Here is a 72,089-nt window from a genome sequence, read left to right as displayed (position 1 = left end):
GTCTGAAAACTCGGAGGAGTGGTGCCGCTGCAATCAGTAGCGATGCAAGTTTTTAAAACCCTAACAATAAACTCGTGCTTTATGCAGAGCACTTAAATCTGTCTTCGAATCATCAAAAAGGTCTGCCCTACCGACTCACTACTTTCATACATTTATCATCGAAATTGTTTCAAGGATCCTTTAGGGATAGCAGCAACGCCAGAATTTGCGGGCTTCAAAATTTTTAAATCAGTTGCTGCGCCAGATTTGGGTAAGGGAAGTGTTGTTACTGGTAACAGCTGTGAAGGGCAATGTCAGTCTAATGCTGAGGCATGCTCAGGTGCTGTTGCTTAGGTGCTGGTCCTAGAGAAGCACGGCCCTTTACACCTGTTCTCCATGCAGGAGTGCCCGACGTGCCGCAAGAAGCTGGTGTCCAAGCGCTCGCTGCGAGCGGACCCCAACTTCGACATGCTCATTGCCAAGATCTACCCGAGCCGGGATGAGTACGAGGCCCACCAGGAGCGCGTCCTTGCCAAGCTGAACCGGCAGCACTCGCAGGCCCTGGCACACAGCATCGAGGAGGGCATGCGCATGCAGGTTAGGCTTGACCACAGGCTGTGGACTTGGGCAAGCTGGTAACTTGTACCAGGGTCTTTCAAAATTTTATTTTATTTTACTGGTCGTCAAGCTGTGGGAGAGCTTCATACGCTGCTGAATGTGACTGCACGGTAGCGCCACCAGTTACTCGGCAAGTGGCGCAGGAGCTGGGTGGTGCTCTGGCGTGGTCTTTTCGTTGCAGTTTACGCACTCTTTCCGCCTTTTACCTTGTGCGAAGAAGCTTGAATAGTCCTCGGGACTTTCACTAACGATGCCAAAGACTGTGTCGTATCATTGCTCATCTACAACTTTTCAAAATTTCTCATTATTAGTGATGGATACAATATCATCGGAAAGTTCATTCTATTCTTTCAATGTTCGTGGCAGAAATTATTGTAAAAAAAAAAAAAAAAAACATGTTAACATGGATAAATCCTACTTTTATGCTGATGATCAATGCGCTGTGCTTAATAATGTGGTTGTGACATGGATTTCGGATCTAGAGTAGGTTGGTGATATAGGTTATCACAAAATGATAGGCGAGAAATACTCGACGTGTTGCCAGTGATTGAAGGCCCAGACTTATTGCATACACGCTTGCAGCACGGTTGCAATTGCGAAAAATAAAAGGACTTGTAATTTTGGATTAGTTCAAAGAAATGTACATTAGGCTTTTGTGAAAGGGGTCATAGCTAGCATATTCTAATTTTGGCCTTAAAAGGGTTTTATGACGTAGCAATAATAAAGGAAATGGAGTGCGAGAAAAGTTATGGTGCAAATATCCCAGGAAGCAATTGGCTCTGTTAATTATATATTCAACTTGATTCCATGTTATATGCACGCCTCAGTGTTTATATTAACTTATTGTTTCTAAGCCTAAGTTCCAGCCTTTATTATGTTCAAGATTTTCTCGTAAGAGTTATTCTGAGCTAAATTTCAGAGCTGCATTAATAATGTAAACTATGCCAGATAGTAAGACTAGTGAAGTGCGCTTGGTTGTTTTTGTAAAACCATGATAGAGTTGCCTTTGCCACACACCCTTTGCTGACAGCAGCAAAAGTGCCACCCTCTGTTAGGGACCATCAGGTGTAAATCTATAATGACTCTTCGACATGTAACTAAATTGCAATGGCATTGAAGCACTGCACAGCTGCTTTCAGGGGCATTTTCTGGCAAGGTGGTTGCTACCATGCGGGATTAGGTACCCTGTAGTAAACTTGTAAAGTTAAATCTGTCAGAAAAATCAGCTGTTGCATGGCAGACCATTTTAGGACAATGATCCCTTTGCACCACCAACAGTCACTAGAGTGCTCTGCAAGCTATAATTTCACCGCGAAGTTGTCTGCCAAATCGACCCGACAACACTGGTGGCCATCGCAGCGCAGCCTCCTTTTCTGCAGTGGCGCCCCTAGCGGTAGCTTCTGTCCCTAAGCAAACTTGGCCTGATATTAAAGGACTCAGCTTGTACCTAAACTTGCAACACTGCACTCGGGAAAGTACGGAAGGGGAAAAGGACGGGCACAGTGTGGTCCACTGTGAAAGGAAAGCTGACATATTTTTGAAGTTGTAAAGATTTTACCACAAGCTTCTCATGCACAAAACGCCTGCTGTGGTGGCTTAATGGCTATGGTTGCACCGCTAAGCACTAGGTCGTGAGTTCAATACCCGGCCGATGCAGCTGCATTCCAATGGAGGCGGAATGCAAAAATGCCCGTGTACCGTGCGTTTGGTGCATGTTATAAAACCCCAGGCAGTGAAAATTCATCCGAAGCCCCCCATTACGGCGTGCCTTATGCATTATGACGACATTATGCATCAGCCTCATGGTTACCGAAACAAACTGGCTTGCAGAAACAAGCATTAGTAAATTAATTGGAGCAATCTAGTGCTTGCCAGCGCAATGAAATCCCGATAATTCGAAATCTGTTACATTGAATTCAAGGATAATTTTAAGTGCTCTGTTGGACCCGGCAGTGTTCTATGTATTTGAATAGAAAAGAACTGCCGAAAATTAGGACTCCAAGAACCATGCAATTTTTTTTTTTTTTTCTTTAAACAGTACCTCTTAACTTCTGTGGATCGCTTTTTAGAAAAACCTGAGCCAAAGGCATAGGTTCGATGCGTGGTTGCATGTCGTAAAAATGACGAGGAAATGCACGCGCGTGAGAAGCCAAGATTGAAACAGAGCAAGCAGAGTGGCGTACACCATCCTTGGCCTAAATGGAGCAGGAGCCTCCAGTGCGTGCTTCATCACGTTACCACGCGCCCACCTGCCCCCTCCCTCCCTCCTTCACATTACCGTGCACTCACCTACACCCCCCTTCTAAGACGTGCTGGATCTCATCATCTCCATCATTATGCACACTGGAGTACGGCACGTGTTGAGCTGCCATCCTTCTTATCTCACTCTCACCCATTTCCCCCCGCACCCACAGCAAACGACGCCTGAGGTGCGATGTTATTGCACTTCGACTTTATGCGGAACCTTGGCTTCTTCCGGCACATTTTGCAAGCTGATAGAGGAATTATAAACTTTTCAATGTGAGCCCAGTGATGGTTTTGGTTTTGCATGCTGTACCGCACAATTGATTGTATGCTATATTAAAGGGGCTCCCCTTAGCTCGAACTCCGTTTTATTCCACTAAATTTCTGGCCCCCTTTGGAGTTGGAACTAATGCGTTTTTTTTTTTTTTTTCTAACCTTAAGAGGGGCTTGAACCTTCACTTAACGCAAAGAAAGTGACGAGTCCTAAATGCTTACCTGCCAGTTCTCCTAAATTGTTTCTTAGTTTACCAGTTTGGTCTCGTTCTACGATTTTACGAGTACTGTGTCATGTTTTGGGAAAAATTAAGCTCTCTTTTCGGAAAATTTATAGGTGTTGAAAGAAAGTGGCACAAGATTGCAAAAAAATGCATGCAAAAGAAAAGGTGTTGTAATGCTTCCACCATCTTCTTGTGGCAGTGCAAGACACCGTATACCAGCAGGATACTTGCTTTGTTCCCGAAGCTGGCGAAATCAGCAACAGCAAAGTCACTCAAAGAGAGAGAGAGGAGGAAAGGCAGGGAGGTTAACCAGACGCACGTCCGGTTTGCTACCCTGCACTGAATGTCAATTTCACCTTATAGTGTGGCTTTACAGTAGCAGGTGTTGTGATGCCGTCAAGCCACACTGTAAGGCGAAATGTCCAATGCCGTGAAGTCACGCCTAAAGGTAATATTCACCTATAACCCGCATTTCGCGTGTTGAAACTCCTTTCCCCCCTATTTCATGGTCACCATTTTGTGTTTTGGCTGTGTCGGGAATTCGGTATTTCCGGCAATTCCCGCTGAGCTTGTACAATCCATTGGCTACCTTATATTGCCGTACATTAATGTGCACACTTAAATTTGTTTTTGTAGGTCCCCCAACTGCACTCTCGCCTTATAATCATGACCGCCTTATATTCGAATGTTCGAATGGCAAACCATTGTTAAGAGTGCACACGTCTGCCAGTAAAGGTATGTTCAAGTGTGTTTTGGGCAAAGTCCTTAAGAATGCTTGCCATCCTTTCACCCTCCCCTGATTGGCAGGACCTTAACTAATTTTAAAGCTGACAGGTTGACAGGTACGCAAATGTCACGTCACTTCTCTTTTAAAGGGAACACGTGTGTAAAGCATGTGGTGAGTTTTTCCCTCTGGCAAGTGTGGAAGCCCCCAGCTTTGCGGCCGACTTGGGTGAGCTGGCACCGTTCTGCACCATAGTGGACCGTACTGTACAACAAACAGGGCACTGACTTCTGGCTGTTGGTGGTTAAAAGCTTAACAGAATGTATGCAAATATTGCAGAACATGGCAAGAGATCGCTTGAAGCGGAACTAGACAATCTTGTCATGAGGTGGTGAAGGCCTGTGTCTGAAGGTACGAGATTGCTTGGCGAGATAAAGACAAGGACCGAGCGCTGATGCAGTCGTCATGTCCCTGATGAGACGGAGACGATACAGCATTTGCATCTGAATCTTCCATGTCAGCACGCTAGATGGGCTGTATAAAGGGGGGAATAAGGCAAAAAGGGGAATAGCACTATAGTTATTTTAGTGACTGATTTAAAGGGACTCTTATCGTTTTTCAAGGACCTCCTGTTTTGTAGCGCAATAGAAAGCCTAACCTTTGAAGTGTCTAAACTTGACACTGAAATTATGACCCTAATACCCATCAGCACTTAATCAGTTGCAAAGCCATTGTATTTCTTCTTTTTTGGTCGCCTACAATCTCTCGTTTCCTACAGGCTCAGTCATGTGTAGGCTGTGTCTTTCAGTTGGCGCTGCTGCCGAAATCCAAGCTTTTTGTTCAATGCTGTAGCAGGCACATTGCAGTGAGGAATGCCTACATGGTGCTGTGATGATGGTGGCCCACCTGAAAAGCGCAATGCTCTTTTGGCATCCTGACCCTTGCGCCACTCCCACAACGCTACTTGCACTGTTGCGTAGCACCATGTCAAGAGGGCACACTTGAGGGCCGTTGATGCACCACTCCGTTCGTCTACACGAAAGCAGCACCACTTTTCAAACGCACTAACTGAAAATAAGAAAGAAATCCACTCTTTGGTGTAAGAAGAGTTGGCAAAAGCAGATAGAATGCAGTTTTGAGTATCCAAGATAACTCTTTCCTGATTGGATTTTAGGTCACGTGACGGTACACTGTTCCACCTTCAAGTAACCCCGTGTGTCACTTTTGCACCACTTTCATAGCCAAATTAAAAATATGATTCCGTGTTGATTCATGAAAAGCATGCTATTTTCTATCAGTGTGACACATTCCTGCCACATCCAAAGACATTTTCTGAGTGCTAGACAATCTCTTTAAAATGGCGAATTGAGTCACCATCTAGTCTGGATTGTACACTGTGTACACCACAGGAGGTTGTACTAAAAGGAGCCCAGGCAGAGTTTCGCTTGAAAGCGCTAAACAGCTTGCTGCTGGAGAAGGCTGGTGCAGCAGCTTCTTTGCTGTTACTTTCCTTTTTAAAGGGGCCCTCGAACACTTTTCAAGCCACCGTTTTTCATTAGCAAGTTCCATAGGTTGACAGTTGTGAGAGGTAAATGCATCAAGAATGGCAGCAGTAGGGGTCCAGGGAAAACAGGGGAATGCGGGAGATGGAAATTCAAGACAATGAGCAACCTTCTCTCCCCTTTCTCTCGGTCGTTCTCTCCACCACCTTCTCTCCCTTTAGAAGAACCCTACCTACATATACTGTGTCGAGGAGAGCATATGTCGCCTTGAAGAAGACAAGTCCACTTGTTGAAACGTTGGCTCTTGCTCTCACCTTGTTCTCGTGTTGCTCAGCAATAGGGGTAGAAAGTCCAAAGTTATTCAGCTGAGAACTTTCAAATACAAGAAAAAAAAATGCATGCCCTCAACTGAAATTTTACATGGGCTTCTTACCACCCATTTCTCTCATCCGCTGATGTACCCCCTTTCCATCACCCCCCTCTCTGCGAATTGTAAGAGGTGAAGGGCTATGTAGCGGAAGTTCGCACACACGGTTGCCTACATGTTATATGTTCACGGATTACGGTTACTCCGGTGTGCTGATGGAGTCGTTGCAATGGTAAAAAACTACCTTTGCACATTCTAGCACATTTCAGGTTTGCCACTACTGGTCGAGCAACTGAGACTGGGCAACATGTCTTTTCTTTAGTTGAACTAGTACAGCATAGTTCACACAGCACCGCGAACAACAAAAAGTGTGCTGCAATAACAATGTACTGAGGGTAGAAACCTGCCATGGAAAAAGGCAACAGTGCGACAAGGCTGCTCACGAGCATACACAAGCGAGAAGAGAAGCTTTAGTGCTCAGAGGCGAAGTGATTTGTAGTCGTAGTGATTTTGCTTTTCTTTACGACTGTGTTTGCGTTAATGTAAAATAAAATGTACAGCAAACAAAAATAAGATAAAACCTGAATTTATCACGTTTTCCTGTAGTGCAGTGGTTATCTGCAACTTCGTTTTTAACCAATCACGAAGGAGCAAGTGGTGACGTCAGTGATGCTTATGGTGAGCGCCACTAGGAGATGATGCGGTTGGCAGCAATGCAGTAGTAATTAAAATATTAATTTCGATATTGATGCTTTGACCTACGCTAAAGGCATCTCTAACCGTTGGTCTAAGCAGCTTGCAACAGAAAGACGAGGGCTCCTTTAAGACCTCTCAGATAAAGATGCGTAGGTGCGCTTCAAATGAAATGGAGGAAACACACTTGTCATGGTATTTTGGTGCGCTCAACAAAATATGAAAGGATCAACGAACTGGGTGTGTATTGTTGACCGATTAGGACGCAGTCATTTCATCACACTGTGTGTTGCTTCTACGCAGGCTCTCAACCGCAACCAACGCGTGCGCAAGCACGGTGGCGACGAGAACAACGGCAGCAGTGGACCGGCAACCCCAGCGCCACCGCGTGCGTGTCAATGCCGGCTTCTGGCGCAACATCAAACAGTGGCGGCCACCAGGTCGCGAGCACTGCCACCCCAACCATGCCCACCTCTTTCTCGGGGGCGGCTGCTCCTACGGCCAGCAGTACAGTGCAACAGCAGCAACAGCAGCTGCAGCAACAACAGCAGACAGCAGCAACAACACCAGCAGCAGGAGCAGCAGCAGCAACAACAACCACAACAACAGCAGCAGCAGCCACAGCAGTTGCAGCAGCAGCAGCCGCCACCACGTCAGACACCGACCCCCGGCAGCTGCAGCGATGCTACCAACCAGAGCAGCACCAGCAGTGGGCTCCTCGCAGCCACGCAAGAGGCCTAAGACGCAGCAGGTAGGGGGGTTGGCTCTTGCCGCTACCACGCTGCATGCAAAAGAGAATTTTATTGCACTTAGCATTCTTAGCCTACTACTTCACCAACTTTGGCGTGCCGGCAGGTCTGCTACCTAGCCCCATAAACGTCACTCTCGCTCGTGAAACGAAGAAAGGTAAATTACATGTCTGACTGGTAAAAGTGAGAAGGAGCACTCTTCTCCCCTGACATATAAGGTTTTGTGCCTGAAAAAGACACCTATGCAATCGCTGCGTAGTTTATTCCAAGTCCGATATGCTGAATCCCAATTCTACAGTGCCAGTCGGAAAAAACTGGCTGCATTTAGTGAAGCTTTCTTTGTGGTGGGTGCTGTCATGCGTGAGTGTGTAATAGTAATGCAATTAACCATTTTTAGCCTAGTTCCCCACTGCAGACTCTAAAAAGTGTATTCAGCCAGGCAATGCGGTGTGTCCCTGCGTTGCTCCAATCCTAACCACATTAACGTTGACAGTCATCTTGAGATGGGTACTTATGTCTAGACATTGGACACCGTAGACTTTTGTCATTTTGAAGTATGCGAAGTAATGTGAATGGTACTAGCATCACTGACATATTTCTGACCTTTGATAAAAGAACGATTAATTTTCTCGTGCGAGGGTGCCAATACATTGTCAAGTGCAGTTAAATGGTGAGGGTTTAATGAAGCCGCAGAAACTTGAGTGATCTTTACAGTGGCATTGCACATTCCCTGCTGAACCCATTTTGCTCACTGCAAGCCCTAACAATGGGAATTAGTAGTGCATGTGGCACAGAATGAAACAAATCTTTAACGTCAACTAAGAAGGCCGGGCCACTGGGGGCTGGCTTGGCAAAAACTTGGCTGCATCTTTCGTTAACATCAAACGGGTCATCCACCCCAATACACTGAGATGCCTTACTAAATGCTGGCTAACGTTTGCTGCCAGGGGCTGAGCTCACTACCGTTTAGGTGCATTGTAAGTTTTTTAGAAAGGATTTATGAGGTGTAGGGTTACAAGTTATTCTGGGTGTAGTTGATTAAATTGCAAGCTAGTAGTTGTGCTAGAACCTTCCACCACACTAATGGCACCTTCAGTTGATCTTTTCAGAGTGCCATTGAAAGGCGACAAAAGTTCTGTTGAAGACGGTAGCCAGTCTTTATTACGAAAATAAGCATGTTCCGACCGCAATATTTCAATGTTATCGTTATTAGATTGCTTGAGCACTTTATTACACAACCTTTGTATCACTACTGGAGCACTCTGAAAGGATTACTGAAAGTTGCAGTAGGTGTCAGTATTGATTCTTAGATTATACTCTGCAAGGTAATTATTTTTTTTTTTTTTTGTAGCCTGTATAGCAAATTCATAACTACTCTGTACTCTGTCTTGCTAACTCCATGCGGAGTAGCGAAGGCTGGGGCGTGTGTTAGCCAATCGGTAATGAGAGCCAACTGTGTGTTCTGAGAAGCTGGGACGGAGACGCTCGCCCGCGACGCACCACTGATTTTTAAGTGAAGCTTCTGCAGGTCATCTTAAGCCCTTCAAGGCCACGCTACTATGCTGATATTTGACCAAAAATGGCCATGTTCCTTACTGCTGAATTGCGGAATTCATTTCGAATGTCAATGCAGACAATGCTTTAACTGCGTATTAACGAAATTTCAAAACATTAATTGCATAAGTCAACAACATTGACATCGCAATACAATAAAATGAAATGCATCAGGAACAAGAAATTGAAAAGTGTATTCAGTGGAGCTGATCTTCTCATTAGCTGTTTGTACCTGGAACTCGCAGACGAACCCAGCTTGTCCATGGCACAGAAAGGGTTAGTCACCAAGCATCATCGTCATGTGCCATCATCAACGCAGCTGCACATTTTGTGGCGCTCGAGTCTCAAGCAACGAAGAGAATGCACTCTTGTCGCTGGCCGGTCTGGACTCCGTAGCTGCCACTCTGCTCACGGCTTCGTTGTTCACATTGACTACACTTCCATTCAGTCAGCGTCACGTGGAGGGAAATCATCATCAGTCTATATTTATGTCCTCTGCAGGACGAAGGCCTCTCCCTGTGATCTCCAAGTACCCCTGTCTTGCGCTAGCTGATTCCAATTTGTGCCTGCAAATTTTCTAACTTCACCACCCCACCTAGTTTTCTGCCGTCCTCGACTGCGCTTCTCTTCTTTTGGTATCCATTCTGTAACTCTAATGATCCACCAGTTATCCATCCTACGCATTACATGGCCTGCCAGCTCCATTTTTTCCTCTTAATGTCTCCTCGGCTATCCCCGTTTGCTCTCTGATCCACACCGCTCTCTTCTCGTCTCTTAACGTTAGGCCTAACATTTTTGTTCCATCGCTCTTTGTGCGGTCCTTAACTTGTTCTCAGGATTCTTTGTTAACCTCCAAGTTTCCCCCATATGTTAGCACCGGTAAATGCAATGATTGTACACGCTTCTTTTCCACGACAGTGGCAAGCTCCCAGTCAGGATTTGGTAATTCCTACTGTATGCACCAATCGGTGGGCACTGAAAGTGATGTCTCCGAAAGTGATCGTCCGAGAATAGGTCCCCTGATTGGCTGAGGCGACCCTCAGCTTTTGCTGCACCACGTGGAGTTGATGAGACAGATTATAGGTACTCTCCATCTATCGGCAGCCGATTGGTTATTAACCGAGCACTGTCACATGCGCTAGCGAGCGCTTCCGAAAGTGCTCGCCAGTACGAGCCATGTGAGTTTGCCCCTCAGGCCGCGACCTGCTCCAACGACACGGAGTCCGCCGGAGGGGAGACCGAGGAGACAGACGCGGAGGACGGTGACGCCGCCCTCAACAGCGAGATCGAGCTCGTGTTCAAACCGCAGCCGCAGATGATGCTGGAGGACTCCAGTGCGCAGGTCCGCTACATCAAGACCACGGCAAATGCAACTGGTGAGTCTGCACACTAGTGCGACCAGACTGCTGGGCACCTTCCGCATAAATGTGCAAGTCATTTAACTTGACTTTGCAAAGTTTCGTGCCTAAATTTCTCCACTGTGTTGCAGTTGTTGACTGTGTGATTAGGCAACTGCTCCTTACTTGCTTTTTCGCCCACATTCCCACTTACATATTTACTTAATTACTCACTCACCTACTTGTTTACTCAAGTAATGTAAAGTACTTACTCATATTGCTTTGCTTTGGTAAATGCTGTTTAGGGATACATTCAATGCAGGTGCAGGCAGTAAACACGGCAAGAAATGTAGCAAGGTGATGCAACTAATAACGCAAAACAGTAAGCACTTCACACTTGCGCTCATTGCTCACTACTGTACACCGTGGTTCAGTTATAATGGTGTTTATCAAACACGGTATCAGTAAAAATTCCTACAATGCCAATTAAGCCTCTCTTGCCAGGAGAAGGTAAGCCAGAAGAGACTAAAAAAAGTGCTGCTGACAACGTTGCTTTGAGGTTTGTGCACCAGCTTTTTATGACATCGTGGATTTTGACTGCATGTACTGTGGCCTAGTTAATTCTTCGTCTGTAAAAAAGACTATATTGCATACTAGAGCAAGAAGATACTGAACTTGTGGGTTCAGTAAATGTTCCTGAAACCTGCCAACAGCCCAAATACAAAAAAAAATACTTTGAAATCCATGATGTCAGACTGTCGTATCAGCACTGGGGTTATGGCACAAATTTTCACAAATTTAACTTTGAACCTGACATTTACCGTTCATTTCCTGTTGCTGCAAAATGAGCAAAAATAGTCTTGAAAGAATCCTTTATTACTCTAAACTGATGTAGTATAATAAGAAACGAATTGGATAGAAAAGAATTCTTGGGTAATATGGCCTCTGATGCATAGGTAATTTTCTAAACTGGTGCACCCTTCCAGGGTCTTGTGTAGGATGCGATTCCATGCAAATGGTATGAATTTTGAGTAACCTTTTTTTAGGCACTGGCGCATGCGTGGTGTTTCATCATTGAATTGAATTGAGTTTATTAATCACATGAAGATTTGTACATTCGGTATGTATAAAGGTGGGGCCCTATAACTCTCGCAGGAGTTGTGTCGCACTTGTCTCAAGTCCCACATCAATGTTTGCTGTTGACTGTATCTGTCATGCTATTGGTCCATATCTTAAACTCCTGTAACAGAGGAAGATTTAATGTCACTAGAAAAATTGATTTGCATGAAATGACATTTGCCTTCAAGATGACTTGGCAGCTGGATGAGTTCGGGTTACTAATCCTAAAGTGCTTCATAGCCTTTTCATTCTCCAACAAAGATTGCCACAAAACAATATCAGGAAGAACAAAAGCAACACAGTACGTGATGCAACGAAGTTGGATTTTAAGTCGCGGTTTATTTTCTACACACAAAGCTGCCACATGTTTTACCTGATCAGCAGCAGACAGCGTCACTGCACGTTCATCATGTCCATCACATATATTTGAGAACTTCTTGTATGGATGGACTCACATGGATGAGTGCCGATTGATTACTTATGTAATGTGATCTGAAAAGGTTTGGATATATCACATGATTAAGCTGAATTAAAATACAGCTATATTCGAACGTGTTTGACAGACGCGTTGCAAAACGTTTTTTGCTTATTTTTGGTGCACTGTCATTTTATGCCTTTTTTGCACTGTCATTTGCAGTGCATCTTATGCACTGTCACGTTACACCTTTTTGCCGTGCAACAGTGCATGGAACACTGCTTCGAAGGCATAGAATGTCATTACCTCAAATGACACTAAATTTACCCTTGTTACAAGAGTACTGTCACGCATACTTGTTCTGCTTTTTGCCGGTGACCGTTTCTGACCGGATCATTGCTGTATCTGAGACTTTCTGAACGTTGTTGGTCTTGTTGCCAATTCTAGAGCAAGAGAGCGTTGTCTAATCGGATTGCAGGTGCGACGCGAATATTGTTGTACGTTCTGGAATGTACTGAGATACACGTATAAATGGCAGACGGACTTGATTCGCGAATTTAGATTCGACGACCATGCTCGCCGCAATTGTTGCGATTTGGGTGTTGCATGTCTTCCTGGGCACAAGTTTTCCCAATCATGAGTTAGATTCCGAACTCCCTCCAGTGACATTTCATATTCTTGCACCCCTGCTTGTGCTTTAGACTGCAGTTTGTTGTAAATAAATAAATAGAAATAAGTTATCATGATAGTGGTGATCTTTTTTCCGCCACACACGCAGTGGACCACCTCTCCAAGTACCTGGCGATGCGTTTGGCCCTGGACAAGTTTGAGCAGGACGCGTCAGCTCCCCGCAGTGTGGCGCCGTTCGTCATCTACATTGCTGTTACACCTGGCCAGTTCACCCCCCTTCAGGTAGCATGACGCTTGATCAGGTCAACGAGAAGTACTGGAAGGTCAACAAGCCCCTGGAGATGTACTACGCACACCGGAAGGCTTGAAGCGGCATCAGTAGCTCTCTCTGTTGCCTTGCAAAACTACCAATGTGCTGTGAACTTGCGTGATGTGCGTGCATGTGTAAGTGTGCATCTCTGGCAAGACACGTCGGCATCGTTGCGGCGAATGGTGAAAACCGTTACGTGGAGAAGCCGCTCTGGTGTGGAAGCCGTGCAGCGTTAAGTTTACCTTTGACCCCCTGCCGCATGAGAGTTTCTCAATATTACCTGGAGGGAAATTTGGTTACGCGGTGCTGTTGCGCGCATGGGAATGCCAGGAAGTCCAGGTTTCGGGTTGGCATCTTTTCATCAGAGAGCCAGGATACCTTGAAGACGCGTCTGGAGAACGGCATTACGTTTGTCACAGTGGTTAGGTGCCTACTAATGCAGTGTGTACAATGGTGTCATTTTTTTTGTTTTTGTTTTCTTTCTCTGTTATGTAAGAGCACTTTTGCTCAAGCATAAGCACTTGTGTCACGTTTATTTATTACATAGCGCACGTATTGTACAGTTAAATCAAAGATGAAAAAAAAAGTTGTGGCAGGCTATGGTACTGGGGGCCGCTGTAGTTGAGAAAAGATGGAATCTGCACTCGCTTGCACGTCAATTTCATTTGTATACTTATGTTATCTTTGTTTACAGAGAAAAATGGAATCTACACTCGCTTGCACGTCACTTTCATTGTACTTATGTTATCTTTGTTTACAGAGAAAGGTGGAATCTGCACTCGCTTGCAAGTCAATTTCATTTGTATACTTATGTTATTGTTGTTTACAAAGAAAAGATGGAATCTGCATTCGCTTGCACATCAATTTCATTTGTATACTTATGTTATCTTTGTTTACTTGTACTATATGTGATTAAACTTAGATGAATTAAATTTCAATCAAGGATGCACGCCATGTTAATCAAGCCTTTCTATTAAGATTTCATTCGAAGAAAACTTTTTTCTTTCTTCAGACGTAGCCATGTTTTAGGCCAGCCTGCATTCATGACAAGCCGAACCGCTGTCGAACCACTTGTATTCCGGCATTCCATTGTAGTGCCCGTTGAGAAACTTGCATAGAAAGTAGCATCAGATTTCCCACTGGGCAATATTGTAAAAAACTCTTATACCCTTCCTCACCCCATCTCCCTTTCTCTCATTTTTCACCCTCCCCTTTTCCTTGTGTCTGTGAAAAGTGTTCAGCATCAACTCCTGGAGCCTACATGTGTGCAAGTTGTCGGTGCTGGGTTATGCAAGAGTGGACTGAGTGACGTGTAAGAGGTACGGGGTGTCGTTTGACGATTGGCAGTGGCAGTTGAACTGACTGCAATCCTTCGAGGCAACAGCCTTCGAAGACAGCCAAGATCTTGAGCACAATGGATTACTGGCTTATTGTTCTGCCACTGATTGTGAGTCTATGATTTTATTATTTTTGTTTTCCCAAGGAACAATGAATTCTATAAAATGATCAGTTTCTTGTGTGGTAGCATTGCAACATTGTAAATATTTTCTGATGGCCAAAATACAGTGCTCAAAGCATTTCATTTTTTATTGTTTTACTTCTCTGCGCGGCATTTGCAGTGCAGCAGTTTCCGCACCCAACAAGATCGATTGTAGGAGGAGGTTAGGCTCCCTTAACAAGAATGGTTTGCATTCTGATCGGCTTAACTGCCGATTCATGTTGATTTCAGCAAGCCTACTACATCAACACAGCCCTGCTGAAACCCGTTTTCACTATTTTTATTCCACTCGTATAAATGGATTATGGGTGCCAGAAATATGCAATAGATTTTTGCAAAGAATGATGTAACTCTCAGGTGGGAACCATGTGTAACCGATATCAATAGCTAAATGACAGAATACTGATTTGTGTAGTTAAAAGCGTTTTTAATAAGTTAATGTTTTTAACTTATTTTTATTGCAATAGCAATTATACTGACACTCGAAGTGTGTTTGCCTGCAAAAGCAACAAAGTCAAATGGATGCGTCGTCGCACACCGCTCAATCAGCCCTGTCGAAGCCAGGGCAGTGCTCTTGCTTCCGGTGCTGGCATGAATGTTGCGCGCACACGCATTGGCATTCGTGCTTTGCAGCTACGTGAATAACACCGTGGTTCATACCGCAGTCTGAGCGAACAGTAAATTTGAAGCTGTGAGCACCAACGGGTTTTCGTCGTGCATGCACCTCGTCCACCATCAATGCGCATTGCCTCCAACGCTGCTGAGGCACTGCTGGGCAGCAGCAAATTCGCCGGCTGCTGCGTTGCACGAACATGTCACCCCGCACATTGCTAGAACATCGGCCAACAAGTTTGAACGTACGGCTAAACATTGCTATTGCTGTCAGTGCTTCAGGTTTCCGGCCAAACTGCCAATTTTCTTCTCCCTTGACAAAGATGGCAACCCCGAGGCACGATATTCAAAGAAAGGAACTTTGGTCTTCATTTCTGCAAGTTATAAAATAATTTTTCTGCCAAATCACAAATGTAATCAATCATCAACCATTATGCTTTTTTTTAGATAAATTTTATATTTGTAGGTCCCCTGAACCCTTACAAGGGTTGTACCAGGGGTCCATTTGTTGACAGTAGGGGTCAAGGAACTGCAAGACGAATAAACAAATACATGTATTTGGTAATTTTTGTTCATCATGACATACAATGTTCCATATAGATTTTGGAACCACTTTTTATCAGTATTAACTAGTTTGGGCTCTTTTGTGTCCATTTAGCATTGCATCCAATGTTTGAGCATCTCTAAGCCTACTAGAGAGTTGTCATTGTGGGGATAATGTAGCTCAACAAGCAGGACATCGAATTGTTTCATTTAGTTTGTTTAAACTAACCAAAGGCAAAACACTGCTGCATTAGGAAGTGATTTTTGCTCTCATGCATTGCTTTGTTCAGCTTTTCATGAACATGTAAAAATGCCACAGGACTTCTTGCTGAGAGGTTTGCTTCTCAATAGGGAGGGTGTCTGAATCATCTCCAGTATTTCTGGACATGCACACGTCCACCATCTCTCGATGGCAGCCATGCTCCCTGTCGTAACTGAATGGGAAACAGATGAAAACAGTCTCTCGTGAACAAAATGAGTTGCCAAAAATGACTTGCGGTTTGTGGGGATGCGCGTCTCCTGTAATCCGGCTTCACCGCGTAGCTAAGTGCCGACGGCGGTCGTGGTGGTTGCGGCGCATTGCGAGAGGTGGCGCGAGTGTCGCGATGCTGGCACCGGCGGGGTGACTTGGGAGAAAAAAGGTCGGAGGCGCTCTCTCTTTGGCTGGGGATCGGCGACCAACACGCACGGACGCTTCGCGCGAGGCTAAGAGCAGGACACCGGTATGGACGAACACGGATCGTTCGAGCGCGCCACCGTTCGCGTGACTGTACACGTGAACGACTAGCGATGGTGTCATAGCATGGGGCGAACGTGTTCGCTCGCTATCGGGTCGCGGTGAGTCGGACTTACTTGATTTGTCGCGCGCCCGTGTTTCTTTTCGAATATAAGGGGTAACAGCACTTGATGAAGTATGCAGCGAGGCAGACAGATGCAAGTGGTGAATGTTTGGAATGGTTCAGCTGCATTGGAGTTGCAATTGCTGCTCAGAGGCACCAGTTGCTCAGGAAATGTATGGAGTAGCTAACTCTAAATTTTTCCGGTCTTTCAATAATATTACCTTGTTTCAGGCAGTCTGTGCATTTGCTTTCTCGATTTAGGCAGCATTTCATTGTTTGTAGAGTCAATATGTGAGACCCCTTTAAAGTAATACATGATGGAGTATACGAGGTCTGTTAGAAAAGTATCCGACCTTATTTTTTTTATTTTTTGGTACATCTGATGGATATGAAACAAGCGCGCTTGCATCAGCCGACCTTGAACATTCGTGCGCATGTGCAAATTTTTTCCCGCCTGCCGATTTCGTTAGTCGCTGGGACACAGCATTTGAGTGAGGTAGTGCGCAGTGCTCTCGTCATCTTTTTTTTTTTATTGCAAGGAAAATGTCGGAGCGAGTGGAGCAGCGCTACTGCATCAAATTTTGCCAGAAACTGGGCGACAGCCAAGTGGAAATCATGAGGAAGATTCAGACAGCATTCGGTGACGATGCTATGACCAGCACACAGATTAAGGAGTGGTACAGCCGGTTTAAAGACGGCCGCACATCGGTGGAGAGAAAGCCACGCTCCGGTCGGCCAACAACATGCCAAAATGACCAGGTCATTGCCGAAGTGAACGCTGTGGTGATGCGGGACTGTCGTGTGACTATCCGAGAAATTGCAGGAGAGGTGGGCATGAGCACTTTTTCTGCACATTCCATTATGATCGAAGATATGGCCATGAAGAGAGTTGCGGCGAAATTCGTGCCGAAGCTACTCACGGTGGAGCAAAAGCAACTTCGTGTTGAAGTCTCACAGGACATGCTGAATTCCACAAACAGTGACCCCGACTTCATGAACACCATAATCACTGGTGACGAGTCTTGGGTGTATGGGTACGACCCGGAAACCAAATCCCAGTCGTCACAGTGGAAGCATTCCACGTCACCAAGACCAAAGAAGGCCCGTCAAGTGCGCAGCAATGTTAGAGTGATGCTGACTGCTTTCTTTGACTCACGCGGTGTGGTACACCACGAGTATGCACCACAGGGTCAAACAATCACCAAAGAGTACTACAGGGATGTCCTCCGTCGCCTACGTGATGCTGCGCGGCGCAAGAGACCGAGTTGTGGTCCACAAGAAATTGGCGCATCCATCACGACAATGCTCCTGCACATTTCTCGCACTTGATTCAGACTTTTTTGACGAAAAACCAGACTCCTGTAGTTCAACATGCTACTCTCCTTACTCTCCTGATATGGCCCCCTGCGACTTCTGGCTGTTTCCCAAAATCAAGAGGCCATTGAAAGGAGTGCAATTTCAGACAAGAGAGGACATTATGGCTGCAACGACAGCTGAGCTAAACTCCATTCTGAAGAGGGCCTTTTCGGAATGCTTCCAACAATGGCAGCGCCCTTGGGAAAAGTGTGTGGAGTCCCAAGGAGACTACTTTGAAGGTAATTAGGTTTCCAGTGCTCCAGTTATGCCAGTTTTTTTTCTTTGGCCAACGGTTGGACACTTTTCTAACAGACCTCGTATATCCCTAGTTGTAAACATCTTGTGTAGTAAAAGTGTGAATATATTATTTTCCAATACGAGTGACACACATGCAGGTAGAGAAAGAAAAAAACAAAGGCGTTATCAACAATTAACTTGTCTGGCTAGCATTAAGGCACAATACTGCATGCACAGCTTTTGATAAACGTAAAACAAAGTGGCAAAGAACAGAAGAAGGCACATACACAGGCACCTATATGGCTTTCTTTTGTCTGCTCAGGCCCCTGCTGAGCTAGCATTACTGCATTAACATACCGAATGTGCAGTTTCCTTTCTAGTCTTCCTTCAGTGGTTATTGCACGTCTTTTTCACACCAGTTATGTAGCAACTAGACCAGTAGCAAGTTTTACTATGCACTTCTAAGCTTGTTCTGTCTTCACATAAGAAATACCACATGAACATGGTCTCATAAATAGACATAATCTCATGATGATACATGATGAAACACCTTATCATATACTGCTGGAATATCCTTTGAAAATATTTTACAGTGTAATTTACGACAGCATATAGTCGCACTTGTCCACCATGATGCACAAGAATGTCTACGTACTCGTGCAGCTTATGTACGTAGTCGAATCACCCTACAACGAACGCCGCTACAATGAAATTTCTGCCACAGCGAAGATTTTGCACTTCCACATCAGCTGCCCATATGAAGTACACTTAAATCTCGTTATAGCGAAATGGTTTATAACGAAATAATCTTAATTCCCCTTGAAAGTCCCTATAGAAGCCCATGTGTTTAAAATTAACGAAAACGTTTTATACTGATCAAGGGATATAACGAAAAAATTTCGTTCCAAAATGACAATTAACCGGCCACTTTGCACACAAAATACTGATTTGTTAAAATGCGCGGCGCTTTGAGGGCCTCTTAATGTACCAGTTTAAATCTCCTGCGGCTACGCTGCACCGGCAACGCCCCCAAGCCAAGCTAACCAAGCCAAGCTGGCCAAGCCTAACTTCTGTTAGCGTGCTGTGCGCACTCGTTTCCTTTGTTTCGGAAGTGGGCGTAAGTCTGTCAGCCCCTTTGCTTTTTACGTTGTGTTGCCGGTTACACGACAGGAAAATGACTGACGGTAGCAGCTGCTCAAAACGAAAACAAAGTTATCGCTCTGGATCAAAAGGCAGCCATAATTGGAGCTGTTGCATCAGGGACGAAGAAACGCAAGTGGCCAAGGACTTCGGCATCGTGCCGAGCCCACTTTCTACAATTCTCAGCAGCAAGGAAAATTCTCAGCATCACTGGCGCTGTTGCACACGGCGTAAAAGGTATGCGGAAGAAGCTTCGGTCTTCCTGCCTTTGAAGCAGTGGAAGAGGCACTGTTCAAGTGGTTTTCGGAAGCACGGGCTGCTAATTTGCCCCTGAGTGGGGCACTACTCCAGAGAAAAGCCAGAGACTTTGGCGGGTACGAAGACGGCGAAGATGGCTTCGAGATAGCAGCGAAGCATCAAACTTTTTCGCGCCATCTACTTGAAAGGCTACGCGGTTAGCGTCGAGCACAATAAAATCAGCTATTATGTTTTTGTGTTTCATCCCAGTTTTTCGTTGTTTTTCGATTAGCACTTTACTGTAGATACCAGTAGCGCACCCAGGATCTCCGCCAGGGGGGGTTGACAGTTTGCCAATACCATCTAAACACACTAATTTCGATTTCTTCACGGGAAATTGTCAAAAAAATGCGCTTTTTGCGAGTGTGCAGACGATTGCGCGTCTTACATCTTAGTTGCAGCACTCAAATGCGTAAGGAAAGAAAAGGGGTTAAACAAAAGGGGGGGTTAAGTCGGCCTCAGGGGGGGGTTACAACCCCCGAATCCCCCCCGTCGGTGCGCCACTGGTAGATACAGCAGCTCAGCTGTGACAGGAGCTGATACCTCTGTGATGAATTACCTGTAATTAGTCGTATAATCATTAGTCAGTGGCTATAACCAACTAATGGGTATAATGAAAAAAATTCGGTGCCCGTGCAACTTCGTTATAACAAGATTTAAGCGCAATACAAAAAATTGTCTTCATAACGAAGGTGTTTTATTCGGTATTTCCGCTTCAACTAACTTTTCGAGAACGAAACTGGGACTAAACTGGAACTGCTGCGTAGTCAAATTAGAAGGCCCTTCAAAGCTGTGGCGATTGTATGTCCGCTTGAACGCGGTTTTCGAAAACGAAATCAAATTCAAAGTACCAATTTGAGCCACTGCAATCCATAGCCACGCGTGGTAATCACGCTAGGGTGGCTAGAATCACGCGTCTGCGTGAGACTGCACGGGTACAGTGCGGGATCACCACAATAGCTGCCGTTTTCTCTTTGGTTGTGTCCGGTCGAAATAGCTACGCCATCAAAGAAGCGTAAATTTCTCTCGAGGAGGAGGAGGTGGCACATATGATTGCCGAATCAGAATTCAAATACCTTAATGATCTGTAAAAATTTGCAGACATATAAGGGCTTGAAAATGTGCTTTTCAGACTAAAGCTTTTCAAGGTATTCAAACATTCATCTGAACTCTACATCGGAAAAAGATGGAACAGAAAAGGAAGCAGAATTACCAGTGTCTTAGATGAACCAACGTCGGAAAATAAAGCACATGGAACTTAAGAACTGGCTGACATATTAAATTTCTGATGCATATATCATAACAGAGGTGTTCACTGGCAATGAGCAATAATACTTGGAAGTGCCATCACTGATATTGTACTGAGCATCGAAGATAATAAATGCCAGGATACTTTATAAACGTAAGAGAAAGATTGTTTATTGACGAACGACTGCAACGGAGGTTATCACTATAAGTGCAAACAAAAGAAAACATATATAAACATTAGCAATGCACTCATCAAGCACAGTGATTGATATGGTCCTCCAGAAAAGACTGTCAATTCGTAGTGAAGGCCAGTCATTCAACTGCAGTTAAGGAATGCTTCCATGCATGAAGACAATGACACGACAGAGTATCAAGAAAAAAAATTTTAAAAATAACTACTACACCCAACAGGCAATAAAAGGCGAGATGAATAGAGCAGATCACATTTTGCATGCCCACAGAACATAACTGCATGTACCAGTCACACACATGAAGAAAACTCCCCACGGTACAACCACTAACAAGAATATCACACATTCTACAAATCCTAGATAGTGGGAATGTGAATATAGCATAACTATTCTACTAGTCATACACATGGCACAATAAGTAGGGAACAAAAGCGTAGCCAATAATGAACCTCTCACACCAGCCGCAAGGCACAATACTGCATGCCTTTTGCCTTTGGCAAAAGAAATGCAGTATGTTACTGATGGGAGCTGCATATGAATGCCTTGTTCACCCCCTCCTGCGTTGGTCAAAATGTCAAAGTACTAGCACCTAACAGCACCGTGACCTCCTCAATGAGAAAGCTGCATCTGTGCTCCTACAGGAGTCATTTCTTTTACCAAAGGCTGTACATAATATAGCTGATAAAACTTATCACACTACGACTCAATAAAGGTCCACATGCCAGCACAATGTCCTCGCAAATTCACAGCATGAAAATGAGTGCGGACTGGATACCATGACACTATCAATCTATGGATCTTTGTTCTTCAGTTTGAGAGGACCTTAATCCACTTGAATATATACAAATGTATTGTGGGAATAGGCACTGCAATGAAGAACATGCTACCTGGTATTGATGCAGGCGACCATAATTCAAAATCATGTTTTCCAATCTTCTTCTTTTCTGGGGTTTTAGGTGCCAAACCAGTTCTGATTATGAGGCACGCCGTAGTGGAGGGCTCCGGATTAATTTTGACCACGTGGGGTTCTTTCAATGTGCGCTACAACACAAGCACACGGGCGTTTTGCATTTTCGCCTCCATTGAAATGCGGCCGCCGCGGCCGGGATTCGACCCGCGATCTCATGCTCAGCAGCACAATGCCTTAGCTGACTAAGCCACTGCAGCGGGTATGTTTTTCTATCAATCACCCTTCACTAAGGTTAACACCATAGCACAGTAAAATCTTACACAGACTACCTCTTATTTCACGAGAAGAAAAAAATAAAGAAGTACATAAAAACATATGAATGTCAACATTTGCTTCCTGATACACCAGAATGCCATGCAACATACTGCGCAGGTATATAGATTCATAATGCACACCTACATGGCTGGTGACCTACTCGGGGCTGTCATGGTGGTGTGTTTTCATATGTTTCCTCAAGCGAGAAGAAAAAACAAAGGACTTGGAGCAGACGGTGCAGCGGTATGGTCGCTTGCCTGAATGGATGCACAAATGAACCTTCAGGTTGCATGCCTGAGAAAACCTACGATTGCACAAGTCGCATTTAAATGGCCGCTCACCGGTGTGGATAAGCAGGTGTCTGTTAAGAGTGCCCTTCTGCGTGAAGCTCAGAGAGCATGAAGGGCAGTGAAATGGCTTCTCGCCTGAGTGAAAGCGCAAATGCTTAGTCAGGTTAGATTTTCCGAGAAGCTTTGAGGGCACAAATCACATTGAAATGGCCGACTCACCAGTGTGGACAAGCAGGTGTCTGTTAAGAGTGCCCTTTTGCGAGAAGCTCAGAGAGCATGAAGGGCAGTGAAATGGCTTCTCGCCTGAGTGAATGCGCAAATGCGTAGTCAGGCAAGATCTTTCCGAGAAGCTTTGAGGGCACAAATAGCATTGAAATGGCCACTCACCAGTGTGGACAAGCAGGTGTCTGTTAAGAGTGCCCTTTTGCGAGAAGCTCAGAGAGCATGAAGGGCAGTGAATGGCTTCCTCGAGTGGATGCGCAAATGCCTAGTCAGCAAGATTTTCGGGAAGCTCTGGGCACAAATGGCATTGAAATGGCGCTCGCCAGTGTGGACAAGCAGGTGTCTGTTAAGAGTGCCCTTTTGCGAGAAGCTCAGAGAGCATGAAGGGCAGTGAAATGGCTTCTCACCTGAGTGAATGCGCAAATGCATAGTCAGTCTAGATCTTTCCGAGAAACTTCGAGGGCACAAATCGCATTTAAATGGGCTCACCAGTGTGGACAAGCAGGTGTCTGTTCAGATTGCCCTTTCGCGAGAAGCTCATAGAGCATGAAGGGCAGTGAAATGGCTTCTCGCCTGAGTGAATGCGCAAATGCGTAGTCAGGCTAGATCTTTCCGAGAAGCTTTGAGGGCACAAATGGCATTGAAATAGCCGCTCCTTTATGTGAAGCCTGATGTGTGTTTTTAGATTGGACAGTGTTCCAGTTTCATATTCGCAGATATCACAGCGGTGGAGGTTCATTTGCTGCGACTTGTCATCCGCGGTAGTTGATGGCCAGGATGACTGCTTTGATCCTGCACAATGAAAACCAAATTGCATTTAAGAAATGCCACAATTAGAACACACAGGCTCTATTGCTAATGATAAGCCTTTTGTTAGTCCTGTAGTTCTTGAGCGTGATATAAAAAATTGTCAAACAAACCACTCTTCCGCAATATTCATATTCCCTTCAGGCACCAATTAATATTCTCCACTGGAAATTGAGTTTCAGCACATTTATTGCATCTTTACAATCATGAAAAACGTAAAGCTAGGGAATTATTGGTTTGAGAATTTTCAATTCACCCAGTGTAATCAAACTTATAGAATGTGGACTACATGTGAGAACTCTCTACAGGCACGTCAGCTATTTCATGTATAGCATAACTGGAAATCACCTACTACCGACTTCAAAATTATGCCTGGTGTAAAACATTGTCAAAAACAGTCAAAAAAGCAGGCCCGCACTACATGGCATACTGCCATTGAAAGCAAGCACCCAGCTGTCTACACTTGAAACATTCTACCTAATATTCAAACTTGCAGCACAGGGCCAACCAGAGGCTTATCATGATGTAAGCAACATGTTTTAAACATTATCTTCATCACTGCTTTTGCTTTTCATGCACTATCTTGGTGTGCACACAGCACAAAGGAGGGAATATGCTTTCTTTAATGGCCAGGTGAAATAACATACTTTCACAAAAAAGAAAGTTTTGTATTATGAAAAGCTTTCACACTATACTGAAAGCTTAATGCTATCCTCAATATTTATCAGACAAAAAAATACTGCATGTACAACAGTGCAGATAAAAATTTATGTAATTGTCAGCCATTTAGGATACATTGTCTTAAAATGACTAACTTGATGCCCAGACATTTGTACACCATAGTGTTAGCCTTTGTTACCCATTGTGATCATGTTGGCATACTCATTAAAGTTTGTTCTTTTTACCACAGCCTATGCACCAGTAAAACATTCAATATAAGTGCAGGTGAAATTATTGAAACAGTAGGCAAGGTAAACCGGGCATCGTCTCACAATGTATAGCTACCTCAACAAAGAATAAGCAATGCAGTCCATCAATGCATTCCACAGTCATGTCTACTGTGGAGAATACAACTAACAATGCACCATAGCAAACCACTGCTTCTACCACACAAACGAATAGAAAACAACAGATATTGCGCAGCGTCAAATAAATTGTGTAAGGTGTCTAGTACTCCTAGCAGTATCTTGACGGGCCATTAAGTGCTCATGCTCTTATGTTTATTTTATGCAAACAGGTGCATTATTGCATGCTATAAACATAGTAAGCAAAGCACAGGTAATTCTTCAAGATTAGAACAAGAGAACACAGGCTATGAAGTGATCTTAGTTTTTAGGAACTCTCCAATTGTTGTTGTATGACTTTTACAGGCCGCCTTGTGTTCGTAAGTCAGAGGTTACACTGTCACCTCGTCCAGAAGCAACGAAGGTGCTCCTCTTTCAACAAGACGAAAGTGATTCTGGAGTTTTTTCAGATATACAAAACAGGACTGGCCCATACTCTACCCGCATGCACAGTAACATTGTGTCCAGTGTATTTATCATTGCATGGCTGTCAAAATACGACTTTATACAAATACAGCCGGAGAAACATGGCTCACCAGTGAAAGAAGAACTTCTGCTTCCGTAGTTGAACGAAAGGCAGAATGAAGTAGGATACTCTGCTCAAAATTTTAATCGCTGTTGGATACCTCATAAAAAGTGCACTCAATCGCAAAAATAAATGAACTTCCAAGTGCTATCAATTAACTTCTCTGGAGCACAAAACACAATGAAATGCAAAATATAGTGGTATGAAGAGGGGATTGGGTTTTTAACAAATTGCAAAAGAGGCTATTTGTATACGAACACAAGCAAGCAGAAAACACATAAACAATACTTACAATCACTAAGCTCCACAACTTATATAATGCTCGAAAACACTGTCAATTCATAATGAATGCAGATCATTCAATTACTGTAAACAAATGCTTATGTGCAAGACAATGACACAGCTTGAACAGAGCCGCAAGAAAGACGGCTCCCAAGAAGGAGTGCACCTATTAATCCAACAGGCAATTAAAATGTGATTTGATAATAATTGAATTCTGGGGTTTTATTTGCCAAAACCGCAAACTGATTATGAGGCACGCCGTAGTAGGGGACTGCGGATTAATTTTGACCACCTGGGGATTGTTGTATGACTTTTAATGGCCACCTTGTGTTCGTGATGTCAGAGGTTACACCGTCACCTCGTCCAGAAGTGACGAAGGTGCTCCTCTTTCAACAAGACGACGGCCGACAATCATCGTTTTGAAAGACGTGATAACCAGTGCTTCTCGTCGTCTTGCCGCAGCACAATGCACAGAGCTTGGGGCACGTTAGCTGCATCATGTGGAACGTCAAAAGCAAACGGCAATCCTTGAGCGCTCATATCTAGTTCGAACGAGATGGAATAGCTCCGAGTGTGGTCAGAAGACATCGTCAGCTTCGCTTTTTTGTTGTTAGCACCACATCTACTGCATGTTTACATTACGGCAGTGTAGGATCCGACATCAACTGATCGAAGACGTCAAACGAAGCAGCTACCCGTTTCAGTTTCGGTTCTTTGTTTATTGGTTATTTAAAGTTAGTGATGACTTTCTAATCAAATTGAACAACCCTGCCGGTGACGAGAGTGTCAACACCACTTGAAAATGAGAATATTTCAATACAGTTAAAAAACGCCAGAGTTTCCCTTTGATGTGCATCCAATGCACGGCACACCAGCATTTTCAGAATTCGCCGCCATCAAAATGTGGCTGCCGCAACCGACTTTTGATCCCATGACCTCGTGCTTAGCAGAGCAATGTCATAGCCGCTAACCCACCATGGCGAGGTTCCCTCAAGTGATTGTTCCCTCAAATGATTGGCCAACACAAACAACTTGGAACAGATGGTGCAGTGATATAGGATCACAAAGTCTGAGAGCATGAGGGGCATTGAAGTGGCTGGTCGCCTATGTGGACCCTGATGTGTGTTTCAGACAAAACAGTTATCCAGTTTCAAAATCACAGAAATCAAAGAGGTGGAGGTGTCTTGTTGTGACTCATCTTCAGTGGTTGTTGAAAACCAAACTGCAATTACGGAATGCGAAAATCCGACCACACCAGATGCTACTGCTAATAATGAGCATTTTGCTAGTCCAGTATCTCGAGGGGAATCTCAGAAAACATCGAAGCATAGCTGGTTGACCTGTCGGATTTCCTCATATATACATCACATGATTGTCCAATGCCCAGTGTTCTAAAATCAGAACATACTTCAACATAAAGGTTTTCAACTATAAAATCTATGAATGTCGGAAGACATGGAGTGCAGTGATGTCATGGGCTGCCACCTCAGCCAAAGTTTTCAATAAAGCCTGACCCTCATGGAGCGAACTTCACCGACGATGTTCGCGCATCAAAAAATGTAGCGAGACTCGCCGCCATGTTTTCGCCTCACCGCCCCTCATGCGACGATCCAGCGGCGAACGCCGCCGAGCCGCTATGAATGTGGCCAGCCGTGAAGCAGGAGATTACTGTTTTTTAAATGTAACCCACAGTAAGGTTTAGCATGTTGCGACACTTAATAACGTCATAACTTAGCATTTTATAATTTTCTTGAGTTATTTCTTCTACATTTTACTCTTGGCTATTTGCAACCTCCAGAAAGCGCAGAAAACAGATTGGCCCTGCCAACATTGTGTCCATGCGAATACAGTAGGTAGTGTCATTAGACAGTTTTAGGTAACTTAAGCATAATAGCGGGGTTAAGGGTAACAGCGTTACCGTTCTGCAAACAACTTTGCAGAGAGTTTTAGTATAGCGTGATGGCGTAGTTTATGTGCGGGACGGTATTCTATTACGCTTTGATTTTCGCATATATAGGGCACCTAAGTAATTCTGTGTGTGTGTGCGTTTGGAAAGAGCGAGAGGCAGCGCAATGGAAGCCAGGAGCACGTTGTATTTTTACTTCCCATGTCCCCCGATCTGCAGCGAAACAGACAAGCAGTACAAGCTGTCTACCATAGCCTCCGAAATCTTCCCGTCTCAGAGGCCATATGCTGTCGTCGTGGCTATCTCCCAACTTTATCGACATGTGGCGCTCGCATCTCAAAGAAAATTTCTCTCGTTAGGCTTAGGTGCGTTCAAAACGAGAAGCGATCTCGACAGACAGACCGACAAAGAACTTTTATTTTGGTCCTGAGAAGACGATGTGTGTCCTCCTTAGGGACATCGTCTGCGGGCCGCACCCACGATGGAGCCGGGAGGCTGAGTCTCTCGGCGATCTCGCGGGCTCTCTGGACAGCCCTGAGCTGCTCTTCCTTGGCGGAGCTGGTGACGAGCCGGAGCCAGTCTTCCTCCGAGAGGGAGACCCTGAGCCCCCGCGCAAATCTAGGCACTGCCAGAGCATGTGTTTAAGAGTGCATTTGGGATGTCCGCAGCGCGGACAGCCCGGATCGATGCCTTCTATAAATTTTGAATAAATAAATGGAGACGGATAAGTCCCCGTCCGCAGCATTCGCAGGGTGATTGCCTGTGGTCTGTTTAGGTGTGGGTTGGGAAGCGGAAACTTCCGACGCCCCAGTTGATAGTGCTTGCAGACCTCATTAAAAGTGAGAAGAGTGTCCCTTTGCCACTGCCCTCCCCCGGCCTCCGATTGCCCACTTCCGGCGCGGCGAGTGAGACTTCGCGCCTGGAAGTGTGCAAGTTCGTTGGCGTTGGGAACGGCTTCATGAGCATCGCTGCCCATGTGACCGGGGAACCAGATTAAGTGCTTTTTGCCTGTCCAAGATGCAGCAGAGAGAACGCGAGCGGCTTCCTTGCATACCGAGCCTTTCATGAATGCTCTGGTGGCAGCTCGCGAATCTGTGAAAATAGTGGAACGATTCGTGGTGGCCATGGCGATGGCTACGGCCACCTGTACAGCTTTGTCGGCGTTCGTATATTTATGCGTAAGCGACGTCAGCAGCTCCCCCCGCAGCGAGGTAGCCACCGAAACAAGTGATTGGAAGCTGCGTATTGCGCAGCGTCAACGAAGGCGACGTTGTCCTCAATCTTAGCCGCTAGGTTAAGAAGGGCCCTGGCTCTCGCTTTACGTCTGCCGTAATTGTGTTCAGGGTGCATGTTTCTAGGTATCTGGGATACCGAATACATTTCCCTGACTTTAACGGGGAGCGCGCACTCCCTCTGTCTGGTGATGCTGGAACCTTTACCGATATACGCTAGTAGCTGTCTGCCGGCTTCCGTGGAAGCCAGTCTTGCAACTTGTGCTACCTGTTGTGCCTCAACTATCTCATCAAAGGTGTTGTGGACGCCTAGCTCCAAGAGTCTTTCGGTACTGGTCTGTGGGAGACCCAGTGCCTTTTTTATGCTCTTGCGAATGATTGATTCTAGTCTAGCCTTGTCCCTTCTACTCCACTTGTGGGCCAGGGCTATGTAGTTAATGTGGCTTATGAGGAAGGCATGGAAGAGTCGCCGAAGATTCTCCTCCGATAACCCCCCTCGTTTGTTGGCCACCCTCGTGATTAACTTTGTCATGGAATCAGCTTTGGTTGCAATACGATCTAAGGTGTAATCATTACTGCCGTCCTCCTCCAGGAACATGCCGAGGATTCTGACTCTTTGTACGACCGGGATAACGGATCCGTTCTCGGTGGTGATAGAGATATCGGGAGGATTCCCTTTCTTTGCACCCATTGTAGGTCGGTATAGTAGCAGTTCCGATTTCTTAGCCGACAGGGAGAGTCCTGCCTTGTTGAGAAAATCCTGAACGACTTTGATCGCTGTTTGTAATTTCTCTTCGATCTGCCCGTCACTACCTCTATCGCACCAGACTGTAATGTCGTCGGCGTAGAAGGCATGACCGAGACCTTCAATTTCGGCCAGGTTGCGGGAGAGAGCTCTCATAGATAAGTTGAATAAGAACGGGGAGAGGACTGCCTCTTGCGGGGTGCCTCTGGATCCGAGATCAAATGTTTTCGAGCCCAGAGTTCCTAGGCGAATGGTGGCTTTTCTGTCTTTAAGAAAGGAGCTGACGTACTTGTAGAACTTTTCGCCCAGACCCGCTTCTTTAATGGAATCGAGTATGTGAGCATGTGCTACCTTGTCGAAGGCCTTTTCCAGGTCCAGTGCCAGAACGGCTGGTGTCTCTGGAGGCCTTGTCAATGATCTTGTGCTTTATAAGTATCATTACGTCCTGTGTGGACATGGATGGTCTGAATCCAATTTGATTAAACGGAAGGAGATTCCTTTCCTCAGTGAATTTAATGGCCCTATTGAGAATGACGTGCTCGGCAACCTTCCCCACACACGAAGTGAGTGAAATCAGCCGGAGCGAGCCAATCTCTAAAGGTTTCCCCGGTTTCGGGATGAGGATTACAGTCGCGACGCGCCACTCCAGCGGTACCTCGCCCGTCTCCCCAAACCTCGTTGATGCTATTCGTGAGGAGCTCGATGGCCCCGTCATCCAAATTCTTTAAAAGTTTATTTGTGATCCATCGGGACCCGTGCTGATCTGCAATGAGTTCGTATAGTACCTCTCTCACCTCCGCGCACGTGAAGGGGGAGCCCAGAGGGTCCGTTCCGTTCTCGTGCGTCGCAGGGGGTAGTCATTGTTCGAACCGGGTTCAATACAGAGGTATCTCGAAGCCAGATCATCTGTAATTTGGTTCTCGGTCATGCCAGAGTTCTTTAAGTTGTGAATGAGTCTATCGATAGTGAGCCGCTGATTGGCTTTGGATTGTTTGTCCCCAAGCAGATGCTTGAGGATGTTCCACTTCGCTCCGCTCCTCATTTGCCCGTCGACGGCATTGCATACTTCGTCCCATTTCTGCCGAGCGAGCGTTGGCTATGCTCATCTATTTTCCTATTAAGCTCTGCAATCCTTTTGCGTAGGCGTCTATTTAACTTTTGTGTTTTCCATTTGCCTGTAGCGTGTTTTTTGGCTTCTAGCAGGTGTGCTAATCTACTGTCCATGCGCTCTACCTCCTTGTCCGTCTGTACTTCCTTTGTGGAAGCAGCAACGTCTTCTTTGAGGCGAGCGAATAATTCCTCTAACGAGCTGTAATCAGTCTCGTCCTGCTTTCTGATATTCCTAAAGAGGTCCCAGTCCGTTACTCTGAATTTTCTGAGCGGCGGTGATGAGACCCTTATCGCGATGCTGATGTAGTGATCACTGCTGAGGTTCTCTTGTAAATTAGTCCACACGGGTTCCTCCGCATTCCTAACCATAGTCATCAGGCGTGGTATCTCTGCTGACTGAGTTGCCAATTCTGGTGGGGTATCTTGGATCGGTGACCAAGGTGAGACCGCAAGCTGCGATATCTTCCGCGAGGGCCTTTCCCTTGGCCGTGTCCTTCAAGTATCCCCAATCCTGGTGTTGTGCGTTAAAGTCCCTGCTATGATGTGGATGATTGCCTGCAATTTTACATGCTTTCTGGAAGAGAGCGTTAAACGTCTCCTTTCTGTCGGCTGGTGAGCTGTACACGTTCAGATGAAAACGATTGTTTGAGTCTATCGTTGGGATAAGCTCGATCATAATGTGTTCAACTTTCAAGTCTGGCCTAACGTCGTGACGTAAATAGTCGAGATTCTTTGAGACGAATGCCGCTACTCCCCTTTTGCCCTCCGAAAAGTGTGCTTCTGCACGATAGTCGCGAAGAGCGCATCACGTCGGTGAGCGTTTCCTGGAGGAGGATAACTGACGGCCTTTCGTTAGCAGAGCTAAGTAGTTGTTGCAAGACTGCCTTCCTTTTGCGGAAGCTGGCGCAATTCCATTGCCAGATGACTAGATTGCTTGCGTTAGCCATTTTACTTACGCGGTGTGGGCGTACCGGGCAGCGCGCGCTGCCTGTCGGATTCTAAAATTTGGAGCCTCGCGTGTCGTGCTCGGTCAGTTGGAGCTTGATAGGGCTAATTTCGGTAACTATGTCCAATCTTAGCTGGTCAAGCAGTTGTTTGACGGCCGAGACGTTAAGCGTCTCCTCGTCCATGGGCTCGGGGCCCGCCCTGCATTTAGCGCCTCTGTTGAGAGAGGTGGCGGCTGCTGCAGCTTGGCCGCCGATCGCGCGTTCTCTCTGCTGCATTTCTTGCAATAGTGATCTAATCTCAGATAATTCCTTTCTAAGAGACGCGTTTTCGCGCTCTAGTGATTGAATTTTGGCTAGCGTTTTCTCTTGGAGTTGCCCTTGTTGCGTAGGGGCATGGGTCTCACCTGTTTGGTTGCCTTGTCTGCCCAGGTGGGTTGTGAGTTGTTCCGGACCTGGGATCCGCTCCTGGATCTCGATCTAGAGCGTTCCGCGGTGGCGTTCCTGGGAGCCTGGGTGGTGGCGTTCCTGGGTGCCTCCACAGGTGGCGTTTCGGCTGAAGCGGGGATTCCCCGACCCCCAGCGTTGCTCGTTGCGTTCTTCTTCTTGTTGCCGCCTTTCCTCCTTCTTGTACGTCGTCTCCTGACGACATAAGGAACTTGATACCTGTTTTTGCAGGTTGGTCGCCGGTGAGGTGAGCGTCTCCGCAGAGCGCGCACTTCGGTTGCACGCATTCGTGTCCGTTGGTGGTTTGCAAAGTTCCACACTTTTCACACACTTTTGCGGTTGGTCTGGGGCAGACGTCGTGCCTGTGACCGACTCGGCCGCAGTTGCGGCAAGTTTCTATTTGCCTCTTGTACAGCGTGCAGCGTACCATGTTGGGGCCGCAGCGGACGTGTTAGGCACTTTCATGCCATTGAACAGTATGATCACGGTAGTCGACTCCTTTATGCGCCTTACTCCGAGCACCATCGGGTTTCTGGGTGTGACAAAAAGACTTTGCAGCGCAGCTTCAGCAAGATCGGCATCAATGCCTCTGACCACGCCTCTACAGGTATTACCCGGAGGCGTAATGTAAGCCGCGATAGGGTGCCGTTTATCCCGCCAGGATTATCGCCCGGACCTTCGAGTATGCATTGGCGTTCTTTTCGGAGGGTGTGCTTATAACAAGATATTCTGCATGGCATTCGCACACACGATATCCTCCTCGCCGGCCGCCGGGGGCAGCCTGGCCGCCATTAAAATGGCGTGCGTGACTTTGATTTGACTGCATTTTCGCACGTCCAGCCCTCCCCCTGGGCGGACGACAACTCGAAAGTGGGATTTGGGCAGGCGCGGTAGCCTGGAGGCCGCGGCAACCTTTGTTAGCTGGCCGGCTTGTTTGGCGCCAACGCGGGCGTCGTTTTGCCTTGCCTTGTGCGTCTCATTCTCGACGCGGGTTTTGTCCGCGTTCCGCTTTCTGTGAGCGGTAATCCAGCCGTTGGACTCGGCTTCCTCTTTGGAGATTTGCTCTCCCACTACCATTTCCTCGTGAGGCATGGCGGAATTTCTAGAACGTTCTTGGGGGTCGGCCGAGCGAGCCGCCGCGCCTTCCCGCGCTGCGGCCGAGCCGATGTCGCACTAAGCCCAGATAGACTTAACCCTCGGTGTCGGAGAAAGGACCTACAAAAAAGGTTTTAGTGGACCTACCGTGATAACTGCGGTATCTAACTGTTCCTTGCAACTTCCCGGAAAGGTTCCAGTAGAAATTTGGAGGGAAAACACATTGGACCAAGTAGATCAGCGTCGGTTGGCGGAAGTCGATGCGGACACGTCCGAACGCCACGCCGCCATGAGCGTCTCTCCAAGCGATCTCGAAAATTCCTCAAGATTAGCCATAACACTCTCTCGTCGAAGCAGCACGAGACTAAGCAAAAGCCGTTTGCGCAGTCATTTGCTACGAACGAAATGAATTCTACAAAAACAACGCCAAATTCAGTTCAAAGCGGGCGACCAGGACCACCGCATCAATCCCATGATGCAATGGCTGGAAGTGCTGCCTCCTGAAGGGATCAGGCTTGTCGCCGCGCGCTGAACGATTCCGGCGGTGGGCGAAAACATCGGAAATCATGTTGGAGACGTCGGGTAAGGTAGTTCGTGAAGAAGGCGATGAAGCACCTTGAGATGACGTTTCAGTCGTCAAGGCCAAGGGTAGTCTTCGCAAGATGACAGCGTGCCTAAAGCTATGTCTTGCGGTAGAACGTGGCTGTATGGTCCGAAGTTTAGAATAGGCAGGCACGTAGAAATGTTCGTAACATTGACGACAGTGTGAGGAAGCGCAATGTTATGGGTCAGGGGGACGTCCGAATTAGGAGAGACGATGTAATCGCCGTCAGGCACAGGTGGGGAGGGCGAAATAACGACGCACGTCATAGCTTGGGGGGCAAGACGAATGTGCTCGGTTGAACACAATCTGTTGGAAACTTCCTCAGGGGGGCCAGAAGAGCAGGGCAAATTGAGCTGAACAAGTCACGCGGAGAAATCAATCAACGCCGAATGTGCCGATAGAAAATCAAGACCCAAAATAACGTCGTGGGGACATTCTTCCAGAATAGTGAAAAGGACAGAGGTCTGACGGCCGGCGACACTGACACGAGCAGCGCACATTCCTATGACGGCCAGCGTTCTGCCATCAGTGACCCGCAGAACACAGGACGCAGCAGGTGTGATGACTTTAGTCAGGCGTCGACGAAGATGGTCACTTATGATAGAGATGTGCGCGCCTGGTATCAATTAAAGCTGTTACAAGGACCACCATCCATATACACCTGAAGTAAATTTCTATTCGTCGGCAGGGTCAGCAGAGGAATTTCAGTCCGGGTCGATGTAGCAGCGTCACCCTTCGGAGCTGCACCCGTCAGTTTTCCGATGAGCGCCGGTACATGGGCCGACGGAGAACGGCGAAGAGTAGCTGGGCGAGGCAGGGGCCGTCGAGGAGAAAGCGAATGACTCGGCCGTGTAGGTGGCGAGGTCTCAGCACGGTGGTAAGGCTCTGTGGGTTCTTCCAGCAGCGGGCGACTACCTGGTGAGCGATGGTCTGGTTGGAGTGGAGATCGAACATGAGCGTGCCCAGGTGTTGTGGCAGTGACGAGCAATATGGCCAACACGTCGGCAGTTAAAGCAAATAGGCCTGTCATCTGGTGTTCACCATTCCATTGGGTTACGATAGAGCCATGAGAGGTACTGGTTCGCGGAGCCGGGACAGTAGTAGTAAAGGCATCAGATCGGTTGATGGGGCAAACGGAGGGAACACCAAGGTTCGCCAGTTCTTCGCGAACGACAGACTGGATTAGGGAAACCGTCGGTCGAGAAAATCGTTCAGGGCATACGTCTGGGAGTTAACCGGCGATACGGCCTCTATCTCTCGGCGAACGATGCGCGCAATGCTTTCGGACGTGGTCGGCTGCGGCGCGGAATGGTCTTCGCACGATGCTGTAGCGGCTGTATTTCGGAAGACGGGTATACTGATGGACAATTTGACGGCCTTTAGCTTCTTCGAAACGTCTGCATTCACTTATGATGTCGTCGATGCTGGTGCAGTTCTTGTACACGAGCAGGTTAAAGGCATCGTCAGCTATGCCCTTCAGCACATGTTTCACCTTTTCATCTTCCGGCATTCGCTTGTCCACCTTGCGGCAAAGGGCAAGAACGTCCTGAATATACGTCACGTATGACTCGGTTGACGTCTGGGCGCGAGTTCCGAGTTCCCTCTTCGCGGCCCGTTGTCGCCCAACTGTCCTCCCGAAAAGGTCGCAGAGCTTTTTCTTACATTGCTCCCAACACGTTAGCTCCTCTTCCTGTGTCTGAAACCGGACCCTTGCCGTGCGTTCAAGTAGTAGATCAGATTGGCTAACATGACGGTCTGGTCCCACCTGTTACTTTCGCTGACACGCTCATACAGCCAGAGCCAATCTTCGACGTCCAGGTTGTCGGTCCCGTAAACGTGCCAGGGTCACGGGGCTGAGCCAAGATGACGGTTGGCATAGTGGGCACCGTTGTGGTCGCCGTTGTAGCTGCTTCGTCAGTCGGCATGGTGGTAACGGCCAGGCTACGTCCGCTTCGGAGCTCCGTCTCGCATGAGATGTACCCCGCAGCTCCACCAAAATGTGACACAAGAATGAAAGTAACAGTGAAATCTATTTACAGCTGATATTACAAGAGACAGGCAGCGCAGGCAACTCCATAACGTTGTTGTTTTCCGACACCAGCCCTTCTTCTTCCACCTTGTTCCCAGCGTTGTAACAATATCTATCCCCTCCAAGTTGGTGGCACGCGTCCCGATTTTTGACACCGGCCGCCGAGCGGCCGCCGTCGGACGCCAGAAATTCATTCTATGAGGGTCGGGCTTAAGTTGTCATAAAGAAGAAAAAATTTTCATTTCTTCGATAATAACATACAGGCATACACATACTACACAGCAGCAACAAAACTTTTTAATGGTTTCTTTTAAACCTGAACACAGACGAACACCTGCTGTTAACCTGGCCTGGGTGGAGCAGCTGTGCTAACTAACCAATGAATTAAAGTCATCTTTTTACGCAAAGCTCTCTCTTGCATCAACAAGGTAAAGCGCAAATGCTGCAGAATCGCGACAAAATTGTCATTGCTGGTCAAACATCGCTGCGAGCTCACGGGGTTTCGGCCCACCCAAATGAACACGGTACGCATCAAATGAACAGATATGTGTAGTTCATTTCCAAATATACGTAGTTATTTATATACTATATTCGAAATATACTAGTTATTCGGAACGAAACAAGGTTTTGAATTTAACTAATAGAAATCGTGATAAAACAAAAACACACACGAAAAAATTAATGCCCGCATGGGGATTTGAACCCATGCACCTCAAACTTCGGTGTCGTCTCTCCAGAGCGACGTGTTAGACCACACAGCCACTAAACAGTGTTACACCTCTACTTTTCTTTTTCTTTACGGACTACTTGCATAGCCTTCACGGCGTTGCACCTGGTGTATCAAACTGAGTATAGGTTATCAGCCTGCACAAACAAACTGGAGCAGATGGTACAGCGGTACGGTCGCTTGCCTACGTGTATGTGCAAATGCCTCTTGAGATCTTGAGATGACTGACACTTACAAAGGTTTGAGGGCACGACGAGCACTGACATGGCCGCTCGCCTGAGTGGATGCGCAAGTGACCATTCAGGTTGCATCTATGTAAAAAGCTATGCAGGCACAAATGGCATTTAAATGAACGCTCACCTGTGTGGACCATGGTGTGTGTTTTCAGACAGAACAGTTTTCCAGTTTCATAGTCACAGAAATCACAGCGGTGGAGGCGTCCCTGCTGCTACTTCTCCTCCACGGCAGTTGTAGCAGAGGACGAATAAATTGACCCTGCACAATGAAAACAAAACTGCACTTACGAAATGTCAAAGTCAGAACACACAGATGCTAGTGCTGATATTGAGCGTTTTGCTCATCCAATCAGTCTCAAGGGTGATCTTAAAAATACAAAACAAAGCACTGCTGGTCGACCGTTCTCAATTGCTCATTATACAGGGTGTCCCAGTTAAATGTAGCCAATGCTTTAAAAACGACGGAGTGTGCTAGAAAGCTCAAACCAACTCAGTGGTGTTGAGGTTTGCGTGTCCGAGTCTGTGGTATGTTTTCGTTTTGAAAACTCAATTAATTAGTATAAACTAATTGTCTAATTTTTTAAATATTGTCTTCACTAAGAAAGTGCCAATACGAAAGTTGTAGATCACATTTGAAAATGGCCCACTGAAGTGTTTATTAACTAAGTACCATTGATAGAACTTTTTGTAATTGCCTTTAAAGAAAGCCCGCGAAATATCGCCCATTTCAGCGCTCCCGGACGACCGATCAGGAACGAAATCCGCTTATCTCTACAGCGGTTCCTGGTCGGGCTTGGCGTTTCCGGTGGCAGCAAGATACGCGCCAGCAGTTCTTGCTGGTAAAATACGATCGGGAACGAATAGAAGAACATGACAATTGCATTTTCCTTCCCGATGACAGTTCTGCGGTCAGCAGTTACTCAAACCCGAGTTTTTTTTTGTTTTTTTTTTTCTTGCGTGTTCGAGCTTCATTCCACAAGTGGAGCGAATGATAGGTTTATGCCAATGTCACTTACAAAGGTTTGTGGGCACCACGGGCACTGACATGGTCGCTCGCCTGAGTGGATGCGCAAGTGATCATTCAGGTTGCATCTATGTGAAAAGCTATGCAGGCACAATGGCATTTAAATGAACGCTCGCCTGTGTGGACCATGGTGTGTGTTTTCAGACAGAACAGTTTTCCAGTTTCACAGTCGCAGAAATCACACCGGTGGAGGCGTCCCTGCTGCGACTTCTCCTCCACAGCAGCCCCAGCAACCTCCCACCCTCAGGTAACCTTCCGCCTGACGCTACCTCGCACCCACGGGACGTCGCATCTCTACAGCTCCACTTGCCCACGTTCTGCCGCAAGAACCCGCAGGTTTGGTTCGCCCAGGTGGTATAGCGCCCGCCTCGGCTGCGGGAGGTTGTGGGTTCGATTCCCACCGCCGCCGGGCACCCACTGCACCATGAAAGGGTACAAGCGTTCCCCGGCCTGGCGTTCGGCTTCCTTCAGGGGTGATACGCTTGGGAACGGAGCCTGCGCCCTGAATTCCCGTCGAAGCCCTCGTGAGCACGGAAAAAAAGTGATATCCCACACGACTCTCATAAACAAGGCAATTACAAAAAGCACCATCAATGGTATTTAGTTGCAAACACTTCAGTGGGCCATTTTTAAATGTGATCTACAACTTTTGTATTTGCACTTTCTTAGTGAAGACAATATTAAAAAAGTTAGACAATTCATTTATACTAGTTAATTGAGTTTTCAAAACGAAAAAAAATACCACAGACTAGGACACGCGAACCTCAACACCACTGAGCTGGTTTGAGCTTCCTAGCACTCTCCGTCGTTTTTAAAACATTGGCTACATTAAGCTGGGACACCCTGTATATTATTATTATATCATTAATATGATTCCTTAGTGAACAGGTTTATAAAATCCAAACATACTTTCTTAAAAAGTGAAGTTTTGCACAGTTAAAGTTAATGAAGTGAGAGGAGGAGTGTACCGCTTGCATGTGCTGTCGCTTCAGTTAAATAAAACAAGCTTTTCATTCCACGTTGCCATGGTGCAGAAGTAGTTTTCATGATATCCTTGATAATAACCATACAAAAACAATACGCATACGTACTACAGTGCAGCAAGAAAATTTATGTAACTGTGACCTATTTAACGTGATTTCTTTCTAAATGACAAACTTGGTGCATGAATATCTGTACATCATACGTGCATGTGTTATACTATGTGACCATGTTAAAGTTCTCATTTAGTTTTGGTCCTTTACTACAGCATACTTACTAGTAACAACTGCAATATAATTGACGTCATTATCAAAACAGTAGAATAGTGGTACATCTGCAGTTATCATTAGAATGCCAACACAGCCATCTCCTGGACAAGCATAACCTCCTACATCACATAGTTGTTCACAATGCAAACATATAAATGCGCGGTATAGTGTCCCCTTTACACTGAGCTTACAAAAGCAAAAGCTTTTCTTCGATAGAATGCACCACCTGGGACAACAAGAACGTTCGGGAAATTAAGTCTTGAACCGAGATCAGATGGCTTTGGTCGAACAACACCATTATTACAAGTATTTTGTGGTTTTATGCTGGTATTTCATCATCTGAGCTATATACTACATGCTTAATGAATAGAACACAAAGCACAAAGTACTTTTTCTGCATAGTGTGGTCAGTTGCTGTTTCAGCATTTTCTCTTGTTTATTGTCATCACCCGAGTTGTTTTATTGTAGCACTGTTTTGCTAAGCCTGAAAGATATCAATAACAAAGAAACAAGTAGGTGGATCAATGATGATCGCTGAATAATAAAATGATGAATGTTTCCTAAAAGGTAAACCATGTGTGCCATCTCGGAATGCAAGAGCTACCTTAGCAAAGAACAAGCAATGCACTCCATCAATGAACTCCACGGTCATGTCCACTGTGGAGAATGCAACTAGGAAAGTGCAATAATATGCCATTCTTTTTACAAGACAACAGAATGCAACACAACAGGTAATGTACAGCATAAAATAAATTGCATGAGCTATATGTCTGGTGCTACATACAATTATCAAAATAGGCCACTAGGCATATAGTGCTCATATACTCCCATATTTATTTTATCCAAACTGGTGCATTAACCGGATACAAGAGCTGAGTGCGCATCCCCATATAATCGCACGCTGCTCCCCTTGTGGCACTTGTGGCACACACTGTCCATGCCGTTCAAACTGAATGAGTAGACTAAACTCATTTCAGGCAGAAAGCAGTGTACACCCCCCATTATCTGATCATCTGCCTTTATTTTGTGTTGTCGCGACAGCCATTAAGCCCACTTTGGCCGAGCGCTGACCCAGCATGTTCAAGCTGCCTCAGCGAGAGACCGCGCAGCCTCCGGCAAATGTGACTCCTTAATGGGCATGCGCACCAGCCGCCTGCCTCTGGGTCAGCGGAGCAATGACGGGTTATGTATACTGTGAACAGGTATTACATACCTGGCCACACAACTGTCAACAAGTTTCACATTACTGGCCACACTTTTGTCTCGATTGAACCCAGTGCCGCTTTGTATCACTGACGGCCACGTGGGTTGCTTGCTCCGGCGTTCGGTTTAAGTTTCAAGGTGGCAATAGTAACAATGGCATTGTGTACAGTGTATATACTATTGCATGGCTCAGTAAAAATATGGCCTCATAGAAACATAACAGGAGAAATAAGGAACATCTGTGGCGACAGGGCTTCAAGTACTGCACTTGAACCAGTGAAGGAATGAACTAAGAACATGCATCACAACATCCCGCTCAAAATACAGATTCCTCATAAATATCTCCTAATGAGTGCAATCAATGGCAATAATGAAACAGTTTTCAAGTGCCACCACTACATTCTCTTGGAGCATGCAACGCAATTAATACGAGTTAATGATACGGAAACAACATTGGATGCTATTAGTGCCCAAGCATTAAAATATCAACAATTAACAACGCACATTCCCTTTACACAATCATAAATTTCACACCGTGAAACACATAGTGCTGACTAAATTCTTAATCACAATTAAATTCTACATTGTTGCAAAGGAACGTCCAAGACAATGACAAAGCTTGAACCCAGAATAAACTAATAAAAGAAAATATCCAAGAACCAATATAAGTCCTAGAACTTAGAGGAAAGACAGAGATGAAACATAAAAAGGTCACGTCACATCATGCGCCAAACAGTAACATAGAAAGAACCAGTCACACACGTGCCTGAAAATTTATGAAGATACAGCCACTAACAAGAACATATATCCCTAGTAGTAAACATCTTGTATTGTAAGAGTGCGAATATACTTTCCAATACGAGTGACACACATGCAGGTAGAGGAAGAGGAAAACAAAGGTGTTAACAATTAACTTGTCTGGCTAGCATTAAGGCACAATACTGCATGCACAGTACAGCCACTAACAAGAACATATATCTCTAGTAGTAAACATCTTGTATTGTAAGAGTGCAAATATACTTTCCAATACGAGTGACACACATGCAGGTAGAGGAAGAGGAAAACAAAGGTGTTAACAATTAACTTGTCTGGCTAGCATTAAGGCACAATACTGCATGCACAGCCTTTGATAGAGAATTCATTTGAAAGGCAGAGAGGTCGTCCTGAGCGAGCATGCTCTGGCCTGCTACTCTGCACAGGAGAAAAAGGAAAGGGGACAAAAAAGAGTGATGGAAGATGACGATGAGGACAGGGAGAAGGGGTGCATATATATAGTAACACAGTAGTTTCCTTAAAACTTTGTGTCTAATCCGGTGGTCTTCAAGTAGTCCAGGGCAGCCCTTGTTGCTATTGAAGCTACTTTACAGTCAGACCATGGCGGACAAAATACTACTTTCGGACAATGGTTGTCTTCCAATGCCTGTTAGCGTCGAAACCAGCATCTTCCGCTGTTATGCATAGAGAGGGCAATCGCAAAACAGATGTTGGAGAGTCTCCGACACTTGGAAGCGTTCACAGTTCGGGCTGTCCGTAAGGCCAATCGGATGTGCATAGCGTCGACTGAAGGCGACGCCCAGGCTAATCCCGTGAAGCATGCTTGCTTGGCATCGCATGACTTTTGCTGGGAGGCGAAAAGTCCTCTCACAGTCTATTTCCCGCAGGCGCCTGTACCGATGGTCTGGTTGAGCCTAGTATTGTGCTGCGCAATCTCGCATGAGCGTGGTCAACAAAGAGTTTACATCGCTCCACGAGTAAGGAATCTTTACTTCGATGGCTGTAGGAATAGCTGTCCTTGTTTCCCATGCTCACAAGTGCTTTGCGAAATTGTCTGCGACTGTTTTTCAATGTTCTTGCTGCTCTGTTCTGAATCTAACACTGGTCCCGCAACCTGATCCACTGCCGTGGTGGAAATGAATAACTTTCATTCATCACAGCATATGGACGCCAATTTTCATTTGCTTAAAGACGTTTATGCCCACTTTGTACAGTCAAACAAAAATCAGGCTGAGGTGGTTAGGCAATAAAATCAGGCAATAAAGGCTAGTCAGAAAAGCATTGAAACCAAAATTGGCTGCATACAAAACAGACCTAGAAGTATTAGAAGAAAACACCAAATCTCACAATAATTTAAACGAAACCGTAGCTAGCGTTCAAACACCAGCAGATAGCCTACCCATCCAGCACGATGTCTCAGAATCGCGACTCAATGAACTAGAAGACAGATACTAGCGCAATCATCATCTTTTTAGCATTATTCCTGACTCATGTGAATCCTGGAAAGAATCTGAAATGCGCGTAAATACTGCACTCACAGGTGTGATTGACAGCCTTCCAGAAAACGCAATCGATGCCCCCATCGCTTGGATTCATACGCAGAGAACAAATGCCGTCCCATAGCAAAATTTTCTAATTACAAATTGAAAGTAAAGATACTAAGCGCTCCCACAAAATTAAAAGAAAAACATTTTGTTGCAAGTGAGGATTTTTCACCCGCTACGTGCCACACACGTAAAAGGTTACTCAAATTTGCCAAAAGCCAGCCGAAGCCTGCCCCATTTCAGCTCCGATACAGAAACTTGTAATGAACAACACTACATGTATGACTCATCCGCAGACAACGCAAAAGAGCAAACACGAAATGAACACCCTGATAGACATCAGTTAGGTACGTCCACAGGCGTTGTATCAGTGGCACCGGAGGGGTGGTGAGTGCAACATATCCCACAAGCCTGTTCTTATCTGCAACATACGAAGTGTTATTAACAAGTGTGATCTAAGCTCTGCAGTTGATATTTGTATCCCTGATATTGCCACACTAACAGAAGCACAGCTGCATTCGCAAATATGGGACCACGAACTACTCCTAACTGCGCACACTTTCTCACTTTATCGATGCGATCACACAATGCAACAGAGAGGTGGCACACACTTAGCAATTTCCAGCGAACTACAAACCATGTGGGCTTTAGTTGAACCTAACCAAGAAAGAATTATCGGCACTTCTTACCGACCTCCCAATTACTGCTCTAATTTCATTAATCAATCGCATGACGTTGCCAATACTGTTCTATCTCGTTACCCCAGATTACCCGCGCTTTTGCTAGGTGATTTTAAGATTCCTAATATTAACTGAAATCCTGAATCCCCCGTTATGAATCTATTTTCCACACTAGCCAATGAACTTTTAGAAATGTGTTCCGCTTTTTCTTTTTCTCAACTAATTATGAGACCGAGAACAATGAAGCCTGTTACAAATACTCTCGACTAAGTTATAACATCACGTGAGCCCAGATCTCGTTTCGAGTGTTCATTATTTACCTGGCTTCAGCGACCACTGTCTTCTCTCCTTTGAGATTGCACTCTCGAGGCCAAAAGATAAAAGATAAACTTAAGACAATTTGTGAGCATTCTTCTGCTAATTTCAAACCTATTAATAAACTCAGCACTTTCATCGAAATTTTCCTCACCAATTTTAATGATTGTACGGTTTAAACTAACTTTACCTTGTTGATAGCTAAAGTTAACTACTTTTCTAACAAGTTCATTCCTACTCCCTCTGTCATTTCTAATAACAAAACCACATGGTATAACCGTAATATTAAGCGCTTATCGAACAAAAAGAAGTGTGTTGATAGGTCTGCTAAGCTCCCTGCACACGACAATCGATGGGCTGCTTACCAGCCTGTCTCGACAGAATACATAACTGCACTTGGAAATGATAAGCATAATTTTCTACATAACACACTTCTATACATGCTAACAAGAGACCCTAAAAAGTTTTGGCCTGTCATAAACCCAAAAGATAATCATTTCATAAACCACATTGACAGTACGGGAACTGCCATCCCTTCGTACCTGTGTGCATAAGTCCTAATCAATAGTCTTTTCAGCGAATTCCTCTGCAACTTCCACTACCTCAAGGCCGGCAATGCAGTACTGTGACTACCTTCCAATGTCTCCTATTACTACTGACCCGACTGGCATAGAAAACCTAATCAGTTCGCTAAAAGTTTAGTCACACCCTGGTTGCAATTCAGTTATTCCATGATTTTTAAAGAGCACCATAACTGGACAATTGTTCTCTCCCTGACGATTGGAATATGAAGAAGGTGATACCACTTCATAAAGCAGGTATCAAGCACTCTTCACTTAATTATCGGCCGATTTCACTAACTAGCAACCCATGCAAACTACTGGAACATGTTCTGTTTTAAATGTGGTCCAGTTTCTCGACTCAAGCTCATTTTTGTGACACTCAGAACATCGCTTTCGAAAAATTAATTCATGTGAAACTGAGCTCATAATGTTCACGCATAAACACAACATCATCCTTGATGATGGTTCCCTGGCAGTCTGCATTTTTTTAGACTTTTCGAAGGCATTTGACGAGGTGTACCGCAAGTTATTACTTTTCAAGTCAAGTTTACTTAACCTCGATTCGAAACTTCTCACCTGGCTTGAATGCTTCCTACTAAACAGTTCCCAATTGTTTTTGTTTTTTTTTCTAACATGAACTCCCCACTAACTCCTGTGAACTCTGGCGTACCACCCCAGGAAGCACCCAGCTAGCTAAAAGACGTCTACCTTCCAGCTTGATCTAGCCAAGGCCACAGCCAGTAGCCATCTATTGTAAGCTGTACTCCAGACCTAGACCTCTACAAGCCAGCTGGTAGATCAGCTAATGCTCCCCTCCACATTCGGCAAGTAGCCATCTGCTGAAGCACTGCTGTAGCTGCAGTGTAGACATTCTATGTTCAGTCTCGTTTCAGCTTTGCAGGTGCTATGGAAAGCTCTACTTAACATGTTTGCAATCCTGGAAGGTTGAATGCTTATTTTACATGTCACTACAAAAGCAAAAGAAAGGCAATGACCACAGTAAAATTTTTGCTTAAGACTGTGGTCAGTGTCCCTGTGCGAAAATAATTCCCAACCAGATGAGCTGTTGTCAATCCTTTGATTACATGCCACTGTAATATTGTACCGATACCAAATTGATAATCATTTAAAGAAGTAAAAAATACAGTGCAACAAAATATTTTTTCTAAATACATAGCACCAGTACTTAAATAGTTATTCCAACGTTCACAAAGAAATGTATTTGTACTCTGTATATTGTTCTCCCACACCTTCCTTTTAAACTGCAAGACAACAGTTTTTGCCTAAGCTCGTGCAAGTATAAGCCTTTCTAGTGATCAAATAGCATCAGCATTCAGCAACTTTATTATGTACCAAAATTGGTAATGAAACATTATTGGAGGTTTTAATACGAAGTCTGACGTCTGCCACTTCGCATGTATGGCAGAAAAAGCAATTTTTCCTTATGCCCCTTTATCTTTAGGAATTTAAGATACAGCTTAAACAAGTGTTGCAATTCAGTCTAAACATTGAGTGCACATAAAACATTGCAGTTCACTCATTTTGTTCAGTCATTCCCCATGTTCGAGCGCCATGCCAGTAAATTGCTCTACATTTTCAAAGTCAGAAAGGACCTGTTGTGTACCGATTCTGGACGCTGAGTTCCGCAGATGACAGATTTTCGTCAATCAACCCTGGTGTTGAAGAGCGCCCTCTTCCGGCCTCAAGAGTATATATATATGCCAGTTATAATCAAGATCCCCTGTTCTGTGTTGTTTCGTGACGGCAATAAAGAGGTATTGCCGATACCGCCTTGTAGCAATGGTGCCTCGCTATAGGACTCACGCAGCAACATAACACTGGCGACGAAGATGGGATCCGAATGAGACCGCCGCAACGGGAAGCTAGCTCCGCCCAGTACGTACTCGTTCACAATGACTGCCTCCACAACGGAGGGACTCGAGCCTTTCGACATCGCTCACCCTGAAGAGTGGGAGGACTATGCAGAATGTTTCCATTTCTTCCTCGAGGCGCAGGGCGTTACGGACGCTACCAAGAAGAGATCGACATTCCTCAGCCGCTGCAGTCCCGCCACTTTTCAATTAGCCAGGGCGCTCGTGGCACCAGCCCAGCTGTTCGGAACACCGTTCGAAACAATCCTCGCCGTTCTGCGCTACCACCTAGCGCCGAAACCACCGGAGCTTGCCAGACAATATGAATTCCATCGCCGCGACCAGGCACCAAGTGAGTCTGCCGCCGCCTACCTCGCTGCTCTTCGAACAACGGCACAGCACTGCAACTTCAACGACCTCGACACTGTGCTACGGGACCGATTCGTGTTCGGACTGCAGAACGACACGGTGAAGCGGCGACTACTGGCAAAAAAAGAGGTGTCTTTCTTTCACCAGTGCTGTCGAGGAAGCAGTCGGCGCTGAGGCCATTGCCCAGGAAGCCAGCATACCCTCGTTTCAAACCACGAACACGTCGCGTTTCGAGCCCGTGCACCAAGGGACAACAACTGGCGATGATGGTGAGCAAGACACCGCCGAAGATGTTCTTCAGTGCGAACCCCACTCAGCGACGGGACACCGAGAGATTGGTGGGCAGCCCCTGTGCCAGCTGTGGAGGCCCGCATGAACGCCGCCTGTGTTGGTTCCGGGGTGCCCAGTGCAGGAAATGTGGCCCAGGCACATTGCTAAGGTCTGCCGGTCCCGGAGACAGCTTAGCCCACGTAGAAATGCCAGAGACCAAGCCCGGACGCAACAATTCAAGACCACTCCTCACACAAACATTTCATACTGCGACGACTTGGCAGTTACTGCTATCAACGAAGTGTCTAAACCCGCCAAGAGGAAGATACATGTGAGTGTAAAAATCGAAGGCACACAGTGTCAGATCCATTATCCCCGACACCACAGCCAGACACATTGTTCCAAAGGGACGTGTCCAAAACCTACAGCCACTTGACGTTATCATGAGGGACTATCAAGCCAACCGTATCGCTGTAAGTCTAGTTGGTACTGTCCGAGTGCAGTTCAAAGATTTTGACGGCCCATTGCACCTGGTCTGAAGGTCGTAAGTTCGAATCCTACTCAAGTTCACTATATTTTCAGGCATGGAGTGGTGCCTCACACCAGCAAGAAAAAAAAATAATTGCCGAGAGCTAGTGGGGCTATACTAGTTCAGGTACAACCAAACTAGGAAGGCCCACTAAGCTTCATCAAAAAGTCACTCCCTCACCAGAACAGAAATTGGCCTCCCTGGTGCAGTATTCGGCCACTACCTCCCTCATGACTCTGACAAATAACCCATGGCCCTCAGTCCCCAGTGGCTGCGGAGCACCTGACCAAGGCGGCGGTCAGACTTGCTACGCGGCAGAGGGTGCTAAGAATCTCTGGGTCCGGACAGGCCACCAATGGAAACTGAACCTGGCAACGCTCAACACGCGCACCCTATCGAGTGAGGCTAGCTTAGCAGGACTATTTGAAGAACTGTCAGGCATTGCCTGGGATATTATTGGCCTTAGTGAGGTTAGAAGAACTGGTGAGGCCTACACAGTGCTGACTAACGGCCACGTCCTCTGCTACAGAGGTCTTCCAGATAAGAGAGAATCCGAGGTAGGATTTCTAGTCCATAACAACATAGCGGGCAACATTGATGAATTCTACAGCATTAATGAGAGGGTAGCAGTGGTCGTAATAAAGCTGAATAGGAGGTACAAAATGAAGGTAGTACAAGCCTACGCCCCAACCTCTAGTCACGATGATGAAGAAATAGAACAGTTTTATGAAGACTTGAATTAGCAATGAGAAAGGTGCAAACTCGGTATACTGTAGTCATGGGCGACTTCAATGCAAAAGTGGGGACAAAGCAGGTTGGTGAGCAAGCAATTGGCAACTACGACATCGATTCTAGGAATGCAAGAGGAGAGATGTTAGTAGAATTCGCGGAAAGGAATTCGCTACGAATAATGAATATCTTCTTCAGGAAGCGCAGCAACAGGAAGTGGACCTGGAAAAGCACTAATGGAGAAACAAGGAATGAAATAGATTTCATACTCTCTGCTGATCCAAGCATAGTGCAGGATGTAGAAGTGTTAGGTAAGGTAAAGTGCAGTGATCATAGGTTAGTGAAGTCCAGGATTTCTCTCAATTTGAAGAGAGAAAGAGTAAAATTAGTCAAGAGGAAACAGGCGAACCTAGAGGCAGTAAGAGTAAAAGCAGACCAATTCAGGCTGGTGCTCGCAAACCATTATGCAGCTTTAGAACAGGAAGATAAAGACAACATAGAGGTAATGAATGAAAATGTAACTAGGTTGATCTCAGAAGCAGCAATTGAAGTGGGAGGTAAGGCACCAAGGCAACGAGTAGGTAAGCTCTCCCAAGAAACAAAGGACCTAATAAAGAAACGACAAAACATGAAAATGTCCAACTCAAGAGATCAGATAGAATTCGCTGAACTGTCAAAACTGATCAACAAGAAGAAAGTAAGGGATATTCGAAATCATAACGTGGGGAAGATTGAGGAAGCCGTAAAATATGGACGCAGCATTAAATCAGTAAGAAGAAAGCTTGGCATAGGACAAGGCAAGATGTATGCACTGAAAGATAAGCATGGTAATATCAGCAATTTCGATGACATAGTAAAAGCAGCGGAAGAATTCTATACTGACCTGTACAGAACCCCCCCCCCCCCCCAAAACAGCCAAACTACTTTCATTCGAAATAGTGATGAACCGGATACAGAGGCTCCTTCTATAACTAGCGATGAAGTTATAAGGGCCGTGAAAGACATGTCCAGGGGAAAAGCTGCTGGAGAAGATGGAATAACAGTCGATTTAATCAAGGATGGAGGAGATATAACTGAAAAGCTTGCGACTCTTTATACGCAATGCCTCACAACTTCAAGTGTACCAGAGAGCTGGAAGAACGCCAACTTATACTAATCCATAAGAAGAGAGACGTTAAAGAATTGAAGAATTATAGACCCATTAGCTGGCTTTCAGTACTGCATAAAATATTCAAGATAATTTCTAATAGAATCGGCAACACTTGACTTCAGCCAACCAAGAGAACAGGCTGGCTTCAGGAAGGAATATTCTACGATGGATCATATCCATGTCATCAATCAGGTAATCGAGAAATCTGCGGAATACAATCAACCTCTCTATATGGCTTTCATAGTTTATGAAAAGGCATTTGATTCAGTATAGATACCAGCAGTCATAGAGGCATTGCGTAATCAAGGAGTACAAGAGGCATACGTGAATATCTTAGCAAACATCTACAAGGATTCCACAGCTACCTTGGTTCTCTACAAGAAAAGTAGAAAGTTACCTATCAAGAAAGGGGTCCCCCACCCAGGCAAGGAGACAAAATCTCTCCAATGCTATTCACTGCATGCCTACAAGTATTCAAGCTCTTAGACTGGGAAAGCTTAGGAGTGAGGATCAACGGTGAATATCTCAGCAACCTCCGATTTGCTGATGACATTGTCCTATTCAGCAACAATGGGGACGAATTACAGCAAATGATTGAGGACCTTAACCGAGAAAGTGCAAGAGTGGGGTTGAAGATTAATATGAAGAAGACAAAGATAATGTTCAATAGCCAGGCAAGGGAAAAAGAATTCAGGATCGCCAGTCAGCCTCTTAGAGTCTGTAAAGGAGTACGTTTATCTAGGTCAATTACTCACCGGGGACCCTGATCACGAGAAAGAAATTTACAGAAGAATAAAATTGGGTTGGAGTGCATACAGCAGGCATTGCCAAATCCTAACTGGGAGCTTACCACTGTCGTTGAAAAGAAAAGTGTACAATCATTGCATTCTACCGGTGCTAACATATGGGGCAGAAACTTGGAGGTTAACAAAGAAGCTCGAGAACAAGTTAAGGACCGCACAAAGAGCGATGGAACGAAAAATCTTAGGACTAACGTTAAGAGACAGGAAGAGAGCGGTGTGGATCAGAGAACAAACGGGGATAGCCGATATTCTAGTTGACATTAAGCGGAAGAAATGGAGCTGGGCAGGCCATGTAATGCGTAGGATGGATAACCGGTGGACCATTAGGGTTACAGAATGGATACCAAGAGAAGGGAAGCACAGTCGAAGTCGGCAGAAAACCAGATGGGATGATGAAGTTAGGAAATTTGCAGGCGCAAGTTGGAATACGCTAGCGCAAGACAGGGGTAATTGGAGATCGCAGGGAGAGGCCTTCGTCCTGCAGTGGACATAAAATAGGCTGATGATGATGATGATGATGATGCACCTGGTCATTGTCAAGGGCGAGCGCCCAAGTCTTCTCGGGCTGGATTGGTTTCCGGCACTCGGTATCAATATCACGGGAGTACAACGCATCGATCAGCAACCATCCTCACTTCATAACATATTCCGGGACTTTGCCTCTGTGTTCGAGGGGACGCTGGGCTGCTACAAGAGACCGCCCGTGCACTTTGCACTTAACCCTGAGGTTGTGCCTATCCGCCTGAAAGCCAAGAAGGGTTCCTTACGCACTGCGACCAAAAATCGACGCCGAACTGGACAAACTGATAAAACAAGGTATCCTAGAGCCGGTTGACCACGCTCGTTGGGAAACCCCTATTGTTACGCCACTGAAGACAAATGGGGACGTCTTCATCTGTGCAGACTACAAGTGCACCATCAACAAAGCCTTGCAGCAGCACTCGTATCCGGTACCAGCTGTCAACCACCTGCTGGCATCCCTCTCTGGTGGAACTGTCTTTGCAAAGCTCGACTTTGCACAGGTGTACCAACAGCTCCCAGTGACTGATGAATCTGCAGAGGCGCAGACCATTGTGATGCATCGGGGTGCTTTTCGCGTTCGACGATTACAATTCGGTGTCAAGGTCGCACCTGGCATCTTCCAGAGTTTAATGGAGAACCTACTGCGCGGACTACCAGGCGTCATTCCATATTTTGATGATGTCCTCATTTCAGGTGCATCACACCAGGAATTGCTTAGTCGCCTTCGAGAGGTCCTTCAGCGGTTCCAAGATGCAGGGCTTAAGGTCAGGGAGGAGAAATGCCAGCTAGGAGTGACTCAAGTGGAATTTTTGGGTTTCCGAGTCGATGCTGAGGGAATCCACCCCACACTGGCCAAGATGCAAGCCATCCTTAATGCACCGCGGCCGCTGAACAGAGCCGAGCTACAGGCCTTCCTGGGTCTTCTCAATTTCTATCATGCATTCTTTCCACACAACGCCACTGTCGCTGAACCCCTGCACCGTTTTTTGGACAAGGTCCCCTGGCTGTGGGGAAACCTACAACAAACTGCGTTCGACAATGTGAAGAAGCTACTGGCATCCAACCAGGTGCTGAAACACTTCGACGAGAAGAAGCCGGTAATCCTTGCCTGCGATGCGTCCCCGTACGGAATAGGAGCGGTGTTGAGTCACAGAATGCCGGATGGCACGGAAGCACCTATCGCTTTTTATTCAAGAACCTTGTCCCCTACGGAGCGGAATTACGCTCAGATTGATAAGGAGGCACCCGCTGTGGTTGCCGGAGTAAAGAAGTTCCATGACTACGTATTCGGCCGCCCATTTCAGATCCATACAGACCACAAGCCACTCCTGGGGCTCTTCACATCAGACCGGCAAACGCCACAGATGCTTTCACCGCGAATGTTGCGTTGGTCCATTTTTCTGAATGGATACCAGTATACTCTCCACCACTGACCAGGAAAACAGGCCACGCAGATGATCTCAGCAGACTGCCCCAAGCGGACCAGTCCAAGGATGTACCTTCACCAGCAGACGTCGTCATGCTTCTGGACGTACTTCCAGAATCTCCAGTCCATGCAGACGATGTGGCGAAGTACTCCGCCAAGGACGCTATCCTCTCCCGCGTCCTCAACTGGGTGTGGAAAGGGTGGCCAAGGTGCACTCCGAGTTCCGAATTTACACCGTTCATGTCCAGGCAACATGAGATGTCCGCCCACAAGGGATGCTTACTGTGGGGTGACCGTGTGGTGATTCCACAGAAGCTTCGTTTCTGGGTCCTCAAAGCTCTGCATGTTGGACACCCCGGCATCGTCAGAATGAAAGCGCTTGCCCGCAGTTATGTATGGTGGCCGGCATGAATGCGGCCATTAAGGAATGGGTCCGGCGATGCCTTCGTTGCCAGGAAACACGGCCCGAGATGCCTCGGGCACCTGTGCACCCATGGGAGACGACCCGGACTCCATAGTCACGCCTGCACATTGATTTCGCTGGTCCATTCCAAGGACAGACCTTCTTGATTGTGGTGGAATCTTATTCCAAATGGCTGGAGGTCATACCAATGTCGTCAATGACATCGAGTGCTGTAATCACTACCTTACGAAGACTGTTCGCAACTCATGGGCTGCCGGGTCTGACAAGGGTCAGACGAGGGTCAGACGAATGGTCTGACGAGGGTCTGAGACCCTCGTCTCAGACAACGGTCCGCAATTCACATCCCCAGAATTTCAAGGGTTCCTGGATGCAAACCTCATCCGCCAAGTGACATCTGCACCATTCCATCCATCCACGAACGGGCAGGCTGAAAGGATGGTACGGACCACCAAAGAGGCATTATCTCGGATAATCCGAGGAAGCTGGGCACAGCGCCTGGCAGACTTCACTCTACAGCAGCATGCAACTCCGCACACAGTCACGGGACGCTCCCCGTGCGAGTTACTGATGGGCCGCCGACTGTCTACCATGCTGGACCGGCTGCACCCAGACCAGGCCCATGACAAGTCCTCCCGGTTGGAAGAAGCTCTGCCTACTCCACGCACATTCCAGCCCGACGACCCTGTATTTGTATGCAACTACAGCCAGGGCCCACCATGGGTACCTGCTGTGATTTCCAGAGCAACTGGCCCGATCTCTTACGAGGTGGTTTTTCCGGACAGCCGTGTGTGTCGCCGGCACGTGGACCAGCTTTGCCGTCGGAGCAGCAGTCCCATGAGGTTAGTCGAAACCGTACCTGAAGGAGGACAGCCTGAGGTCCGGCCTGCGTCAAGCCCTTCACCTGTCGGAGTGAGCTGCAGCAAGACACCAGATCCCAGTGAAACCGAGGAGCAACCAAGAGTCATGCTACCTTCGGACGACACAGCAGCACCTCAGCCAGCAACAGAGCAAAGTGTAGAATTGCCGCGGCCACGCCGTTCGCAGCATTCCCGTAAGACACCCCAACATCTTCGGGACTTTGTGATGGCATTGGCTGACTGTTGAGTCCGAGCTAAGGGGGAAGGAGTGTTGTGTACTGATTCTGGACGCTGAGTTCCGCGGATGACAGATTTTCGTCAATCAACCCTGGTGTTGAAGGGCGCCTTCTTCCGACCCCAAGAGTATATATATATATATATATGCCAGTTGTAATCAAGATCCCCTGTTCTGTGTTGTTTCGTGACGGCAATAAAGAGCTATTGCCGATACCGCCTTGTAGCGATAGTGCTTGGTGATAGGACTCACGCAGCAGCATAACAGGACCATTGTTTTGTGAGACTAGTGGATCAGTATTAGCATACTATACTATGCATACCGGCTGTAGCAGTGCACTTAATAAGCATGCCTGTCTGAACTACTGTAACAAATGAGCGATTCTACTTCCCTTGTATCACAGGCCATGAGAAGACTGCACCTTATGTGCCAGTAGACTTGCACTGATACAAAAATGTATGAAAATGCCACATATACCATTTCCACAAGCAAATAGTCAATAAATACCACTATCACCTCAGGCAGACTGTACTCTAAACGTTTGCATGCAGTACTAATGACAGCAGAACTGAGTGCAAGTGTGGAGAGTGCATATTAAGCAAGATAAAACAGCATGCAGAAAGGCTGTTTCCTGTCTCTACACAGACACAACCTTCCATGGCTCATAGATGCTTAAGGGAGCCATAAAAAATGCAATTTATTTTATAAATGCTAGTGTGATTCCATATATGGTTGCCATGAATATGACTAATACAGTGGGTCCTTAGTAAATGCAGTTTCTTTACAGAGAACTCAGACATCTTAATTATCAATGCAATAAAAAATAAAATTGTCTTAGTCGAATTGGTAATCAAAATGTTTATGAAACGGGTACAGAGACCAATTAGCTTTTTTGAGAGCATCACTAAATGTAGTACACTAGATTTTCAAATAAAGCAAAGGACACAGAGAAATAACAGGCTAAGACTTGGACTGAGCTTAAAAGGCAGCAAAGATGCATTCACAATGCTCTCTTGATTAAATCTTTCCAGTAACCAATCTTTTAAAAGACCTATTTTGCCTAAATCACGGCTGCAAAAACTATACCATTCCCACAACACACACACACAAATCCAATTTGTGGTGCTTTCAAAAGTTACAAATTCAAATTACCACTGAACTGTGGCTAGCCTACCATAAATAGCTTGCTGTGGGCCCTGGAGGTCTTGATTAGAGGTTCACCATTTATGCTAACCGGAAAGACTTGATTTTCACCCTGGAATACTTTTTTGCAATCTTCCACTGACAACCGGGACTCCCATGTAGAAAGTTGGTGGATGAGATCACAAGTACGGAACTGCCTTCTTTGTGCCACCTCAGGGAAAGATGCAGCTGCTTACACAGGGACATACGGGCTCAATGGTTTTTAGTATTCTGCACGAGTTAACACAAGACATCAACAGTGTAAAACATATTGTCCATCAAAACTATTACTTTCTTTTAAAATCAATCAATGCACCTAAGAGAAATTCACGAAGGAAGTATTGACACAAAAATTTTGTGCCCCACTTTTGTGCTTTTTTAAGATAGTTGCCGACCCCACAATTATGACATGATGGAGCCTCAATTCCTTTGAGCAGCACAAATAATTACACCCAATTTTATGCAGCTAGATAATGGTTTAAATGCAGCACCATTTTAGACGTGAAGCAGGAGAATATTCACATCTCCGAAACCATAACTGCCATACATGCGGTGTCACAAACAACTCGAGCAGGAGCCAGTTGCCTCAGTGGAGCAGTTGACGGTGATATGGCCTTGTCATTAAAAGCAGTCAAACTGACCCTTCCAATTGCACGCTTCCTTTTGAAATGCAGGAGGACTCAATCCCCTGTTATCCTGGTGAGTGTTGAATGAGCTCCGTTTTCACAGCATGGTCACAGCGTGTGTGTACGCGTCAGTTGTGTCTGGTACCATATGAGACCGCCACATCGAGTATTGGTGACATGAATAGACTTCCATCTCACGTCCAAAGCCACGCTACACTTCGCGCATGTTTAGAGCTGTCACACTAAAAAGTAGTGTATTAATTAATAATATTAATAACATTGAGGTTCCATATTGCATAATTACTGAGTTGACACCTATCCATTCTTGGCATAAAAAGGAGACAAAAATTTTGTTCCGTCAATAACTGCATGAACGCGACAATCCGAAACGTTAACTGACCTTCGTGCGGTTCAAATCGTGCATGATCTCCAGCAAAGTAGGAACCCTTCAACTATATTATTGTTTCGGTCAGGTTACGGGGAATAAAATCACTTACCGAACCGAAATAAAGCGGTGTTGTTGGTGCCGTTCTTGCAAATACGATCCGAAGTTCTACACTAGAAAACCCGTATCACTTTAAGCAAGCGAACCATAGAACAAAGAACGAACGAACTGCGACAACAAACCGCCGCTAACACTTCCGAAAGCCAAAATGGCAGTGACTGCTGTGCCGCAGTGCACTCTAGCCGAGTCCACACGGACATGGCTCCAGCAACGCACGGAAGTGACGTCACTAAAAGACAACGTCACACGCATGCGTATTTCCGGTTTCTTGTGGGCGCGTAGTTTGATTTCATGTTATTCGCACGTGACATTCAGTTGATTCAGTACGCATCCAGTCAGCCGCCTGCCGGGTCGTGCTTTTCTGCTGCCACTGGTGCTGGTCCCAAGGCCTGGTTCTGCTGCATCCTCGCAAGCCTTTAACATCATCCTTTTATATGCGCGAAAGCTGCATTTGAGCGTTATTTTATATTTACTGGCGTTATATTAATCTTTTCTAATAAGTATTTTGTTTGTATTTTGATTATTTTTGTCGCGTATCTGCCGTTCTTGCTGCTGCTGTTCGCGACCGCTTGCTTTGTTTTATATGTGCTAAAGCCGCATTGCAGCGTTATTTTATATTTGCTAGCGTTATATTAATCTTTTCTAATAAGTAGTTTGATTGTATTTGTCGCGTATCTGCCGATCTTGCTGCTCTTGTTCGCGACCGCTTGCTTCGTTCATCCCTAGCGCGGATTTCTCGGATTTGTCAATATATATACTGCTCACTAGAAGGTAGCCTTCTTTCGTGTGTGAAAAAAAGCTCAGATTTATTTTCTCGCAGTTTCATCTTCTTTTCTTTTTCTCAGTGTTATTTTAGATTGTACTGCTTGCGAAATGACACGTGTTTTGGTTGCCGGCGACTCGATGGTGAAATACTTGGACCAGTATTTCCTATCGCGTCGTCCTTTGTCAGTCAGTGTTGCCGCGCATAGAGGAATAAAGATTGAGAATTTGCTCTCAATGATTGCTGACAAGCTAGCTGGTTTTGATGTTGTCATCGTGCACGTTGGCACTAACAACACTGATGACAGTGTCAGCGTGTGCATCGACAAGTATCGCCAGCTCGCTCAGGGGATCATTGAAAGGAATTCCATGGTGCATGTAGCCTTTTCTGCCATTCTTCCTCGGGGGCAGAATGAGTACCGCCCACGGAAAGATGGGTACTCTTTGTTAAATGACAACTACAAAAAGGTTAATGCTGCCCTGATGCAGTACTGCCACGAGTGGGGCTTCACTTTCCTGGGTGGTCTCGTGAACGACTGGCCCAGCTACCTGAGCAAGGATGGTGTCCACGCGAACCGCTTTGGTAACAAGGTGCTGGCAGACTACCTGTACCAGGAGGCCTGCACCTTGTCCATCCATCTGGAGAGATGCCGCATCCAGCAGTGCTACAAGGAGACCCAGGCACCTTCTTCATGGACCGGCCGGACTCGGCAGGACAGCATCCCTGCCATCTCAGAGGCTGACTTTCCCCCACTTGGTTTGCATATTTTCATTTCTTCTCAAGCAGCAAGTGGACCTTCCACAGCACCAGCTCCTGTCTGGAAAGCCAGCACTGCTCCCTTGCAGAGGCACGATACCAACCAGCCGACCAGAACCCTTCAAGGTGCTGGCTTTTCACTTGTTGGCGGTGTCCGTGTCCGTTGCAAGGGTAGCAAGGCTTGGTGGACCTGGGACAGCCTGCCTTCCCCCATTTTCCATGGCACAAGTGTACCAAGCAGGGGAAAAGCCGAGGGGAGGTCTGATGAGCCAATGATCCCTGGTCGAGGTGCAAGCACCACTTGTGTCAGGAGAACTAGGAGAGCCACACAGAAGCATGAGAGTGCTTCTGTTGTGTGCTCTTCTGTGGGAGAAGGAGAGGCCAGTGCTCGAGAAGCAGCTGTGCCAGAGGCTGTCTCCCAGTGTGGTGACAGTGAGTGGAAGCTGGTAGTATCGAAGAGACGGCGGCGGAAGGCTGCGGCACTGCACAAGCGAGAGTGGAGCTGTGACCTGGCTGCAGACAGGGAAGGCAAAGTTCTCGCTGTGACAGCTGCCAAGTTCTTCAAGTTCGTTTCACCTTTGACAGCAGTTGTAAGCCAGAAACAGACGTGCATTGACAGTGGAAGGTCTGAGTCTGCTTCTTCTACTGTCTCTGGTAGCAAGCTTGAAGGACAAGCTGTTGCCTCTCGGGATGCCTTTTGTGACAGTTCTAGCAAGGTGCAGCATGTGGCTAGCAGGCAGAATAAAGACTGCTTGGTAGTTGCTACGGCTGAGTGCAGACCTGTCATAAATAGTGCGAGCAATCCTGGCACAGAGGCTGGTGACCTTAACAAAGCTGGGTGCATTGCTTCCACGCGACATAGGTGTTGTGAGGCTGCTTTGACATCCAGCTGCAGGCCTGCCAGCTCTGATGCCCAGGCTGTTTGTGAAGGTGCCGGTGCCAACACCAGAGTTCCTAATCCTGTGAATGTATTGCATGGTGGAGGAGGCAAAGTTTACTTGAATGCAACATTTGATAACTTTATTTCTTTTAGGCAAAGCTTTGATGAGTGGTGCAGAGAGGGCAAGCACATAGTCACAATAAATAAGTCTCAAAAAAGTCCATTTGCAACAGAATCTAAAGAGTTTGAGTATATTAGGATTTCATATTGCTGTGTTCATGGTCGTCCCATAAAACCAAAAGGCACAGGAAAGCGACCCAAGCAAGCATACAATGGTACTGGTTGTGAAATGGCAGTATCGGTGAGCCTGTGGAAATCGCCTACTCTGCACTATAAGATAATCAAGCTGCAAACTAAGCATAATCACACAACGAATTATTATGACTTGTATCCTCATAGCAGGCTTCTGAACGATGCAGAGAAGGCAGAATTCTTTGATTTTGCCAAATGTAATATTGGCCCAAAGCATTTTAAAAATTTGGTCGAACAGAAAACAGGCAAGAAGTTAACTACGAAAGATGTTAACAATTACAAGCAAAGGTTTTCTATTCCTATTCGCAACGAGCAGGCTCACGGAGAAATGGTTTTAGAAAAAATACACACCTTGTTAGCAAATAATCCAAACTGGGTCATTCACTATGAAAAAAATCAAAATAATAACCTGCAATTTGTGCTGCTTCAGGCAACGCACATGCGTGAGATTTTGGAAAAGTATCCAGAAATTTTATTTATTGATGGAACATATAAAGTAAATATTGAAGGCTATATCTTGTACTCTATTTTGATTGAAGACGGTGGAGGTCGTGGGAGACCTGTGTGCTATGCCTTTTTACGAAATGAAACGACTGAAATTGTGCAGGCTATGTTTGCCAAGTTCGCAGATTTTAACCCGTTTGTTGTGTCGGCTTGCAGAGTAGTCATGATAGATAAAGATATGAATGAGCTACGCATTTTGACCAAGATTCTTCCTAATTCTGAAATTTTGTTGTGTACATGGCATGTGCTGCACTGCTTTCAGCAAAAGGTAAATGAGAAAGCTAGACTCCAGCGTGATCAGTTACTTCCTCTCCTAAAAAAAATTGTTTATTCCTTCACGGTACAGGACTACTTAGACAGGCTTGCTGAGCTCGAAGCTATGGCTTCTAAAGATTTTATTTCTTATTACATGCAGAACTGGCACTCCTGTAAAGAAATGTGGGTACATGCATATCGGCAAAAACTGCCTACATTTGGTAATAACACAAATAATCGCATTGAGTCTCACAATCAAAAGATTAAAAGTTATCTCACTTCAAGCATGCATTTGGTTCAAGCCATAGAAGCATTAGTAAGTTATATTGACACAGATTTCTTATCTCTAAAATTTTCCAAGTTTAAGGAAATGAAGCTGAACCTAAATATAAATGATGCCATTGAGCCATTTCAGCTAGCCTTGTCCCGTAATTGTACTTCTGAGGCCACAGGTAAAGTACTAGAGCAGTATGAACGGTTTAAAAAGGTAGATTATCTGGTCACGTCCACCACTAATTCTTATGTAGTGGCATCTGCAAGTTCTGAGCACAGTGTTTCATTATGCCTGACGCGTTGCATGTGTGCTTTTTATAATCAGTACAGTTTGCCTTGTGCCCACATTTTAGCAGCTCGCCATTTTGCCCAGCAAGACCTTTTCGACAAAGCATGCATACCGGACAGGTGGTGCAAGGATCATTTCCTGAGCGACAGCTGCATGGCCTCTGGTGCCACACCAGTAGTGACAAGCAGCATTCAGATGCCACCATCTGTGAAGCTGGACACTGTACAAGAAAAGTATTCTTACACCTACAAGAGACTTTGTGAAATGTCCAAGACTGTTGCTAATGTATTAGCTAATTGTGGTGAGAAGGAGCTAATGGAAAAACTTGCATCATGCGAGGCATTTTTCAGGAACTTGACCACCTTTCCTAGTAATCAAATTACAGTTAGCTTACAAGGTACACCAGCTCCATTACCCCAAATGACTGCTACAAGCAGTTACAGGCATTCGAATAGTACAAAGCTTGTTGTACCTTTGGTGAAAGCAACAAGAGGACGGCCAAGGAAAGCCAGAGCTGTTAAACGCAAGTTTTTATCGCAAAAGAATATAGTAGGCCTTGCAACGGTGACAGCAGACATGTTAAATGTCTGCAAACGCTACTCTCTTTCAGATGCTGATTTAAATGCTTTAGTACAGGGCACCTCGATATCAGACAGCGTAATTAATGTAGCACAATACTTAATTCATGAAAATTTCCTCATTGGGATGGCTTTCAAGATGTGCTTCTTGGTCAGCGTTTACAATATACTCAAGTAAAAAGCCCTTTTATTCAAATCTTGCATGTCCGAAACCCCGATCACTGGCTTACAGTAAGCAATGTTGACGCTGATGAAAACACAGTGTTTGTATATGACTCAATTGACCAAGATACTCCTTCTGATGCCGTCAGGCAAATCTGTCATATGCTAAAATTGCAGTCTCCAACGCTGACCATTCGCACTAAAGGGGCACAAAACCAGCGCAACACACTTGACTGTGGCTTGTTTGCAATTGCAAATATGTATTATGTAGCATCAGATAGGCGTCCAGAAAATTTAAACCTTAATCAGAGTATGCTGCGCAGACATTTGCTGAAATGCATACAAAAAGGCAACATGGAAGATTTTCCACTCACAAGCTCTCTCACTGTTCGTGTGCAGCCAAAAGATTGCATTTACAAGTTGCATTGTGTGTGCAGGCAACCGCTATATGCTGGAGTAGTACTGGACATTTCATGTGCGTATTGTTCAAGAGGATTTCACAGAGCATGCCTTGGCCCTTTAGCAGATAAATGGGATAACAAAGTAATTGTGTGCTCTAAGTCATGTTTGGCTACTGCCAAGGAAAAGATCCATACTCATAGTACATAGCATTCTTCTCTTGGTACAGTGAAACCCGAACATAACAAACCAGACCACCATAAACTAAATTCTCCTCTATATCACACATGCATAACTTGCTGACTGATACTCATGTCAGACACTTGCTCATAACAGGGGCTTTTTTTTTAGCCTAAATGCAAGAATACTCAGAAGAATTCCAGCAGATAAGCAAGATCCAATCGAGTCGCAATTTTTAGCGACTGGCGAGCTGTTCAAGTCACAAGTACAAATTGCCGTCTACTATGCGTAGTTCCGTTTACAAAAAAGCAGATACCTCTGGCTTAATTTTTTCCACTGAAGACAAAAAATTCATGTAGAGCAAACACAATACAAAAGTTTTTCATTTCATTATAGATGGGTTGGATTTAAAGAGTTACCTAATATAGTGAACTATTTTTAGTGCATAGGCCTGCTTGTTCTAATCAGGTTTCAGTGTATCCACAAGCTACCAGTAAACTCTGGCACAACCCAGTGATGTGATTTTTTTTTCTTTTTTTTTTTATTGTTCTAGTCAGTTTTAAATTCTAGTCATTCTAGTCAACTCTACTGGCATAGAAGGGCAACATTTAATGTGAAGCTAGCAGAACTAGTTCTAGTCAACTCAACTGGCAAAGAGGGCAACATTTTATTGTGAAGGAAGCAGAGCTAGTTCTAGTCAACTTGTTTCTGGCCAAGAATTGCCACATTCATCATGAAGGAAGCAGAGCGAGTTCTATTCTACTCTACTTTCAAAGTAGGGCACCATTTCATCGAGAAGGAAGCAGAACTAGTTCTAATCAACTCACCCAAACTAACCTAATATAACCTAACCCCGGCGGCAATTTACAATTTATTTGTACACTTCAATGCTGTTAAGAGGTTTATTTGTTCATTAACAATGCACTAACATAGTTCCATTGGTAGTTGTTTAACTGCTTTATGGTTGCCTGCGGCATCAGGATTGTTACGGCTCAACTGCAAGGAACAAGTTCCCAACATATTTTTGATCGGTTATTTGATTTGGCATGGGCAGACTTCAGCATCTAAAGAGCACCACCCCCAGTGTCTCATTGTTCTTGACACCGCCAGCTGGCGTCGACAATCCCTCGGGAACTTGTTTATTGTGGGCTTTAATGTGGGCAGGTTCACTTTGTATTATTCAATTTGAAAACCTGATTATTCTGCTTCTAAGTAGCCACAAGTATTTTGGATATTCAAGTATGTTACAAAATTTGCTTTCCATTGGTCTGGTACAGCTTTAACAACCAAAATCTGTACTTGCATTGCCCACATTACCTTCCTGTTGCCGCAAGTCTCTCGGCGGAGCCTGACCGCTACAGAGCGCGTTCTCGGGTGGCGGATAGAGAAAAGTCTTGTCATGAAGCCGTGCTAAGCAGCTTCATGCAAGACAGGCACGTGTGCCCGCGGACCAACAGGCTAAAAAAAAATGCTACACAGCAGCACTCAGATTGTCACAGTGACATATTCATATTTGAGTGCAAGTTGCAGATTCTTTTTAATCCTTTGTGCTTCACTTGTGCTTTTTCCTCTTTTGTACAGGTCCCCTAGATGTACCACCTGCGTGCATTCACTACCATCAAGTCATCAGGAACGCGTGCACCTCTATGTGAATTGTACGCTATTTTGTCTAAGATGAAAAATCAGACTTGTATAGTTTGCTGTAATGGTTCTGCCAATAAAAGTTTGGTTATAAATGTTTACTTTTCCTGCAAAGCTGGCATTGTATGTGACAGGCCAATGCAGCATATTACCTATATATAGCTTTTTTCTACATTTCTTTTGCAGGTGCACAATATTTACCTGCTATGAAATTGGGAGCATTGCTTCCCTTTGATATAGTGAGTGGAAAAGAATACAAGAAAAGCACACAGCACAACAAAAAGATATACACTGGACTTTTTTTTTTTTGTACTGTGTGTCTTTTGCATGGAAGCCAAATTGCACTGCATAGTTGATACGAAACACACAAGATGATTGTGCACCATCTTGTGTGCTTTGGCATTTTTACTTCGGAGTATTTTGTATCAGCTATGCAGCACAACTTGGCCTCTGTGTTCAATAACCAACTAGCCTCCACATAACTGTTTTTTGTCCTAACTGAGTTATGTGCCAACTAGGTCCTCGGTTAGCCTTTTTATATACTACTACTCTTTGATCGGGTGCTTATCACTATCATATTTGAGGCAAGGTATAGCTTTGCCTACAATTTTTATTGGCCATTAACACAAGTGGACAGAGACAACAGCATAAAAAAATTCATGCTAAAGGGCAGCACTCGAATCCAACGCTCAAGTCCAGATTATGCTCTTTTGCAATGAACTCGCGTTAAATGCACAACACACATTTATTGTTGGACTGTCTTTCACATATGCTTTTACTGTTGCGTGGGTGATCAAGTATTGGGCTCCTGTACCTACACTGAGCATACTTGAAGAATTATAACACGTTTCAATGATCCAGATCACATTTTTGTATGCACTATACATGTTTCTTTATTTTTCTAGAACGCATTCTGAGTATCCCAGAGACATTGTGTTGCAAGACTTGTGCATATTACGCAGATATTCAGTGAACATCTAGAAAAGGGCATTGAAATGTTACCTGAAAATGGCCTCAATATTAATTCAAAGTTATTCACATTTTGTTTGAGTGAAAGAATACAGCACATTTTTATCGTGTATGACAGTGTAGCCCACCTAAATGTTACTTTAATGTAGCAGAGTAATTTGTATGCTCATTAAAACAGCTATATAAAGGTAGCCTGCTTTAATACATGAAAAGGTGTGACATATTTGAGGGATAAAAATAATACCAAGGTAATTTCACTACAATTGTTAAAACTTGCTGTTGAGCACTCACTCAAAGCACCCAAATAAACTTTTCCACGCCTTGTTTACATACTATCACTACTAACACTGTTGAGCATGCAAAAAATTTCAATTAAATAAGTAGTAACGTGAAAGCTCATTCGTTTTATTAGACATCTAGAGGAAAAGCTAAAAATTATATGTGGTGTGGAGAAAACATGTAAACATGCACAACTTAAGCATTTCATGATTCAGCTACTAGGAATTTATGACTTTTTATTATCATTTTGCTGCAGGCTAAGGTAACCAATAAAAACTAAGGATTTGACAGCATACTTTGCCACATTGAAATTTATATTGCCCTGTTGTTTGGATGCTTCAGGCCACAAGTAGCTGCTCTAGGTACTTTAATGCTTCCACCAAAAAGTGAACCCGTATGGCTTGAAGTGCTTTTTCTCTGCACCAAGAAAGAAATGTGAACAGGCTCATATATATTCATGCGAAAGTTACTAAACACTTCTGAAGCTCTAGGGTTTCAGAATTGGTAAAGCAACTAAACATACACGTAGAGCAAGAAGTTATCCGCTGACTGTGCCACTTAACATCCTACCATGCTGTGGTGAAGCTATGCATTTGACCCATCCCTTTTCCCCTGCGCCTAACTGCAAGTAGCTCACGTCAATAAGTCATCTGCAGAGTGTCACAGAATTCTGTTTTGAGAATTCTTTGCATGTGCTAATGTTTCTCCAGATATGCCGCATAAGTAAATTAAGAAAACTAGGCTAGAACATAGCACTGCTAACTGTCTAAGTATGCAATAGGTTGTGATGATTGTGACATTTCGACACCTGCATGCACGTGCGACCTTGCACACTCTCGTTTATCAAAGTGACGTTCCTATACCTCGTACCTCTCACAATCTTGCGATTTCATGCAAACTGTGACACACTCAACCCAGTTCTAAAGTGGGTGAAGTCTGCCCATAATGCTATAAAGCAGTGTGTGACTGTTGGTGGGATCGAATCTGTCCTCCAGCACAGTGGCCCAATGTTCTAACCATTAATCCACAGTTGCACGCGTACTTCTCTCATGCCAAAGTCACTCTTGGACAGTGGCGTACCAATTATTTCTTGAGTGGGGGGTGGGGGGGGCAAACTGCAAATGATCTCGCAACTCTCTGTCTCTCTCTCTGTCATTATATATATATATTTGGAATTACTATTACAATAAGTGAAAAAGCATGGAAATGTATCTGTCAGTTATTTTTAGATTCACCAGACATAGATATATCTATAAATCATACATGGTGAACCATGGCAGCCTGAAATATTATTTAAATTTCCATTTATTTCTTGCAACTATATAAAGTCTCAAGATGATGCAGGTACAAAAGGCAGTGAGCGTCCAGAGGTTCCTGATCCCACCCAGTAGCACCGCAGGGCACGTAAATAAAATCCCCATTTGTTACAGACAATTTTACTAATTAAACAAGAAATTGTACTTGCTGTTTAGGTCTATAGCACAAATGTATCGCTAGTTAAGGTAGTAGTATTATCGAGGTTATACACAATGAAGTACAATCAACATGAATGACTCTCAATATTCACACAAGAAAAGACAGCAGATGTGTGCGACCTTGGAGAATTACAACCAAATTTCCAGCACAGCTGTTTCTTTCGAACAGTTGAAATGAAAATTTCAGTTTCCTGTAATTATATCGCACTGTTAAAAAGTTGCCTGTATATGACTTTTCTGTTGGAAATCTGGCTTGCATGTAATGCTTTGGAGTACTTCTTTTTGGAAATTTTTAAAAAAACATTAATTCACTAACCATGTTACTTCGCCATAGCGTTTATCATGGTGTACTACCTCCCTACTCATAAGATTTTTTTTATGAAGACTGTTTGACCCAACCCCATTTAACTCACACAGAGAGTTTTCATAGCACACCACCAATTTTCACTAAATTTGGTCTTGGTGGCGTTTACAGTTCTGTCAGGGCAGTGGGCTCAATTCTGCCCCACTCGTTAGATAGGCTCTAGAGGCTATTGCTACAAGCACTCTAGAGTGCTTGCATACGTAATTCATTGCAACAGTCCCAATTACCCATCTATTGTGAACTTTACCTCCAGATCAAACGTTACCTGGTCTTAAAAGTCACAAAACTGAATGAAGCTACCTCCTTTAGTTCAATGAGGACACCATGCGAACCCAGCATATCATGCATGAAAAAGTTAAAGGCAAGAAATGAGGGTTCAATAAATATTCCTAACGCTTCTAAATAAGCCAGAAATGTTAAACTCTGCGAGACGTAGTTAAAATGCTGCCTATTCCATAAAAGTATAAATTATCTGAAATGCAGAATTCTTTTGGGGACATTGTGAAACCTAGCATTGTGAAACCTAACAACAGCGTGATATTTCCTAATACTTGCTTACAGACAGTTTTTTAAAGCTGTACTTGATCAACATGCATTTACCATTGCACATAAACTTGGCGTATTATTCCCCCTATGTTCGCACAATTTTACCTCATTTGTAGTTGTAATTATGACAGTGCAGCAGTCTATTCTATCGAAAAAGGCGAATTTAACCCACTCATCATACACATTGCCAATATATTGCCTATAACATGCCCCTAATTTTCCCCAGCTATAAACAAGATGGCATGGTTAGCTCACTGAGGACAACGGAGAAACAAACTACGCCCCTCGTACGATGTGCAAAAACACATGAAAAATCGAGGGTTTAGTAATTATCTGGAACACTTGCATTTAAAGCAAGAAAGGGAAAGTTTCGCTACTCATTGCGCTCAGAATTCTATTTTCACGAAATTTCAAGTCCGTATCTTGTGCGGTTGTTTTAGAAGTCTGGGAAACTATTAGACTAGCGGCACTATGACACCCTGAAACACTTCAACGAGTAACTTTCTACAAAGGCTCTAATGAACCTAAATAGAATGAACATATATCGCTTGTCACTCAGAACAATGCTTCGTACTTCGAATAAATATAAACACCGTGCTGTTAAATGCCGTTTATAATGCGCAAAAAATTGGGGAAAGAGAGTATTCTGTAACTGTTTTTCGAGCACATAAGCAACCTCCATGGTTCAAGTTTTCGGTACACATCACCAAAAAGTGGCCATTTCTTCAAAACATCAAATATTTGCTGCTCTTGCTCCTGCCAGGAAACAAGTAATAGTGTAGCTCTTATTTACAAACGACCTGAAAATAAAATCGATAAAATTAGAAGTTGTGCTTCGAAAATTTCCTGCTATAAGGCACACCAAGGATTTCATGCCGCAAGGCACACCAATCGTTGGGCGTGAGTGAGTAAAAAACATTTATTGTGGCTATGTACAAAGAGAACGTTTGGGACGAGCCAGAAGGGCCCGCCCCGTACAAATTCTAGGAGGGCTTCCTATTCCAGGACCCCTGCGGCTTTTGCGGCAGCCCGGTCTTGGTCCACCAGTGCACATTGGTCCTGTATGGTCGAGCGGCTGATTATAAACCTTGATCAGGACTTCTCCCCTCGCCCTCGGATTATATATGGCAAGCGGATTGTGTTTTCAAATACGGTTAAGTGGTCCCAAAAAACTGGGCATGATGCGAGTAGCACAAGCGGAAATTTGTTACGGCTATAACAGTCCAGCTCCAGGCCTTCACAATGTGAGCGTGTATGGCGAATCCCTTGTTTCGCCCGCTACAGCGCATCACAAGGAAGCACAAAAGACAATCCTCGCTGCCTAAGCAGGGTATACATATAGTAAATAAAAGCATTATCTACATGGCCACTCTATTGCAAAATAAAATTTAGCTGTAGTTTTGTTGAACTTTCCAGCATGCAGCTGAAAGTGCCCACTTTCAAAAGTGTGTGTGTGGGGGGGGGGGGCAAATGGCATACTTCGCCCCCCCCCCCCACAATTTTGACAGTGGGGAGGCAAGTGCCCCCCCTGGTAGATATGCCTATGCTTTTGGAAACATCTGGCACATGCAAAACGTGCCCGTTCTTTCATTCTTCCCTCTTGACAGCTAGTATTTTGAGATGCTGTGCTAAATTGCACTGTCTTTGCGATCAGGCCACACTTTCTTCTAGATCCTTCAAAGTGGTTGAAGTTCACCTATAACACTGTCGCATTCAAAGTAATAAACTAACATCAGCCCAATAAGATTAGTGGGTCCTTGCAGCTGTTATGTGTTAACATGTCACGCTCATAATACGTCATGCTAATGTTCTACCTGTAAGTATGTCATGCTATCTCTTAATGTGTCAAGCACCTAGAAGTGACATTACCATGTTCTTTAGTTCCAGCATGTCTGCATAACTGTTTACCAGTCATGTATGTTGGCATTATGAGATAATCTCACTCTACTTGCACACCAATCTTAGCCTGCTCAAGCTTGGTGGAGCAAGGTATTCTTAATTCATCAATGTATTAAGAACTCCTTCATCAAAATGTGTTTGCACTAAATCAGGTGTCACACTTTCACAATGGATAGAAGGGCGCGAGTGGAGGAATGGTAGAACTGCTGCCACGATGCCATTTTGCTCAAGTGTAGTTTCATTAGAGCTAAAACCTAGCTCAAGCATGTCTAGTGCGTCAATTAATGCAGCTTTCACTGGGAAATACATGACAGGGCGCTTTGTGCAAGCAGAATAGACAAAAAAGCTGCCGCATCAGGTTGTAGGAAATGGCGTCACTGCGGGCAGGAGGCAGTGGCTTGATACAGAAGAAAATGGTTTAACAAAGGATTACTCGGTTACATGGTGATGGAGCCGAGTAAAAAAAAAAAAAAAACTCGAGTCCAGTTGAATTTTTCAATGGGGCCAAACTGGTTCCAATTGGACATCACCGGAGTCCCAATTTCCAATTCGGCTTCTTGAGAAGTTCAGTTGGTTCCAATTGGGCATCATGAGAAGTCCAGTTGGACATCACTGGAGCTTGGTAAGCCAGTTGGTCCCAACTGGACCCAATTGGAAGTCACTGAGTAATCTCGTGGAACAACAGAATAGTTGATAATAATAATAGTACAACTATAATGTTAGTTTTAAAGTGAAAGATCTCGATATTTTGGTATGATCAATGGAGAGAAGCATTTAGCTTTCTGTCAAGTTAAAAATCTATCTTGAAATTTTACCAATTTCTCATGAACCACCACTTGGTCAACGAAATTTTGCTCACATATATAGCACCTGATATGCATCTCTCATAATGAAGTGGTGAGCGTTGGGTATGTCAATGAAGATAATTGCCGCAGTGCGTAGTGTGTTCATGCACGAGTATGCTTCTCGAAAGGAGTTCAAGTATATCCGTGTCGAATCAGGGTGAGGGACCATCTAGGCTTTTTTTTTTTCCTTTCCAACATGTTTCATGTTGGTCCCAGCCAGCTGTGCAATTCAGACCAATTGTGTCCAATTGTGTTAAAGAAATTGGTCCAATTGGAGCTGTTCGATTTTTCCTATGGGTGTCCCAAAACACAATTAGAAATATGCAACTGGTGTGACAAACTTTTTTTTGACTGGGAGCAAAAACAGCGGCCGAGTGCGCCCGCGTCTAGGGCGAGCTGCCTCGTTGTTCTCCGGTTACGGATACTAAGAGCTGAATACGTTGCACCATCTGGGCCGATACGCCCCATACTATGGAAGAGCAAAACCTTCAGCAAGGGCATAGAGTTTCCCTACTAAACTGAGTACAGGGACATCACTTAAACAACGCATCGGCACAAATTTCAGTGCGAAAACCCAACGCGCGTAAATTCGACGTTACTTTGCGGTGGCGGCACCGTGCACTCGTTGTTTGCGAGCAGCAATAACTATTCGTCACTACATGATTAGTGCAGATTTTCTGGGACGCAGTGCCAAATCCCGCACTAGAAGTGCTGTTTGCAAAGCGTGCTACTTGTCCATCCAGGCGCTGAACAGTTTAAGCAAGCCGAAAGCAGTCGCAATTGTTCAGATACAAACATTTTACAACTCGTCGTAACCTCAACGTAAAACTCACCGTCGAACACATCGTCGTTGAAAAGCATTCAGAAGCGATGCTCACGCTTGAAATTCAAACGACGCGCACAAGAGACGCGAACTCACCAGAAGCGATGCTCACGCTAGAAATTCAAACGATGCGCACAAGAGACGCGAACTCACGAACGTTACGATACGCTAGTACATAAGTGGATTGGACTGACTGGCAATGCTTGCCCGCATATCTATCTTACTTGAACAATGTGGTGTTTTACCGCTGTATTTAGTATATTTCATTTGTTTATTACAACGCGCCGGTTCTGCAAGAAGCGGTGTTGAAGCGAAAGTTCTGAGAACGCGCTGCCGACGTTGCATATCCAATGCTTGGTCAGTTACGTACGCGGCGCCGCGCTAACGCCCATCGTACATTACGTTCCCTCTGGGTCAGTCATCGTTCACAGCTCTTCAACACAAATTCCTGCTAAGCGCTTTTCCTGTGAGATAATCACACCAGACTGTTTTGTGAAGCGTAAACGTGAACGTACAGAATGAGTTTACAGAAGCATAATAAAACATCCGAAAAAGCGCCGGCTATGGCTGATGACTGGCGCTGCACGCTTCACAGCATGACTACCATTCATGCTGTAAAGGCTGCCATCAAAAGAAACATGCACAGTATTATTATTGACCCCAAAAAATCACCTATGCCTGTCAAGCTGCGGGTTCAGTATGAGGTTTCATTGCCTCTCTGCACAAAATTAACGCTTTAGTGCATGAAATTCTATCAGACCATGTGATCTTATTACAACTTTATGAAGCTTCACAGTCCTACACGAGCGTTGCGGTAAAGCCCTCGACAGGAGTGAGGCATCATGAAATAATATGAATGCATGCACAGTGCGCCTGTGCTTAAGGTGAACGTAACCATTTGCTACCGCTCCGCTCAAGTTTTAAGTCTCAAAGCGTGAAATTCGGTCATATCGTGCGACATCATTAAAAATTTGTCACACTTCACCGCACTACCTAAGCATTGCGGTAAAGCCCTCAATAGAAGTAACACATCGCGAAATCAAACGAATGCATGCACAGTGCGCTTGTGCTTAAGGTAAATGTAAGCATTTGCTACCGCTCCGCTCAAAGTTAAGTCTCAAAGCGTGAAATTCGGTGATATGGTGCGACATCATTAAAATTTTGTCAAACTTCACCGCACTGCCCAAGCATTACGGTAAAGCCCGCGGCAAAAGTAGGGCTGCATGAAATCACATGAACGCACAGGCGGCGCTCTTGCGCGTGATGTTAAGTGAAAACATTCTCTGCCGCGCTGCACTAATATGCATCTCAATGATTTCATGTACTCACGCGCAACACTGCTGCAGGTGTCGACGGTATCATAGCATCTCCTATAAAATATGTGTATCATCTCTAATGTCTTCGCTCACATTATCAATAAAATATTTGAATCCGGAATTTTCCCTAGCAAACTTAAAATAGTCAGAGTTTGCCCGATTCATAAAGGTGGCGCCGACCATAGTGTAAACAATTTCCGACCTATATCAATACTACCTCTCCTGTCGAAACTTTTGGAAACTGTTCTAAATTCATGGCTGGAGGGTTTCTTAAGGAAATATGCTATTATCGGTACGGCAAACTATTGATTTCAGAAAAATCATGTGAGGATGCGCTTCTAAACATAAAACATGAAATACTGCAAAATATTGACAAACGTTTATACGCGGTAGGTTTATTTCTGGACCTGCGTAAGGAGTTGACAGTGTAAATGATGTTATGCTTCTGTCCAAACTTTATGACTACAGTATACGTGGTATGGCATTAGATCTGATGAGGAGTTCCTTAACTGATTATTATCAGTGTGTTTCAGTTAATCAGGCGACTTCCTCACTTCTCAAAATACAGACTGGCGTACCACAAGCATCCATACTTGGTCCTGGATTATTTAACCTTTATACTAATGACCTTCCAAGCATTTCTTCCTCACCTAATATCATAATGTATGCAGATGACCCCAATCGTTTCTTTGCAAATTATTCCCTGCAATGCATAGAAAAAGAAATAAATGATTACTTGAATTTATTATCTGAATGGCTGTACATAAACAAACTTCAATTGAACGTCAACAAAACTAAATATATATCATATTTAAACCAATAAATAAGCCATTGCCTGTTAATATCAATGTTATATTTCAAGCAAAGAGGCTTGAACAAGTAAAAACACAAAAGTTTTTGGGGGTGTGGTTTCAGGAGAACTTCGTCTGGGGCAATAATGTCAACAAGCTGAGCAACGATCTTAGTAAAGTAGTAGGCTGTATGCATAAAATTATTGATATAATACCATTATGGCTAAAGAAAGCAATGTATTATGCCCTTTGTTACTCGAAGCAAACTTATTGTACCTTGATATGGGGAACGAGAGCAAAAAAGTATGAGAAGTTACTAAACTTGCAAAAATGAGTAGTCCGAATTTTTGAAAACTACCATGGTGAGCTGCGAGACTTACCCACACTAAATATTTTTAACAAACATTCATTGATCCAAGCAAATCAAGTTTTCTATTATAGATTACTCTTACATATAAAAAAACACAGACTCCATGTTGTCAGCCTACCCATTTCTCCTCCTCTATACCCATTACACAACAAAATCAGAACACCATTTACACGTACAAACTATGGATGTCAGGATCTGAACTATCAAATACCTAAGCTACTAAACATCATTGAACAAAGAATTGATTTTTATGCACCCCATTTTAAAGAATATAAAAACCTTTCTCTTACATTCTCAAATTCATTATAAATAAAATGCTATTGCACTAACATTTTGTTATGCACTGTATGCACATGTTTCTATCTGCACTGTAATGTGA

General features: G+C 45.0%; 1 protein-coding gene, 1 long non-coding RNA gene and 2 pseudogenes across 2 annotated transcripts; 3 read left to right on the top strand and 1 right to left on the bottom strand.

Moving 5' to 3' along the window:
• LOC119453605 (E3 ubiquitin-protein ligase RING1-like) overlaps nt 1-13,433 on the top strand; it is a 17,721-nt pseudogene extending 4,288 nt beyond the window's left edge.
• Nucleotides 13,434-22,984: 9,551 nt separating this feature from the next.
• LOC119453604 (uncharacterized) lies at nt 22,985-55,167 on the bottom strand. Its single transcript, XR_007467195.1, has 3 exons — nt 55,034-55,167; nt 36,315-36,449; nt 22,985-23,228 (listed from the first exon to the last, which is right to left on the bottom strand). It is a non-coding gene; the product is annotated as an uncharacterized LOC119453604 (long non-coding RNA).
• On the top strand, nt 48,975-53,223 carry LOC125945897 (uncharacterized protein K02A2.6-like; annotated as a pseudogene).
• Nucleotides 55,168-57,351: 2,184 nt separating the features above from the next.
• LOC125945898 (zinc finger SWIM domain-containing protein 1-like) lies at nt 57,352-62,122 on the top strand. Its single transcript, XM_049668289.1, has 2 exons — nt 57,352-59,306; nt 61,983-62,122. Exons 1-2 carry the CDS (start codon nt 57,790-57,792, stop codon nt 62,068-62,070), a joined length of 1,605 nt encoding a protein of 534 aa, XP_049524246.1. The 5' UTR covers nt 57,352-57,789; the 3' UTR covers nt 62,071-62,122.
• Nucleotides 62,123-72,089: the final 9,967 nt, after the last annotated feature.

This window comes from Dermacentor silvarum, chromosome 5 (genome assembly GCF_013339745.2).
Source record: "Dermacentor silvarum isolate Dsil-2018 chromosome 5, BIME_Dsil_1.4, whole genome shotgun sequence".
Taxonomy (NCBI): domain Eukaryota; kingdom Metazoa; phylum Arthropoda; class Arachnida; order Ixodida; family Ixodidae; genus Dermacentor; species Dermacentor silvarum.
The sequence above is the reverse complement of the archived record's forward strand: the minus strand, read 5'-3'. Positions and strand labels throughout refer to the sequence as shown.

Excerpts from the sequence above, each read along its gene's own strand:
- LOC125945898 (XM_049668289.1), top strand. The coding sequence starts at position 57,790 with ATGGCAGTATCGGTGAGCCTGTGGAAATCGCCTACTCTGCACTATAAG. Across the intron at positions 59,307-61,982 it reads CTGGACACTGTACAAGAAAA|ATGTACCACCTGCGTGCATT; the intron begins GTATTCTTACAC and ends CAGGTCCCCTAG.